General features: G+C 44.9%; 1 protein-coding gene across 1 annotated transcript; it reads right to left on the reverse strand.

Annotated features, from left to right (window-relative positions):
• Positions 1-30,191: 30,191 nt before the first annotated feature.
• Positions 30,192-55,812, reverse strand: LOC311248516 (scavenger receptor cysteine-rich type 1 protein M130-like; the record flags this gene model as incomplete). Its single annotated transcript, XM_084339383.1, has 5 exons — positions 30,192-30,274; positions 32,252-32,551; positions 44,390-44,641; positions 54,233-54,526; positions 55,803-55,812. 5 exons carry the CDS (start codon positions 55,810-55,812, stop codon positions 30,192-30,194), a joined length of 939 nt encoding a protein of 312 aa, XP_084195509.1.
• Between the last annotated feature and the right edge of the window lie 8,990 nt (positions 55,813-64,802).

Consider the following 64,802-nt stretch of genomic DNA (forward strand, 5'->3'; position numbering starts at 1 on the left):
CTTTTTGAACATATGAGTCCCTCACCGCCCAATAGGCACCTTGCCCCTTGCCCTCCCCGCCACCGCAAGGCCCCAGGGCAGGGGTGGCCAACCCGCGGCTCGCGAGCCGCATGCGGCTCTTTGCCCGTCAATGTGCGGCTCTTCCATCCATAAAAAAAAATAAAAAAAAATTAAAAAAAATATTTTTTTTTATTTTTTTTTTACTTTTTTTTTTTTTAACCTTTTTTTTTTATGTCACTCATTCCATAAGGACGTAGAATAAACATTTACAATTTTTTTTTAAATGGTCCATTTGCATGTTCTTGGTATCTGAATCTAGGGACATATATGGATCAGTGTCAGAAATGGTGTGTCTGTTACTAGGCTTGAGTAAATTGTAATGAACCAAAGGAGAATATCAATTCTATTTAAAAAAAAAATTATCTTTGACTGTAAATAACACCATGCTAAAATTGACCAGACCTGAAAAATCTAAGCAAATGAATAAAGGGAAGATGATTAAACAGAAGGTTTTGTAGATACAGTACTGAATTCTGCCATCTTTTTTATAATGTAAATTTCTCCACCATTTTTCATCATATTGCAACACCGTTTTTTGCAAGACGTTCACAGAAAGGTAGAGAAACTAACTGCGTTCTGTTTTATGGCAATAACGTTCAGGTTTGTGGGAGATAATCCCAAAAAATAAGAGAAATTAAAAAGTAAATCCAGAAGTCAGATGATTGACAGGGGCTGGTGTGAGCTGGGTAGGGTCGTTTTTCGAAATTTGAAAGCCCTGAGTCTCTTCCTTCAAAAGACTACACTCACTTTTGGCTGTGCCACTTCCTCCTGTCAATATGCGCCGGTTTCCGACTCAATGCCCTGAGATTTCTATAATCTTATATTTCACTAATAACAGTTAAAATAATTGGTAAATAAAAACATAATGCTGAAAATATACACTTTTACTGTATATCTCGGGCTTAAGAGGTTAACCCTGTGAGGCCCAAATTAAAAAGAAATTAGCAACTTCAGAGGCCAGAGGGTGGGACATATAAACACATTTACTATCAAATAGCATTGTGAGGCTGAACAACAGGACCAATTGACTATACATGTGCTTAAAGGGGAACTATCTTATAAATGGCTTTTTTCAGTGTTTACCATTGTTTCTTAGCTATGTGGACTTATATTAATAGGATATATGTCTCTAATTCTCATATTGGCGATTTCTTCCAATTCTCCTCTCACAATATTCACCCTCACTGAACTGAGTCATCTGAAAATGTGCATATCTGTGATGTCAGAGATTTCTCAGCTGCATAATAATGTGGCAGTTGATGTGGCAGTTGGCACCAGGCCACACAGTGGTTGGAGCCCAGCCTCAAAACGGCTTAAGATCTTGAGGTAGAAAAATGCGGTTTTTAGTACTTGATTAGAAATACAAAACAATGAATTTTTTTTGAAAAAAACCTAGGTGTTCCATAGACTCACAGGAATTGTGTAAAAGTGCCCAAATAGTGAAAGAAATAGTAAAATAGTTCCCCTTTAACATTTTTTAAATAAACATTATTTTTTTAAATGGCTAAAAGTGATTTTGTAATTTTGCAACCGTGGGTCTCACAGGGTACTTTTAACCCTGTGAGGCCCAAATAAAAAAGACATTAGCAACTTCAGAGGCCAGAGGGTGAGACCTATAAACACATGAAGGGTGCCGTGACTGAAAAAAAAGGTTGAGAAACGCTGGTATATGGTGTGGCTCTTTGTGGTACCACAGTCATTTTTTTGTGGCTCTTAGTCTCTGACTGGTTGGCCACCCCTGCCCCAGGGGGTCCCACGGTAGCTCATATGCCGGCTCCAGTTGTTCGGAGCCGTTATGGTCGGGAGGTCCGTCTACCGACCCGTTTTGTGAGTTAGTAGGGTGAATTCTGGGGGGACATATGTAGTGGGCACTTACATGAACACTTACTTGGACTGGACATAATCCACCTACACTGTCACTTTAAGGACACAGGGCATTGTGGGTAGCTAGAGTGGCCATATGAACGCTTGGCTTGGTTTGTTGTGGTATCCATGGCTATGCTAATAAATGATGCACACTGATGTGTGGTCAAATAAACTTCACTCTCTTTGGTCGTGATTTCCCATCTCCTACAGTATTGAAATTAGTTTTCTCTAAGAAATGCATATCTGCTCTATATATTGAACTATTTCTATATTATATTATAGAATTATATACTATTCCTATTGTTTCTCTATCTACTCTAGTGCGCTGCCCAGATTGGGCCGTCAGACAGACAACGTATAATGGACGATAGAGCCAGGCGCTTGTGGAGAGATCTATGGAGGGGCCTTTTGTGTTTGAGTGTTTGTGTGTGTAGGAAGGGGGGGGGGGGGGGGGGGTCAATTTGAGATATTGGTCCAAATATGAAGGCAACACCAACATTCATTCTCCCCTCTCCCCCTATGTGTGTGTGAGGGTGTGTGTGTGTGTGAGTTTTTGAACTCTAAGTTCAGTGAGTTCAGTCTAGTGTTTTTTATTTAATGTTCCGCTGTGATCACCTTTTCCTCTAACAGAATAAGCAGCTCTTTTGTCATTGTCAGCTCTTTGTTGTATGTTTTTACAGTGTGAGTTAAATACATTTCTGAGATACAGAAGCCTCTGTTCCTCTCCTTCCTTTAATGGAAAACCTGTGTGGGGATTTAACTCAAAGTTAAACTGAAAGATTAAAATGCCTGGACTCGTCTTTGTTTTTGAAATAAGAGAGAATACTTTGTGCAACATTTTCAATATTTTGTGTTGTGTGGATGACTTCTTGAGTGTCAAATAAACACCTGGATCGCTGGGGGGCGGGGCAAACATAGACCAATGAAAGCAGCTATCCCCACTGATTCTAATGGCGCCACCCATGAGTCTCTATGACAATCAATTCACAAGATATGGAAAAGGGGCGGGACTTAAGTGTAGGGCCGGGGCAAACATAGACCAATGAAAGCCGATATGAGTCCAATGGTGCCATCCATGAGTCTCTTGAGTCTTCTTGAGATATGAAAGGGAGTGTGGGTGTGGTTTTAGAATAGGGGCATGTTTAACCCAGACCAATTCATGTATAAGTCTGTACTGAGTTGATTGACACCTCCCATAGTTGTGTGTCTGTGTGTTTCTCCAGTGGAAGTGTATGAGGCTCATTCATGGTCCTGTCTCTTTAAGAGAATTCAGCTACAGTGGGGAGTCCATTCATGTGCAAAAAAGTTATGAAATCATATGGCATTATTAGAAGGATTTCTTCTCTTGTGAATCGCTCCTGTCTTTTGACACTTTATTATAGTTTGATATTGTGGTGGACACTAGATGGAGGTGTCTCACTTCAGAATGGACACTGATTGAGTGACAGGAGGGAGTTGACTTAAGGGTGTGGCTGTACCTTGGTTCTGTTGGATTTGTTTGGAAGTAAAGTTCAGAGACTCGATACTCCGTCTGCTCGTCTCATTGATTCACTTCCACAGTGGTGACCCTAAACGTGTGAAATATGAGCAATAACGAGAATCCACCGGCTGTGGTTCCCGCAGTGTATGCAGCTACAGTCAAGTTGCCAGAGTTTTGGCAGCATGACCCGGCCCCGTGGTTTCAGCACATCGAGGCACAATTTCACCTCCGCGGAATAACGTCGGATGAGACTAAATATTACCATGTTGTTGCGGCATTGGATTCCTCCACTACACGACGGCTGATGGGATGCCTGAGAGAGCCGCCAGCAGCCGGCAAATACGACGCGCTCAGAGAACAGCTGTTGCGCATTTTCCAGCTGTCAGATGCAGAGCGCGCGGAGCGCCTATTGTCCCTCAACGGATTGGGGGACAGTAAACCAACAGAACTGATGGAGAACATGCTAGCACTGCTTGGTTCAGGTGACGCTACATTTATTTTTGTGCAGCTGTTCCTGCGTCAACTCCCGACTCCGGTGCGCACGGCTCTGGCCAGCTCGCCTCTCGTGCGCACCAAGGATTACCGGGGATTGGCAGAGGAGGCGGACAGAATACTACTGGCCTCCCGTCAGTACTGTGTGGCTGCGGTGTCTGATCGGGTGGCTGATCGCAGGGATCAGACACAGAGGGATGATAGAGGGCTTTGTTATTATCATCGCCGTTTTGGCAACAAATCGAAGAGCTGTGTTCCACCATGCACCTTTGGTAACCAGGGAAACGTGAGAGCCGGCGCTCGTTAGCGGCTATGAGCGCTGGCGTCAATATCAACAAGCTGTTGTTTATCGAGGACACGTTGTCTGGAAGGCGTCTGTTGGTGGATTCTGGCGCCCAGAGGAGCATCCTGCCTGCGTCGGCCACGGACGCCTTGGGAAACGGTCATGGACCACCCCTGGACGCGGCTAATGGGACTTCCATCCGTACGTTTGGTACCAGGTACGTGACTATGTGTTTACATGGACAGCAGTTTAGCTGGGAATTTATTATTGCTTCAGTGTCGGTGCCTATACTGGGCGCGGATTTTTTGTGTGCTCACAGACTGTTAGTGGACGTTGCGAACCGTAGGCTGATTGGCTCTGTGTCCTTTGACACATACCTCTGCACACTGGGGGGGCCGGGGCCGCCTGCCCTGGCCAATATGCTCGCCACAGGCGATATGTACCAGCGCCTCCTCGCTGAGTTTCCTGCTCTGACTGTCCCCACTTTCTCTGCCTCTGTCGCCAAGCATGGGGTGGAACATTACATCCCAACGGTGGGCCCGCCAGTTTATGCACGGGCGCGCCGCCTGGATGCTGCTAAACTGGCAATAGCCAGGGAGGAGTTTGCCACAATGGAACGGCTCGGCATTGTGCGCCGGTCCAACAGTCCTTGGGCCTCCCCACTACACATGGTCCCCAAGGCGGAAGGGAAGTGGCGTCCGTGTGGTGATTTCCGGCGCCTAAATAACATCACCACTCATGACCGGTACCCAGTGCCACATATCCAGGATTTCTCTGCCCACCTGGCGGGCGCCACCATTTTTTCTAAAATAGATTTGGTGCGTGGCTACCACCAGGTACCGGTCCATCCGCTCGACGTGCCCAAGACTGCCATTATCACCCCGTTTGGACTGTTTGAATTCCTGCGCATGCCATTCGGCCTTAAAGGGGCAGCGCAAACATTCCAGCGGCTGATGGACTCTGTGCTGCGAGGCCTGTCATTTTTGTTTATTTATCTGGATGACATCCTGGTAGCCAGTGCATCGGTGGAGGAGCATCGGGGACATCTCCGTCAACTGTTCGAGCGGCTCAACGAGCATGGGCTGATCGTGAACCCGGCCAAATGTCAGTTTGGCCTGTCGGCCATGGATTTCCTGGGCCACCATGTCTCTTCCCAGGGGGCTGTTCCTCTACCCGCTAAGGTGGAGGCAATTGCTGCTTTCCCCCGCCCCCTCACCATCAAACCTCTCCAGGAGTTCCTAGGGATGGTTAATTTTTACAATAGGTTTATAGCCCATGCGGCTCACCTGATGAGACCTCTGTACGAGGCGTTGAAGGGGAAGAGAGCCAACGATGACGTGGGCTGGTCCCCGGAGCGGGTCCAGGCATTTGAGGGCTCTAAGGCTGCCCTTGCCAACGCTGCCATGCTGGCACACCCATCTCCTGCTGCTCCTATAGCCCTCACCACCGATGCCTCCGATTATGCAGTAGGTGCGGTGTGCGAGCAGTGGGTGGCTGGCGCCTGGCAGCCTCTGGCCTTCTTCAGTAGGAAGCTGCGCGACAACGAGAGGAAGTATAGTACATTCGACAGGGAGCTTCTGGCCCTCTTCCTCGCCATACGTCACTTCAGGTTCTTGCTGGAGAGCCGCAAGTTCACAGTTTTTGTCGACCACAAGCCCCTAACGTTTGCCATGGCCAAGACCACGGAGCCATGGTCGGGGCGGCAGCAGCGCCAACTTTCCGCCATATCGGAGTTCACTACCGACATCCAGCATGTAGCCGGTAAAGACAACCAGGTGGCGGACTGCCTCTCCCGGGCGCGCGTCAGTCCTGTGCACCTGGGCATCGACTATGTTGCCATGGCTGCTGACCAGCTCACCGACTCAGACCTTCAGGCGTTCAGGACGGCTGTGACAGGACTTCGACTTGAGGATGTGGTGTTTCACGACTGCGGCGCCACGCTCCTCTGTGACGTCTCCACTGGCCAGCCCCGCCCCATGGTTACAACTGACTGGCGCCACCGGGTATTTGACACCATTCATGCCCTTTCACACCCTGGGGTAAAGGCGTCGGTCAAGCTGGTAGCGGCCAAGTTCGTCTGGCCGGGCCTTAGGAAGGACGTCAAAGTATGGGCGGCCTCCTGTGTGGCGTGCCAGCGTGCCAAGGTACATCGTCACACTAAGGCCCCCCTGGAGCCGTTTCTCATTCCAGAGAGGCGGTTTGACCATGTCCACGTGGACCTGGTGGGCCCACTTCCCCCGTCTCAGGGTTTCACACACCTCCTCACTATGGTGGACAGGACCACCAGGTGGCCGGAGGTTGTTCCCCTGTCATCAACAACGGCTGCGGAGGTGGCTCGGGCGTTTATCTTCGGCTGGGTCACTCGGTTTGGCACGCCATTGGACCTGACTTCGGACAGGGGATCCCAGTTCACTTCTGAGCTGTGGAGCACCGTGGCTGAGAGACTTGGGGTGAAACTCCATCGTACCACAGCATACAACCCTAAGGCCAACGGCATGTGTGAGCGTTTTCACAGATCCATGAAGGCCGCTCTCCGGGCCACGCTCACAGACGGCAACTGGGTCGACCGTCTTCCGTGGGCAGGGGTGTAAAAAGTACCCATAAATTATACTTAAGTGAAAGTATGGGTACTGTCTCAAAATCTGACTCAAGTAAAAGTCAAAGTATCTGGCTAAAAACACACTTGAGTAAAAGTCAAAAAGTCCTACTTTTAAATGTACTTAAGTACTAAAAAGTAAAAGTAATTTTTTTTAAAGGGATAGACCAGGGGTCTCAAACTCATTCCATCGTGGGCCAAGTTTTCATTTTAACTATACATTTATAAGAGTTTTTTAAGGCAGAGATTTCATGGGATCGGGGGAGGCAAAGGAGACACTTAATTTTATAAGAATCAGTGTTGACAGTTTATGTAGATAGGGCCATGGATGCTCGTCTTGTCCGTCCACGCTGTCGCCGACCGTTTCGTCCTCTTCATCACTCATAAGGCATATTCTTCTGAGAGCAGGCGTTTAATCAAAGATCCCGCTTTCTAGTCTTGCACAAGGACCAATCAGCAGGGGTATGGGCGGGTTCATTTTTCATTGATGGGGATTTGATTGTCTGTCTTTAAATAAAGTTCGGACGCAGGATTAATAATGTTAACGTTCGTTCGGCCAGAGAAACAAAGATACTAATTAAAATAGTCTGACCTGTGAGATTTGTACTTTGTAGGTCTGCATTTTAAATGTAAGGAGTAAAAAGTATGTTTTTTTTCTCTGAAATGTAATGGAGTAAAAGTACAAAGTACACAAACCTAATAATACTTGAGTTAAGTACAAATCCCCCAAAACAGTACTTAAGTATTGTAACAAAGTACAATTACTCAAGTACTTTACACCCCTGTCCGTGGGTCATGTTGGGCCTGCGTACTGCCCCTAAAGAAGACCTGCAGGCCTCTTCAGCCGAATTGGTTTTTGGTCAACCGCTGAGGGTCCCAGGGGAGTTCCTTCCTGGTTCCTCTGCCCCTTGGTCCACTACAGCTCACCGATCTGCCTTCCAGGACGCAGCGAGGGTGTTTGCCCCAGTTCCCACACATCACTGCCTTCCCCAGTCCTACATTCCTAAGGACCTGATGACTGCAAGGTATGTGTTCATCCGTCATGATGCCCACCGTTCTCCACTGCAGGCTCCCTATGACGGGCCCTTCCGCGTCCTCGAGCCGGGCCCCAAGTACTTTGTGGTGGACATGGGGGGGAATAAGGAGCAGATCTCAGTCGATCGTCTTAAGCCTGCTCATGTGGTCCCAAATGGGCCGGTGGAGCTGGCTCAGCCCCGGCGCCGGGGCCGGCCACCCAAGTTTTCCCCTGTCCCATGCCCTCCGGCCGTTGTTACCCCTACCTTTCCACCGACGAAGCCTCGGCGGCGGCGGGGACGGCCCCCTGCCCCTACCCTTAGCCTTTCCCCTTCCACGTTCCCTGTGACTGTTAAATACAGTCGTTATGGCCGTGTGGTCAGACCTCCTAAAAGAGACTGAAGACACTGGGTGCACTGTTTTTGGGGGTTTGTTGTGTTCAGTTCCGTTTGTTTGGTGTTGCACTGAATGTCAATTCTGGATGTTCGGGGGGGGGGGCCTGTGTGGTGGACACTAGATGGAGGTGTCTCACTTCAGAATGGACACTGATTGAGTGACAGGAGGGAGTTGACTTAAGGGTGTGGCTGTACCTTGGTTCTGTTGGATTTGTTTGGAAGTAAAGTTCAGAGACTCGATACTCCGTCTGCTCGTCTCATTGATTCACTTCCACAATATACCATTTATCGTATTGTAATATTATTTGGGCCAGTACTTTTCCTACTTCTCTTCATAAACTTTTATATTGCAAAATAAATTAATAAGGCTTGCCATACTACTTCTAATCAATCTGCTCCTCTTTTTAGGCAACTTAAAATACTATCAATCTTTGATATTATTGTATACCAGATATGTATTGTTATGTTTAACTGCACCTTTAATTTAGATTTATTTCGTATTGTATTCCATAATTATTTCATGCCAAACTCCAGTATTCATTCATATCCAACAAGGCAATCAAATAATATGCATCATCATTTCTTCCACACAACATTAGGTCAGTTCAGTATAAGATTTAGAGTTCCTACAATTTGGAATTCAAAACCCTCTATAATAAAAAAAGTGCTAATCTATTTCATCACTCAAATCCAGGCTTAAATATTTGTTTTTACTAATTATTAATGTTGTTGTTTTTGTTATTATTATTAATATTAGTTCGATTATTATTATTATTATTATTATTATTATTATTATTATTATTATTATTATTATTATTATTATTATTATTATTATTATTATTATCATTATTATTATTATCATTATCTTAATATTATGAAACATTTTTATAAACTTATTTTACTTTCACTTAAAAAGAAAAGTATCCAATGATTTAATTCATGAGTTGAGGCCCTGTATGCGTGTAGCTTTATGCCAAGCAAGCAGTGCAAAAATTTACCGTAGTGGCATGCAGTAATGCGCCTTTCATTTTCCGCCGCCCAGCGCCCAGGTCGCGCGGAAATAGGCTGTCTATTGCCATTCTCTTTGACAAACTCTAACCTTAACCAGCTCCTTAACAACGCCTAAACTTAACCGTTCTAACCTTAACCAACTCCGAAACAATGCCTAACCTTAACCTTAACCTTAACCATGCCTAACCTTAACCATAGAAATTATATTGCCATTCTCTTTGACAAACTCTAACCTTAACCAGCTCCTTAACAGCGCCTAAACTTAACCGTTCTAACCTTAACCAACTCCGAAACAATGCCTAACCTTAACCTTAACCTTAACCGAAAGAATACACGTTAAAAAAAAATCACGTTAAAAAATATTTTCGATGGGATTCGAACTCGCCAGCAAACAAGCCATAGGATCCACAGCCATGTGTCCTTGCCAATTGAGCTATTGCTAGATACTGAATAAGGGGCGGTGACTTATATATATTGAGCTCCGCTCGTGTCGGATCTCATGCGCATGCGCGGGCACCTCGCGCGAGCACGCCGGCGCACGCACGCACCTGAGCGAGCACGCCGCCGCCGGTGCACGCACGGTAGCATTTGTCTGAAAAGAAGGGCGCTTTACCGCACTAGCGTGCGGTGACGAATGCGGAAGCATTTTTGCACTGCTTGCTTGGCATTAACGTACAGGCGCCCTGTATAGGCCCATCTGGGTATCTTGCCTCTACTCAGCACCTTTATATACACTTTCTGTCATGGTCAATGTTTAATTCTTACTGTTTTGCTGAAATGGTGCAACATAAAGAAATAGGTGTGTATGTGTAGCGTCACTGTCAAACAAATGCCAATCCTACGCTCTGGGAGGAGTAGCATTGTGAGAAAGTGGTGGAATAATAATAAAGAAGAATATATACGATAGATGACAAGAGTGTGTGTGACCTAAGTCACCTATGAATGAACAATGCAGATGTAACCCACTGACAGTCATTGAGACAGAGGGTGAGACTGTAAAGATCAGCAGCTGAATGTGATGTTATTGTTTAGAGTTACCTGAGCAGGTCACGTTCAGGCTGAGAGAGGAAGAATAAGACCTCACTGGTCCTCTACACTCCCTCAGTGCAGACTCAGAGCCAGAACAGTCAGTGGGAAACACCCATGTAGGTTGGTAAGAACCACGCAGCGTCTCTATTGAAACAGCAGAGCCACAGTCCAGCTGCCTGCACACTACAGCTGCTGTCTTCATGGTCCATGATGGTGATGTTCTCCACCCGTCCTCTCCTACAGGTCTCCAGACTCCCTGTTGGTTGATCTCCACTCTCCCAGCACAGCGGCTGCCTCCTTCCAACCTCACATCATCATGTTCTGCACAGAAACAAGAGAGAAACGACTACATTTAGAGGCATGTTTATCTGTAATAAAAAATGGGATGTCATTAAAATGTGTTGCTCCTAAATGCTGATAAAACTGATTTTCATCCTTCTCTCTCATTTGATTGACACATCAAAGATCACCTTCCTCTTCGTAATATTTAAAACGTCTGATCTCTATTAACCCTTGTATGGTGTTTGCATTTATGTTACTCACCCAAAGTTCATGGGTCTGGTGGACCGACAACAATATTGGGATTTTAAAACAATAAATCCAGAACAATATATATAAAAATAGATTATATATGTTCATCTCAATTACAAGCAATTTGTTTCTGCTAGATCACATTTATGAATAAAAGTGCTATTTGTGATAAAATGTGATGTCTGTTCAAAGAGAATCCAGCATAATCGAGACATGAATTTAATAAATCAGGTTAATGTCGAAAGAGATAAATGAAACAAGGTGGAGGCAGACAGTGAAGGTACACAGTGAACCTCTCCCCCATGCTGCTATGATGCCCTCAGTTCCCCAAGGGCATCAATAAAGGAATATCTTATCTTAGTGTTACCTACTGATTTGTCACTTTGAACTGCATGGTATGGCCTCCTTGTGTGTATTTTATGCATGTTTCCATACCTATTATTAATATTATTATTAGGGCTTTAGATAGAAGTCTACTTGAATACATCACTATTATTATTAGGGCTTTGGATTGAAGTTTATCTGAATACATCACTATTATTATTATTATTATTATTATTATTATTATTATTATTATTATTATTAGGGCTTTACATAGAGGTTTACCTGAATACATCACTATTATTATTATTATTATTATTATTATTATTATTATTATAATAATAATAATAATAATAATAATAATAATAATAATAATAATAATAATAATAATAATAATAATAATTATTATTATTATTATTATTATTATTATTATTATTATTATTATTATTATTATTATTATTATTAGGGCTTTAGATATAAGTTTACCTGAATACATCACTATTATTATTAGGGCTTTATATAGAAGTTTATCTGAATACATCACTATTATTATTATTAGGGCTTTATATAAAAGTTTATCTGAATACATCACTATTATTAGGGCTTTATATAGAAGTGTATCTGAATACATCACTATTATTATTATTAGGGCTTTATATAGAAGTTTACCTGAATACATCACTATTATTATTAGGGCTTTAGATATAAGTTTATCTGAATACATCACTATTATTATTAGGGCTTTATATAGAAGTTTATCTGAATACATCACTATTATTATTATTATTATTATTATTATTATTATTATTATTATTATTATTATTATTATTATTATTATTATTAGGGCTTTAGATAGAAGTCTACTTGAATACATCACTATTATTATTAGGGCTTTGGATTGAAGTTTATCTGAATACATCACTATTATTATTATTATTATTATTATTATTATTATTATTATTATTATTATTATTATTATTATTATTATTATTATTATTATTATTAGGGCTTTACATAGAGGTTTACCTGAATACATCACTATTATTATTATTAGGGCTTTAGATAGAAGTTTATCTGAATACATCACTATTATTATTATTATTATTATTATTAGGGCTTTATATAGAAGTTTACCTGAATACATCACTATTATTATTATTATTATTATTATTATTAGGGCTTTATATAGAAGTTTACCTGAATACGTCACTATTATTATTATTATTATTATTATTATTATTATTATTATTATTATTATTATTATTATTATTATTATTATTAGGGCTTTAGATAGAAGTTTACCTGAATACATCACTAGTATCATTAGGGCTTACACTGCTAATAAACTATAATATATAGTTATGTAACACTGCTAATTCAACTATAATATACAACTATGTAACACTGTTAATTACACTATAATATATAATATACATTCTACATGCTGTTGTGACATGTTAGTGATGTTAATACTTGAAAACGTTTGAAATTAAAATCGCAACTATTATGCAACACTCTGAAAAATATTTATTTATGACCAGATGCCATTTTGGGTGCTGCAGTGTGTTGTTTGTTTAAGTGAGTGTGTGCGTGTGGGTGTGTGTGCATTTGATGGTTGTTGCATAGTGTTTATTGTTTGTTGAGCAGCCTGATGGCCTGGGGATAGAAGCTTCTTCTGAGTCTTTCTGTGCTCGCCTTAACACTCCGGTATCGCTTGCCTGACCGCAGCAGTTCAAAGAGGCAGTTGTTCGGGTGGCTGGAGTCCTTGATGATTCTCTTCGCCTTCCCCCTGCACCGCTTGTTGTAAATGTTCTGGAGGGTGGGAAGCCCCCCTCCAATTGTGCGTTCGGCTGAACGTGTCACTCTTTGTAGTCTGCTACGGTCTTGTGCAGTGCTATTCCCAAACCAGGAGGTGATGTTGCCAGTCAGGATGCTCTCTATTGTACATGAGTAGAAGTTCCTAAGGATCTTCTGACTGACTTGGAACTTCCTTAGGCGCCTGAGGAAGTAGAGGCGTTGTCGTGCCTTCTTCACAACACTGTCAATGTGTGTGGTCCATGTCAAGTCCTCGGATATGTGGGCTCCGAGGTACTTGAAACTGTTCACTCTCTCAACCGGTGCCCCGTCGATGCTGAGGGGGCTGTAGTCCTTGACCCCCGACCTCCTGAAGTCCACAATAATCTCTTTTGTTTTGCTGACGTTCAGGGAGAGGCAGTTCTCCTGACACCACTGTGACAGATTCTCTACCTCTTCCAGGTAGGCCCTCTCGTCGTTGGCAGAGATCAGGCCCACTACTACTGTGTCATCAGCAAATTTGATGATTGTGTTGTTGTTCCGCTATGTAACACTGTTAATTAAACTATAATATAGAGCTATGTAACACTGCTACCTAAACTATAATATAGATAGAGCTATGTAACACTTTTCATTAAACTATAATATAGAGCTATGTAACACTGCTAACTAAATTATAATATAGAGCTATGTAACACTTTTCATTAAACTATAATATAGAGCTATGTAACACTGCTAACTAAACTATAATATAGAGCGATGTAACACTTTGAATTAAACTATAATATAGAGTTATGTAACACTGTTAACTAAACTATAATATAGAGCTATGTAACACTTTGAATTAAACTATAATATAGAGCTATGTAACACGGCTAACTAAACTATAATATAGAGGTATGCAACACTGCTAACTAAACTATAAAATAGAGTTATGTAACACTGCTAATTGAACTATAATATAGAGGTATGTAACACTGCTACCTAAACTATAATATAGAGCTATGTAACACTGCTAACTAAACTATAATATAGATCTATGTAACACTAGTAACTAAACTATAATATCGAGCTATGTAACACTGCTAACTAAACTATAATATAAAACAATGTAACACTTTTAATTAACTGCATCGCATAAAGGCATTTTTGGCACAATGAAATGTAGGCTACATGACATGACATGACATGTTTTTACGGGGGGCAGCTGCATTGGGGGACGCAGGACTCATCCTGGCCGCGCCGGACGGGGTCAGTCTTAACCTAGTGTCCACCAGGTGTCAGCCATGCTCTGCTGTACTGGTCACCTGTAGGCCCCAGCATTCCTAGGAAGCTCACTGGCGGCTGCCTCGGCAGACCTGGCCCAGAACTTTCTGGTGTAAGAATGGGTGTGGCAGACTTACCGTCACAGGGGGGGGGTCCACCCAGCGGGTGGGCCGTGACGGAGCTGTTTCATACAGCTGGCCCTTGTGGCACCCTCTGTGACTTGTGCGTTTTGGGGTAACTGCGCCCCACTACGCATGGTCGGAGTCCTACCCCCCGCACCTCGTTAGGAGGGGCGAGGGGGCCGGGACCCCACCTGTGTTTTTAATTAATCGCAAATTAATCACATTTTATTTTATTTTCTAAATCTACCTTAAATTGGTCTTTTTCAAGTTTTAATACTCTTATCAACATGAGTCAACAAATGCTTGCTTTATGGAGCCATTTAACACAAAAGGATGACCCTCATGTATTGCAAATTTGCATCAAATTCAAAACAGAGTGATGCACAAAATAACTTAAAAGAAAATAATAATTTAAAACAATGAATAAAGGACTCACCCCCCCCCCCCCTCTTTTTCTCTCACACACACACAAACACTCTCCCAGCTCTCTTTCTCTCTTGCCCCTTCCTCATCTCTCTCACCCCCCCCCCTCTTTTTCTCTCACACACACACAAACACTCTCCCAGCTCTCTTTTTCTCTTGCCCCTTCCTCATCTCTCTCACCCCCCCCCCTCTTTTTCTCTCACACACACACAAACACTCTCCCAGCTCTCTTTCTCTCTTGCCCCTTCCTCATCTCTCTCACCCCCCCCTCTTTTTCTCTCACACACACACAAACACTCTCCCAGCTCTCTTTCTCTCTTGCCCCTTCCTCATCTCTCTCACCCCCCCCCCCTCTTTTTCTCTCACACACACACAAACACTCTCCCAGCTCTCTTTCTCTCTTGCCCCTTCCTCATCTCTCTCACCCCCCCCCCCTCTTTTTCTCTCACACACACACAAACACTCTCCCAGCTCTCTTTCTCTCTTGCCCCTTCCTCATCTCTCTCACCCCCCCCCCCCTCTTTTTATCTCACACACACACAAACACTCTCCCAGCTCTCTTTCTCTCTTGCCCCTTCCTCATCTCTCACCCCCCCCCCCCCTCTCTCTCTCTCTCTCTCTCTCTCACACACACACTTTGAGTCAGAAACAAACAAAGTATCAATGGGTCTCATTCTCCAACATTTTCCAAAGACTTCTCTTAGGGCAACCATCTTGGAACCGACTGAGACAGAATCGACGACAAGTTCACTCTGATTCCCCAACGCGTGGGGAAGATGTCTTAAGTGGCTCAAACGATCACAGCTGGGATGCCGGCCAGGGGCGGGGCTAGGGGGTGGCTACTTGGGCTCAAGCCCCGAATGTTTTCTGAAAAGCCCCGAATCTATTTAAAAAAAAATAAAAAAAAAAGATTTTTCTTTTTTCTTTTTGACAATTCATCATTGTTACATGTTATATGTTTGCACCAGATTTACCAGAAGCTAATTTCCATCTGTGGTCTATCCAGATGCTAACTGTATTTGAGTGAGTTAAGTCTTGGTGTCATGGTAGACTCAGACCTAAGCTTTAAATCACAATCAACAAGTTGACAAAAACTTAATTCTTCCACCTTAGAAACATAGCTAAAGTACGGCCATTTATAAATCAAAAGGAAGCTGAAAACCAGATCCATGCCTTTATCTCAAGCCAACTCGACTACTGTAATGCACTCCTTACCGGCCTCCCGAAAAAATACGATGATAACTATTTTATTGCAATGCACTATTGCATTATTTTATTTTATTTTACTAACTATTTTATTGCACTGCACTATTTTACTTTGTATCAGTGAATCATAGACGCCTGGCCATAAGAGCATTCGGAGCATCTCTGCTCTCCCACTATTGAACTTGGGGGAGCAAAGGTATGCTCTTGCTCCACCACTTTTTGATCATATGAAAAATATGATATATCCCCCCCCCAATATATAAATCTAACCATAACTACGTTATGGTTAACTGAGTTTTATAGTGAAAAGAGCAGCTTTATTGGTCAAGATTGAAGGCTCTATATTGCAGGAAATTGCACGTACAGGTTAATTAAATTCAAAAAAAATCTGCCGTGGAGGGGGTCGTGCCTGACCCCCTCGAAACCACCCCTTGCCTGCAAAAAAAAAACAAAAAAAACAAAAAAATAGAAAAAAAAAAAAATGCGGGCACCTATCTGGGCTAAGCCCCGGATCTCCTATAATCCTAAATCCGCCCCTGATGCCGGCAATGAGGAATGTCACTATGAATGCGCGTTCCTGTCCTCATCCTCGTACAAGACATGCCTCCGAGAGCTCCTTATAAGCCAGGCTCTGTGCCGTTTGCAAATGAAATCGCAAAAAGTCGAGAGTTTAGACACACCTGTCCAGCTCATTAAATGCAACTGATGCGATGCAGCCGTGTAAAAATGGTGGCGGAAGTGCTTTGCGACCGATCAAAATGAGATTAGATTAATGTATTGTCATCATATATACAGGCTACAGGTGCGGCTGGGTAGCGCAGTGGAGAATGCACTCGCCTACCACCGCAGAGATCGGTGGGATCTCTGGGATCGAATCCAGCTGTCAGCGGTACCTCTGGCTTGGTCAGTCGTCCCTACTAACACAATTGGCAGTGTTAGTGGGTAGGAAGCCAGTGGGGTGTGTGTCCTGGTCATTGTAAACAGCGACTCCTACTGGTCGGTCCGGGCGTCTGTTCAGCAGGGAGGGGATCGGGGGGAAATAGCATGAACTTCCGCATGTGTTACGTTCCCCCGGTGAGAGTCCTCGCTATCAGGTGAAGAGAAGCGGCTGGCGACTCCACATGTATCGGAGGAGGCGTGTGGTAGTCTACACCCTCCCCAGGCCGACAGTGGGGCAATGCACGCAACGACCAGGAAGGAAATTGACATAACGACTAAATTGGGATAAAAAAAATTATTATAACATATATTTTTTTTAAATATATATATACAGGCTACTACAGCTCATGGCCACCTGCCGCAGCGCACACACACATACACACACACACACACGCGCGCGCGCGCGCTCGCTCGCAGTACTGTATAATGAATGAACGCAGTAGGCTTATATTATTCTAATGACTTGTTTTATTATGAAATCACAGATACTGCGCTGCCTATAGTAGTACAGTCCACCAGTCCGCTGCCCGACTATGGTGGCCTTAATATGTGTACTGTATTTACTGTACCTATAGGGCAGAGCATATATATAGTATCTACTAAATCCTAATTAAACAAGTAATTAGAATAATATAAGCCTACTGTTCATTCATTAGACACATAGGCTACATAGTGTATTCCAATATCTGTTTTATTGATTAATGATATATTTGAAAGAATGCAGGTTATAGCTGTATAAAACAAATGTCTGTCCCATTGTACCAATCAATGGGATATATTGCATGTTGGCTATAATGATTTTATAAAAAAGAGAGAGATTAAATGCATGGCCATATAAGTATTTATACATTCATGTGACATCACAGCATACATATTTGTATAGCCCAGTGTTTCCTGAAAACAGATATGTACAGTGTTCAGGTTATACATCTATCATTACACAATTACAACCAAAATAGGAAGAAACTCTGCGTGTCTCTCTCTCTGTGTATGTGTGTCTCTCTCTGTGTGTGTGTGTGTCTCTCTCTCTGTGTGTCTCTCTCTCTCTCATGCTATCTCTGTGTCTGTCTGTCTGTCTGTCTGTCTGTCTGTCTGTCTGTCTGTCTGTCTGTCTGTCTGTCTGTCTGTCTGTCTGTCTGTCTGTCTGTCTGTCTGTCTGTCTGTCTGTCTGTCTGTCTGTCTGTCTGTCTGTCTGTCTGTCTGTGTGTCTGTCTGTCTGTCTGTCTGTCTGTCTGTCTGTCTGTCTGTCTGTCTGTCTGTCTGTCTGTCTGTCTGTCTGTCTCTCCCCCAATTAAACTGTCCTACTCTACATCACCAGCATGTTTAGCAGTAAGTCACTTGTTCCTTCCTCTACTAAACAGGTCTGTAATTTTCAAATATTGTTCTGCGTCTTTTACTAGCAATTTTTGTTTTTTAATTCTAGATTTTTCAGCTCCACCATTTCCTTTTTTTACAGGGGCCAATTTCGAATTGCATATCATTCTTGGTTGACACTGAAGTTAGAAAAATGCCATCCGAATTATGAAAAAGCTTTCTTGATGGAGAAACAGTGTATCAAAAATCTGAAAGAAGGAAAGATAGCCTACTGTTTGAAATTCTCCCAGTTGTTAGATTACTGCTTCCCTCTGCTGATCAGCTCTTCCACCTTAGAGCTATATATCCAGGCAGCCTCACGTTGTTCACTAAGCACAACATTTGACGACACAGAAGCGAATCTTCATTCAAACAGCAATGGCAGGCAGCTCGCACAGTAGAAGCAATCGTCCGTGTTATCTGATTTGGAGAGTATTCCCTCATTAAAAGGACAACAAAAAACATCTCTGAAGGCTTATATTGTCAGAGAATAGGCTACGGTGTCAGAGAATTAGGAGAATTAGGCTATGCGGTATGCTCCAAATGGCATTGAGTTTCTCTCGTTCGATGTCACGGATAGGCTAGGGGACACAAATTCAGCCTGAGATGTTCAGAGTCGCTCCGGCCCGCACGCACCCGCGCACACACACTATTGTCACCTATGTGTGTCGTTGCGCTCTGGGTAGTGTATCTGTAGTAGAGCACTGTGTAGGCTACATCGTCTGGACGGACAGTTTCTGTGCGAGCGAGCATGCATACTAAGGAATTTAAACCCTGCCGGCACCACTGCCGGCCCACACACTGGCCCACACACTGGCCCACACACCGGCCCACACTCTGGCCCACACTCTGGCCCACACACTGGCCCACACACCGGCCCACACACCGGCCCACACACCGGCCCACACACCGGCCCACACACCGGCCCACACACCGGCCCACACACCGGCCCACACACTGGCCCACACACTGGCCCACACACCGGCCCACACACCAGCCCACACTCTGGCCCACACTCTGGCCCACACACCGGCCCACACACCAGCCCACACACCAGCCCACACACCAGCCCACACTCTGGCCCACACTCTGGCCCACACACTGGCCCACACACCGGCCCACACACCAGCCCACACACTGGCCCACACACCAGCCCACACTCTGGCCCACACTCTGGCCCACACACCGGCCCACACACTGGCCCACACACCAGCCCACACACCGGCCCACACACCAGCCCACACACCAGCCCACACACTGGCCCACACACCGGCCCACACACCAGCCCTACCCTACCAAAGTGGGCCGATCGGAGTGGACTAAATGGGCCAGTCGAACCCCCCCATCAAAAAAAATAAAAAACCAGCCCATTTTACTTCCGGCCCATTGGGATTCGTCCCGAACGTCCCGATGGCCAGTCCTGCATGGGGCAGCGCTCCACTTATGAAAATAGTTATGATATTACCTACAAGCTGACCACTACCGAATTAACCACATCATCACTTATGAAAATAGTTGTGGTTATGATATAAGCTACAAACTAACCACCACAGAAATAACCACATCATCACTTATGAAAATAGTTGTGGTTATGATATTACCTACAAGCTAACCACTACAGAATTAACCACATCATCACTTATGAAAATAGTTGTGGTTATGATATTACCTACAAGCTAACCACTACAGAATTACATTACAAAGCATCACACATCTGTGCTGCAATGCCAGGTAGTCCCATTCACACAGACGCTGGGGCAAACCAACCCTGGGAATTTCAATATACCTGCTGCCGGCATAATGCTGCATCAACTTTCACCCCCCATTCCCCAATACTCAATATTTCAGCTGATGCTGAAACCCTAATTCATGCTTTTGTCTCATCACGTCTAGACTACTGTAATGCACTTTTTTCAGGCCTACCTAATTCAAGCATCAAAAATCTTCAACTCGTGCAAAATGCGGCTGCACAGATACTAACTAAAACTAGAAAATGTTATCACATCACACCAGTTTTGTCCGCCCTACACTGGCTTCCTATTCAAGCCCGAGCTGACTTTAAAGTGCTGCTTGCACCGCTCTATCTATCCGATCTCATCTCTCGATACTTCTCGTGCTCTGCGCTCACAAAATGCGGGGCATCTATAGAAATCTGCCGGCCACAGAGCCTTTGTCTACCGCGCGCTCCCTACCTGTGGAACAAATTACCTGCCGTCGTCAGGGGCGCCTGCTCTGTCAAAGCTTTTAAATCCCTGCTTAAGACCCATCTTTTCTCTCTCTCCTTCAACCTACCCTGATCTCACCTGGTCGGGGACTGACCCTTCGATTAACCTTTTCCGCCTGTGCGGTCCATCGGTGGACCGCAAATGACACCTGGTCATAAATCAATATCTCCAGATTGTTCTATAAAAGTAGCGATTTTATTTTCAAACGTATTCAAGTATAAACATCATAACCATGTCACAACAGCATGTATAATGTATATTATCATAAATACGTTAGTTTAGGAATAGGTTAAAGTGTTACTAGATAGATTTTCCTTTTCGAAATGTCTGTATATTTTGCGAGAGGCGACCATTTTGGAAAACCTTGAATCATGGGAATTGTAGTTTTTTGCGGCCATTTTGTAGTGGACTTCCAGAGCTCTGGATCTGCGTTGCAATTTTTCAAAACTACACTTCCTGAACAGATCTATGGGGTTCAAGGTTCATAGTTCTGTATGCATTATTTTAATAACTCATATTATTCGGGATAATATACCACAAAATGTAACGTTATTGACAAATATTGAAATGCAGTTATTTTCTCTTCCCTATTGTTAGCATGCAGCAACAATTAGATCAAAAATTAGTTTCAAAACGGTTGCACTGTGGTGAAAATAAAAAAGTACAGTCGATTTCATTATCTGCACGCCTGGTGATACTAAATCCAAATTGAACTCTGCCATTTGAAAGATAATATATGTATATATATATATAAATGTGCAAATTGGCTATAATAAGGTCATTTATAAGCCTGCTATTCTATATTCTATAATAATATTTCAAATTGCATTGGTCCGGATGGGAGAATTCAGTACTGTATCTACAGAACCTTCTGTTTAATCATCTTCCCTTTATTCATTTCCTTAGATTTTTTGTACATATGATCTCAAGAAGGTACTGAACAAGATCAGTGGCAGTTTCTAATGTTTGGTCATTATTAGCATGGTGTTATTCCCTGTCAAACATAATTCATATTCTCTTTTGTTTCATCACAATTTAAGCAAGCCTAGTAATATACACAATATTTCTGACACTTGTAATACATTCACTGAGGTCCACAGAAATCCCTAGATACCAAGAATATGCAAATTGATCTTGTAGAAGTGGATCAATATTCCATTTACTTTTCCATTTATTTTAGGCGGATTTTCAGAAAATAGGCTCCGGGTGAAAGAGGTTAATCTCTCTAGTTTAGTTAGGATGTCTATTTTCTCCCATGTCTGCTTTTCTGCAGACATGGGAGAACCTTTTTAACCTCTGTCTCTGTCTCAACTGGTCCCATGGAACAGCTTCATACCGCCTTCTGTCTGGCCTGCAGTGCTGAACCTTCTGAGTGGCTTCTCCTGCCCCCACGGGACATACGGCCCTGAGCTATTGTCTTGTATCTCACCCTGTATCCATACGCTTGCAGTAGTTCTTTCTATTACTCAATTTCACTATTTTCTTATATACTATGATTCTACTGTCACCATGTATGCATATGCTCACTACATGTATTTATTGCTCCATCTCCGCCCACTACAAACATGGGAACTCTCTATGGGATGTCTCGGGGTCTTGGCCAAGATTGCAGTGACTGTTCTACATGCACCACAAGCCCACGGATCAGCTTCTTACCATCTTCTGTCCGTGGTCTGTCAACATGGTTCAGACGTGGAGTTCATTGCTGGGTTAAGTACTTCTATTCTATTCACATAATATGCTTACTACATATAAATATTCTATTCACATATATGCTTACCACTTGTATCTATTGCTATGTCCGCCCATCACAATCACGCAAACTGTCTAACGCCTGTCCCGTCTCCCCGTCTCTGGCTGTCTTGGAGTGATGACTGGAGTGTCGGACGTCCCGTGATGATGACCGGGAGGATGTGACCCTCTGCGCCGCCCCTTTGCCTCAAATAGATCCGCTATCAGCTGTATCTTTAATCTTTCAAAATGTTCAGTTGCTATCGCATGCACTCACTCACACATGTGAGTGCATGCTTTACCAACTGCTCGCCTGTTTTACTGCAACACTACTATCACCGACATCTAAGAAGGGAGATCCCCCCTTGAATGGCCCTTCTAAGGTTTCTCTCCTCCACATTGCCTGTAGTGCATTTTTTGCAGTGCAGTTTTAGTGAGTTTTTCCTTACCTTCGCGTGGGGTATGTCTGGGAGTGTTGCATTTATTTTGCATTTATTTTACATTTTTTGGACTTTATGGTGTTTTGTTCTTGACCTATTGTGATGTTTCTTCTTGAATTGTTTAAAGAAGATGTGTCCGGCCCATGGGGAAATTACCGTGTGTTGTCTGGCCTTACAAATACATTTGATTTTATTTGATTTTATTTATTAAATCAGCTTGATTGGGACATACTGTTTTTATTTAAAAACATGAAATAATGTTTTGAATATAGTCAGTAAATAAATAAATGCAAATACTATATTTAAACCAGTTATATCATTATTAAAAGTGTAAATCCTAATTAAATCAATGAGTAATTCATAATGTTTTCCATACCTGAGCAGGTGAGGCCAACAGTCTTGCCAGGTGAGCTGGTGTTTCTACCTGAGTCAGAGGTAACACAGTCCAGGAGATGGGACTCGAGTTCTTTGGTCCCGATTGGAGCCTCTCCTTCTCCATAGAGCGCCCCCTGGAGGGCTGAAAGAGCCCCACAGCCAAGCTGCCTACAGACCACCTCTGCATCCTGCTTGTCAAAGTCAGCTTCACATAGTGACCTCCACGCCTGATCAGACTTCATCTCCACTCTGCCTGAACACAGACCAGATCCATTCACAAGCCTCACAGACTCTGTACACACACACACACACACACACACACACACACACACACACACACACACACACACACACACACACATACACACACACACACACACACACACACACAGTCAGAGAGAGAAAAAATAGTCAGAAACAGAGAGTGAGAGCAGAGCATGTCTGCAGAGTGTAGTACCAAATGGATACATTGAGGAATAAAAAAAAAGACTAGACACAGCGGATCAATTTAGCCACTTTACATATTGAGCGTCATTATGTCAAATGTCCTATGTCACTGGTAATACCGGTGTTGTCATGAGTTTATTAGTCATGGGAAATTTCACATCACCGCGGCAACCTTAGTCCGGTCTCATTATTCTGACTAATCCACACGCAGACTGATGCATTGTCAGCAATTCACATCAGCCATCTGGTGTCATACAGCTGTCTTAACGGATTTATTGATTTTAAATGCTGAAGGATGTTTTCTAATTACTCTGTTGCACTTGCCTAAGTCTATGTTAATTGATTTCTGTCAAAACTACCTGTAGGACTGACATCAAAACTACCTGTAGGACTGCTGTTCATAAGTTCAGTTAAAAATAAATATATATAGAGAGAGCACACGTACAGATGACAAGTATAGTATGAGAAGGTAGACATGTATATTCATAATTCATTATGTGCCAATATTAAATCGATTTGCTTTGAAGGCACAACAATTGCATTTCCAAATAATATTGGGTTAGAAAAAACCTTTGCTGGATTGAATATTACTTCCTTTAACGTACGGTTATGTCTATAACGTACGGTTATGTCTATAACCTTAGTTATATGAGTATGGTGGACGCTCTGCGTCCTACTGGAATACAACCCTGTATCAGTACTAGCACTGAATAAATGTCCACATGCACCTTTACACCTATCCGCCTGGCCACACCCCCATCCGCTCCTATAAGCAGGGGTGTGGTCATACTAACAGCTCCTTCCCCAGACTTTCACCACAAGGCGAAAACCACGGGGTCCTCAGCGCGTCCGACGCAGAGCGTCCGCCATACTCATATAACTATGGTTATAGACATAACCATACGTTATATATCTTATGGCTACCGCTCTGCGTCCTACTGCAATACAGGAGCTGAGCAGAGCGGAAGCTCGACAAATACACCCACTGAGGCACCCCACAACCATCAGAACCGGGGAGGACCCGAGCACCCCGGACCCCCCTAGTGGAGGATGGGAGGGAATCGGATCCGACTGTGCGAAGAGGGGTCTAGCAACTCAAACACACAGGGTGAGCAGACCGTGGGACTTACCTCCACATAAGAACCCACGACTACACAAACACGCAACCCACACGCCACTAGGGAACGAACGGGAATCAAATAAAAAAAGCCGGTCACAACCCCCAACATCACGGGGTCAAGGGCAAACCCAACCCTGTGGCAAGGCCGTAGCAGCGGAGTGCGAAGGAGGACAGGAAGGGACTGGACCCCCCGGAAAAAGGGGGGCCTGATGAGGCCAATGACGCCGAAGCACCCCACCAGGCGGTCACTAGTGACACCACCCCCCACATCGCCAGCGTATTTGGACAGGGCCCATCCAAGAGCAGGCCCTTCCCCCCAACAGCACGCCGCCCCGAAGCACTCAAAACGCTACACCCACAGCGGGACCAGACAGCGCACCGGGGAGACAACCATCAAGAGGTTGATCCCTCAATCCAGGCAACAGGCCACTCGATCCGAGCCTGGATCACTGCGGACTAGACAGGCGCCAAAGGGGTCTGCTGAAAACAGCACCCCGGCGGAAGGGGCGTATGCTGGTATGCTGTGCAACATGTCGCAGCCTCCACAAACCCCCCCCCCCCGACCGTCTAGAGGGGCCGAGGCAGAGAAGGCTGACACGATTGGCAGATGTCATGAAAAGGTGCCGGGGCACACTCACAGGCAGACAGGGCCAAACCCGGCCTACCCCGAGAGTTGACTCCGCTACCAACACACCAGGGAACCAACCACCCCCTTGGTTCTAACATGAGGTGGTTGTTCCTATAACCCCCCCAAGAAAAACTCCAAAACACAACTGCGGGTATACACTGGCTATACCACAGTACAAGTGTTTGAGTTTTCAAGAAGGGGTTAACCCAGGCCAGCAGGTCAAAAATAAATCCAGACCTGAGCCCGGCGGACCGGGACGTACACAGGGATGCCAGAGGGATTCCACAAGAACCACCTCAACAGCCCCCTCCCAGCCCCGCCAAGCAGGAGAAGAGAGGGGCGAAAAAGAATGGAGAAGGACCAGGCTCCTTTAGCACAGCGCAAGGTACAAGTTAAACTCTGAGGAGACTCCCTCACTGAGAGGGAGGCTCTGAACTCACCGAGGAGGCTCTGAAACTCCCTGAGGAGGAGGCTCTGAACACACCGAGGAGGCTCTGAACCCACCGAGGAGGCTCTGAAACTCTGAGGAGGCTCCCTCACTGAGAGAGAGGCTCTGAACTCACCGAGGAGGCTCTGAAACTCCCTGAGGAGGAGGCTCTGAACACAACATGGACCAAGCAACAGTGAAGGATAACACGCAGTGACACAATCACGAACATCTCCATAACATCAACCCTGCAACGCCCAGGCCGACCCGGCATTTTCCCCCTGAAAAAGCACAAGTCCCTCAGGGTACCAGAACAGCAGATCTGTGCCCCGGCGGACAACGGGTTAACTGGATTGGTCCGCACGACCACAACCAGTCCCGTGCCCTAAACACGCTGCCATCCCCAGTCCCAGGAGGGGGGCAGGTACGCGTGTCGATCCAAAACATCATAGAGGGCGCCACCCAGACGGTCGGAACACAAGCACCGCGCCCGGTGGCCCACCCCAAGGCGTGAGAGCCCCCTACCAATGCTTGGATCTATTCCGTTAACACCCCCCAGAGATGAACGAGAATACGTCGAGACAAGCCTAGTAAACTGGCGCTCGGAAGAGACAACTCCATCCCAGTTGCCCCATAAAACGCTGTTTAATGATGAGCAACCAAGGCGCGCAAGCCCATGTGTGGTTCCTATCAGAAGCACCCAGGGCCAGCACTACATACACATCGAGACCCAAAACATATCAATGGTAATTCAAACAAGAACCCAGATACAGTTCCTCCAAGCCGCCTGGGAGAACGACAAGAAGCCGCCTTTTTACAGACAAAAAACACGGACATGGGTCCCATATGATGCGGCTGAGGGAAAAAACAACACCCCGTCAACCTGCTTCATAATAGAGGGGACGGGGCACCCCCAGAGTGACTTCCCACGTGAGCAATAAATCGAAGGTTTTACATGATATTGAGTCACGTGATAAAAGGCTAAAGACACACATACACAGGGCGCAGCAGAACTCTTGAGTTCCCATGCACCGTAACACCATGACTTGACAACAACAGTGGTCCATATATGGAGCCTGTAAGAACTCATGGAAGTCAGTAACTAATAAAAACGCACCCAGTGACGTACTCTATGGCGGGGGAATCCCATGACTCAACAGACCATTACAGGCGAGGAGTCGTAAGATAGCCAGCATGCTAACGGAGAAGCATATACCCTCAGGATAAGCTAACCCAACGCACGCTAGTCACAGACGACAACACGTCTGCGAATAGGGTTTATAAACAAGGCCGAAGGCTTACGTGTGAACTAGTGATGTGACGATTCATCGATTTGCATCGGTGCGCCGGCATACCACGTTCACAGATGCAAGTGCACCGGTGGAATAAGTCCGCGTCGGCAAAATTGTCAGGCTGAACTCGCGATGCATCTTGTTGTAGCGTCTTTGCATCGGTCAAAAACCGATGCATTGATATAATTTCCTCTCATCCACTTGTCAGCAGTGCACTGTGACTGCACACACACACAGCAGATACTATTGCTTTGCTACTACATAAGGCGAGGAGCCGCGTCACAGTTATCAACAAACAGTGGAAGTCGAGGAGAACATGAATAGAATTGCTCAACATGCTAACGCTAGTAGCCTCTGGCTAACGCCAGTTAGCCGTTCAGCTAACGCTAAACTAGTGTCTAACTAAAGTGGACTCTGGCTACACCAGTAACATTAGTGAGGAGGGGGGGGGGGGTATATTGAAGACGCTTGACAACAGGGGTTCAAAGATAACTTCACATTTATTGGTTATTCATTTCTTAATTATATTGCTTCATGCAATCCATCCCAGCCTGGCTCTGTGATGTTGACATAATGCTACGGTCGGAAAGTACTATAGACGCATCCTATTGACCTAGTCTAGTGTGTGACATCATCAACTGTCGACGGGGTATCTCTCTCTCTCTCTCTCATCTCTCTCCTCTCTCTCTCATCTCTCTCTCTCTCTCTCTCTTCTTCTTCTCTCTCTCTCTCACTCTCTCTCCTCTCTCTCTCTCTCATCTCTCTCTCTCTCTCTCCTCTCTCTCTCTCTCTCTCTCTCCTCTCTCTCTCTCTCTCTATCTCTCCTCCTCTCTCTCTCTCTCTCTCTCTCTCTCTCTCCTCTCTCTCTACTTCTCTCTTCTCTCTCTCTCTCTCTTCTCTCTCTCTCTCTCTCTCTCTCTCTCTCTCTCTCTCTCTCTCTCTCTCTCTCTCTCTCTCCTCTCTCTCTCTCTCTCTCCTCTCCTCTCTCCTCTCTCTCTCTCTCTCTCTCTCTCTCTCTCCTCTCTCTCTCTCTCTCTCTCTCAGATTCAGATTACTTTATTCACCATATTGTACAGGTACAAATGAACGTGATTTGACATTTCAGTGCATGATTATTCACAAATAGGAACACAAAATAATAATAATGATAAATAAATCTCGTGTGTTTTTAGCTAAAGTGGATAGAAAAGACAGTTTATGCAAAAGTCTTCTTAGGCACCCAAGAGTTTTTATATAAATTGTCTTACAGTAGATTCTTTTATTTTTAATAATAATATAAGCTGCATATAAGGAATACAACCAAATCCTCTGTCATACCATAAAATTGTATTATTTATTATTATTATTATTATTATTTTGCATCGTGTTGAATCGCATCGTATCGCCCCGAATCGCATTATGTTGAATCAAATCGTATCGAATCGTATCGTATCTCAACAGGGGGTGAATCATATCGCATCGCATCGCCCGGTGCTTCAAATGTATCGTTAATGTATCGTATCGTTGGCACCGTATCGAGATGCACATCGCATCGGCCTCAGTGAGGAGATGCACATCCCTAGTGTGAACACAACACCCCTGTTTCATGTTTTAAGAAGAAAACACAGAAGATTGAGAGAGAGCCAAAAGACCCTGGGTACAAGCTAACATATGAGCACTTCCGTAGGTTAACACTCCAAGCTGTAGACTCAATGCCATTGTTTACCAATGTAACAGAATGCACACAACCCCTCAGACAACGGTAAACCTTACCACCATAAGAAGAAACAAATTTCTTCAGGATGAGGAAAGAAAAAACTTTCGACCAAGTGCTAGCCACAGGCCTTGCTAAGCACAACATATGTAGCGACCAGGCTAAATGACTAAAAGTCCTCCTCTCCTACCAACCCCAAACAAGCGAAGGTTCACACATCGTATCCCCAACATATATAGTGAATAAACACACAGTTTGTAACAAAAAATGGTGGCGGTGGCGACGGTCGCGGATCCCCGACAACGTGGCCTCCGTCGAACAGCACCGGCAGCGTCGGGTGGGGAAAATGGGGCTGAAGCACAGCGCGCTCCAACTCCATGTCCCTGCATGCAGCGGTCATCTGCTGCATGGCTGACCCGAACAGCCCAGCATCGGAGAAGGGGGCCGTGAGCAAGGGAAGGCATTTCTGCTCCGGCACCCGCGCCTGCTCCAGCCAAAGGTGGCGCTGGGATAGGGTGGCCAGGGCGCGTATCTTCCCGGCGGCGATTCCCTGCAGCTGTAACAGGTGCAGGATGGCTCCAGCCGCCTGGGCGTGAAGGACGTGATGGTGCTCGTTCAACGCTGACCCGCCCATCATCATCCCCGACATAAAGCGCGCCAGCTGCACCATGTTAGACGTCACAGCCAGGCTCTGCGTCGCGGCGATGAATGACTGGTTACCCCAGTTGGCCAACTGCCTAGCTGATTTCCCTGGGGGAACCGGCTTCCGCAACGGGACAAAGGATAGATGCCATCGGGCTATCAAGCCGAGGCACCCCCTCCTTCAATCCATGGAACAAACCCGCCACCCGCGTGGCACGTAGGCGGGGGTAAGGCCGGTGATGCGGGAGATTACCTGTCCCTGACGTACATAGGCCTCTATTGAGGGGAAGAATGGACAGACAACTTCCGTCTCCCTCACAGGACGACGTTGCCAGAGATGACCTATCAAGTCATCAGGGACAGGTGCAGGCAGTGGCTGTGGCAACGCCACGCCATTAGCAGCTGCGGCGGCCGCCATGAGCTCCGGGAACAAGGCACGTAATTCTCCATGCGTACCTCCCTCCTCGCAGCCCGCGTCCCTCCCGCACGGGAGGCGGCCACTCAGTGTGGCGCCACCATCCGACAGGGTTGATAGTAGGGCATCCCGTCCCCGAGTCGGAGGTTCTAACCCAACACCGAACGACGAGGGACCCCAAGGAGACATATCACACTCTACCACACCCTGAGGGGGAGAGTGATATGTCTCCACCGGGTCGTCAAACAAGAGCGCTCCCGCTCCCTCCATAAAATCCTCTGTTTCCATCGGACAAGGAGACCGAGCAGAATCACCCTCGTCTGGCTCCAGCAGATCCCCAAAGCCAGGACGTTCGCCCCTGCAGCTCACCATCTTACGACGGGAGCGAGCAGAGGCGAAGAGCTTGTGTCTCAGACCCATCCGCCGACGGCCCACCGACGGAGGAACCAGAGCTGGACCTAGGCCATCTCACAGGGGACGGCCTTGGTGCAACAGCTCCTCGGAGAGGCAAACTCTCCACCGGACGCTGCCCGGGTGCGTCTGACTGCCACGACCGTATGGAAAAGGGGCGGGACTTAAGTGTAGGGCCGGGGCAAACATAGACCAATGAAAGCCGATATGAGTCCAATGGTGCCACCCACGAGTCTCTTGAGTCTTCCTGAGATATGAAAGGGAGTGTGGGTGTGGTTTCAGAATAGGGGCGTGTTTAACCCAGACCAATTCATGTATAAGTCTGTACTGAGATGATTGACACCTCCCATAGTTGTGTGTCTGTGTGTTTCTCCAGTGGAAGTGTATGAGGCTCATTCATGGTCCTGTCTCTTTAAGAGAATTCAGCTACAGTGGGGAGTCCATTCATGTGCAAAAACGTTATGAAATCATATGGCATTATTAGAAGGATTTCTTCTCTTGTGAATCGCTCCTGTCTTTTGACACTTTATTATAGTTTGATATACCATTTATCGTATTGTAATATTATTTGGGCCAGTACTTTTCCTACTTCTCTTCATAAACTTTTTATATTGCAAAATAAATTAATAAGGCTTGCCATACTACTTCTAATCAATCTGCTCCTCTTTTTAGGCAACGTAAAATACTATCAATCTTTGATATTATTGTATAACAGATATGTATTGTTATGTTTAACTGCACCTTTAATTTAGATTTATTTCCTATTGTATTCCATAATTATTGCATGCCAAACTCCAGTATTCATTCATATCCAACGAGGCAATCAAATAATATTCATCATCATTTCTTCCACACAACATTAGGTCAGTTCAGTATAAGATTTAGAGTTCCTACAATTTGGAATTCAAAATCCTCTATAATAAAAAAGTGCTAATCTATTTCATCACTCAAATCCAGGCTTAAATATTTGTTTTTACTAATTATTAATGTTGTTGTTTTTGTTATTATTATTAATATTAGTTCGATTATTATTGTTATTATTATTATTATTATTATTATTATCATTATCATTATTATCATTATCATTATCATTATTATCATTATCATTATCATTATCATTATTATTATTATTATTATTATTATTATTATTATTATTATATTATTATTATCTTAAAGGGGAACTATCTTATAAATGTCCTTTTTCAGTGTTTAGCATTGTTTCCTAGCTATGTGAACTTATATTAATATGATCTATGTCTCTAATTATCATATTGGCGCATTCTTCCAATTCTCCTCTAACAATATTCACCCTCACTGAACTGAGTCATCTGAACATGTGCTGATCTGTGATGTCAGAGAGACACCGCTGCATGTTAATGTTCAGGTGAACCAGAACCAGTACCATTGTGATGTCAGAGAGACACCGCTGCATGTTAATGTTCAGGTGAACCAGAACCAGTACCATTGTGATGTCAGAGAGACACCGCTGCATGTTAATGTTCAGGTGAACCAGAACCAGTACCATTGTGATGTCAGAGAGACACCGCTGCATGTTAATGTTGAGACAGAAGATGAGCTGCACACAGTGGCACCTGCACTCTTGCCACATCAGCTCAAAACGGCTCGAGATCTTGAGGTAGAAAAATGCTGTTTTTGAGGACTTGATTAGAAATACAAAACAATGAATAAAAAAAATATATATATTACAGAGGTGTTCCATAGACTCACAGGAATTGTGTAAAAGTGCCCAAATAGTGAAAGAAATAGTAAAATAGTTCCCCTTTAATATTATGAAAACATTTTATGAACTTATTTTACTTTCACTTAAAAAGAAAAGTATCCAATGATTTAATTCATGAGTTGAGGCCCTGTATAGGCCCATCTGGGTCTCTTGCCTCTACTCAGCACCTTTATATACACTTTCTGTCATGGTCAATGTTTAATTTGTACTGTTTTGCTGAAATGGTGCAACATAAAGAAATAGGTGTGTATGTGTAGCGTCACTGTCAAACAAATGCCAATCCTACGCTCTGGGAGGAGTAGCATTGTGAGAAAGTGGTGGAATAATAATAAAGAAGAATATATACGATAGATGACAAGAGTGTGTGTGACCTAAGTCACCTAATGAATGAACAATGCAGATGTAACCCACTGACAGTCATTGAGACAGAGGGTGAGACTGTAAAGATCAGCAGCTGAATGTGATGTTATTGTTTAGAGTTACCTGAGCAGGTCACCTTCAGACTGAGAGAGTAATACTCAGACCACACTGTTCCTCTACACTCCCTCAGTGCAGACTCAGAGCCAGAACAGTCAGTGTGAAACCGCCATACAGGTTGTTTAGAACCATGCAGCCTCCATTCTATTGAAACAGCAGAGCCACAGTCCAGCTGCCTGCACACTACAGCTGCTGTCTTCATGGTCCATGACCCCGTGACTCCAGGTCTCCAGACTCCCTGGTGGTTGAGCTCCACTCTCCCAGCACAGCGGCTGCCTCCGTCCACCAACCTCACATCATCATGTTCTGCACAGAAACAAGAGAGAAACGACTACATTTAGAGACATGTTTATCTGTAATAAAAATAATGATTTTCATCCTTCTCTCTCATTTGATTGACACATCAAAGATCACCTTCCTCTTCGTAATATTTAAAACGTCTGATCTCTATTAACCCTTGTATGGTGTTTGCATTTATGTTACTCACCCAAAGTTCATGGGTCTGGTGGACCGACAACAATATTGGGATTTTAAAACAATAAATCCATAACAATTTATATAAATAGATTATATATATGTTCATCTCAATTACAAGCAATTTGTTTCTGCTAGATCACATTTATGAATAAAAGTGCTATTTGTGATAAAATGTGATGTCTGTTCAAAGAGAATCCAGCATAATCGAGACATGAATTTAATAAATCAGGTTAATGTCGAAAGAGATAAATGAAACAAGGTGGAGGCAGACAGTGAAGGTACACAGTGAACCTCTCCCCCATGCTGCTATGATGCCCTCAGTTCCCCAAGGGCATCAATAAAGGAATATCTTATCTTAGTGTTACCTACTGATTTGTCACTTTGAACTGCATGGCATCTGGCCTCCTTGTGTGTATTTTATGCATGTATCCATACCTATTATTAATATTATTATTAGGGCTTTAGATAGAAGTCTACTTGAATACATCACTATTATTATTAGGGCTTTGGAATGAAGTTTATCTGAATACATCACTATTATTATTATTATTATTATTATTATTATTATTATTAGGGCTTTACATAGAGGTTTACCTGAATACATCACTATTATTATTATCATTATCATTATCATTATCATTATTATTATTATTATTATTATTATTATTATTATTATTATTATTATTATGGCTTTAGTTATAAGTTTACCTGAATACATTACTATTATTATTAGGGCTTTATATAGAAGTTTATCTGAATACATCACTATTATTATTATTAGGGCTTTATATAAAAGTTTATCTGAATACATCACTATTATTAGGGCTTTATATAGAAGTGCATCTGAATACATCACTATTATTAGGGCTTTATATAGAAGTTTACCTGAATACATCACTATTATTATTAGGGCTTTAGATATAAGTTTATCTGAATACATCACTATTATTATTAGGGCTTTATATAGAAGTTTATCTGAATACATCACTATTATTATTATTATTATTATTATTAGGGCTTTAGATAGAAGTCTACTTGAATACATCACTATTATTATTAGGGCTTTGGATTGAAGTTTATCTGAATACATCACTATTATTATTATTATTATTATTATTATTATTATTATTATTATTATTATTATTATTATTATTATTATTAGGGCTTTACATAGAGGTTTACCTGAATACATCACTATTATTATTATTAGGGCTTTATATAGAAGTTTACCTGAATACATCACTATTATTATTATTATTATTATTATTATTATTATTAGGGCTTTATATAGAAGTTTACCTGAATACGTCACTATTATTATTATTATTATTATTATTATTATTATTATTATTATTATTATTAGGGCTTTAGATAGAAGTTTACCTGAATATATCACTAGTATCATTAGGGCTTACACTGCTAATAAACTATAATATATAGTTATGTAACACTGCTAATTCAACTATAATATACAACTATGTAACACTGTTAATTACACTATAATATATAATATACATTCTACATGCTGTTGTGACATGTTAGTGATGTTAATACTTGAAAACGTTTGAAATTAAAATCGCAACTATTATGCAACACTCTGAAAAATATTTATTTATGACCAGATGCCATTTTGGGTGCTGCAGTGTGTTGTTTGTTTAAGTGAGTGTGTGCGTGTGGGTGTGTGTGCTATGTGCAATTGATGGTTGTTGCATAGTGTTTATTGTTCGTTGAGCAGCCTGATGGCCTGGGGATAGAAGCTTCTTCTGCGTCTTTCTGTGCTCGCCTTAACACTCCGGTATCGCTTGCCTGACCGCAGCAGTTCAAAGAGGCAGTTGTTCGGGTGGCTGGAGTCCTTGATGATTCTCTTCGCCTTCCCCCTGCACCGCTTGTTGTAAATGTTCTGGAGGGTGGGAAGCCCCCCTCCAATTGTGCGTTCGGCTGAACGTGTCACTCTTTGTAGTCTGCTACGGTCTTGTGCAGTGCTATTCCCAAACCAGGAGGTGATGTTGCCAGTCAGGATGCTCTCTATTGTACATGAGTAGAAGTTCCTAAGGATCTTCTGACTGACTTGGAACTTCCTTAGGCGCCTGAGGAAGTAGAGGCGTTGTCGTGCCTTCTTCACAACACTGTCAATGTGTGTGGTCCATGTCAAGTCCTCGGATATGTGGGCTCCGAGGTACTTGAAACTGTTCACTCTCTCAACCGGTGCCCCGTCGATGCTGAGGGGGCTGTAGTCCTTGACCCCCGACCTCCTGAAGTCCACAATAATCTCTTTTGTTTTGCTGACGTTCAGGGAGAGGCAGTTCTCCTGACACCACTGTGACAGATTCTCTACCTCTTCCAGGTAGGCCCTCTCGTCGTTGGCAGAGATCAGGCCCACTACTACTGTGTCATCAGCAAATTTGATGATTGTGTTGTTGTTCCGCTATGTAACACTGTTAATTAAACTATAATATAGAGCTATGTAACACTGCTACCTAAACTATAATATAGATAGAGCTATGTAACACTTTTCATTAAACTATAATATAGAGCTATGTAACACTGCTAACTAAATTATAATATAGAGCTATGTAACACTTTTCATTAAACTATAATATAGAGCTATGTAACACTGCTAACTAAACTATAATATAGAGCGATGTAACACTTTGAATTAAACTATAATATAGAGTTATGTAACACTGCTAACTAAACTATAATATAGAGCTATGTAACACTTTGAATTAAACTATAATATAGAGCTATGTAACACGGCTAACTAAACTATAATATAGAGGTATGCAACACTGCTAACTAAACTATAAAATAGAGTTATGTAACACTGCTAATTGAACTATAATATAGAGGTATGTAACACTGCTACCTAAACTATAATATAGAGCTATGTAACACTGCTAACTAAACTATAATATAGATCTATGTAACACTAGTAACTAAACTATAATATCAAGCTATGTAACACTGCTAACTAAACTATAATATAAAACAATGTAACACTTTTAATTAACTGCATCGCATAAAGGCATTTTTGGCACAATGAAATGTAGGCTACATGACATGACATGTTTTTACGGGGGGCAGCTGCATTGGGGGACGCAGGACTCATCCTGGCCACGCCGGGCGGGGTCAGTCTTAACCTAGTGTCCACCAGGTGTCAGCCATGCTCTGCTGTACTGGTCACCTGTAGGCCCCAGCATTCCTAGGAAGCTCACTGGCGGATGCCTCGGCAGACCTGGCCCAGAACTTTCTGGTGTAAGAATGGGTGTGGCAGACTTACCGTCACAGGGGGGGGTCCACCCAGCGGGTGGGCCGTGACGGAGCTGTTTCATACAGCTGGCCCTTGTGGCACCCTCTGTGACTTGTGCGTTTTGGGGTAACTGCGCCCCACTACGCATGGTCGGAGTCCTACCCCCCGCACCTCGTTAGGAGGGGCGAGGGGGCCGGGACCCCACCCGTGTTTTTAATTAATCGCAAATTAATCACATTTTATTTTATTTTCTAAATCTACCTTAAATTGGTCTTTTTCAAGTTTTAATACTCTTATCAACATGAGTCAACAAATGCTTGCTTTATGGAGCCATTTAACACAAAAGGATGACCCTCATGTATTGCAAATTTGCATCAAATTCAAAACAGAGTGATGCACAAAATAACTTAAAAGAAAATAATAATTTAAAACAATGAATAAAGGACTCACACCCCTCCCCCTCTTTTTCTCTCACACACACACAAACACTCTCCCAGCTCTCTTTCTCTCTTGCCCCTTCCTCATCTCTCTCACCCCCCCCCTCTTTTTCTCTCACACACACACAAACACTCTCCCAGCTCTCTTTCTCTCTTGCCCCTTCCTCATCTCTCTCACCCCCCCCTCTTTTTCTCTCACACACACACAAACACTCTCCCAGCTCTCTTTCTCTCTTGCCCCTTCCTCATCTCTCTCACCCCCCCCCCCCTCTTTTTCTCTCACACACACACAAACACTCTCCCAGCTCTCTTTCTCTCTTGCCCCTTCCTCATCTCTCACCCCCCCCCTCTCTCTCTCTCTCTCTCTCTCTCACACACACACTTTGAATCAGAAACAAACAAAGTATCAATGGGTCTCATTCTCCAACATTTTCCAAAGACTTCTCTTAGGGCAACCATCTTGGAACCGACTGAGACAGAATCGACGACAAGTTCACTCTGATTCCCCAACGCGTGGGGAAGATGTCTTAAGTGGCTCAAACGATCACAGCTGGGATGCCGGCCAGGGGCGGGGCTAGGGGGTGGCTACTTGGGCTCAAGCCCCGAATGTTTTCTGAAAAGCCCCGAATCTATTTTAAAAAAAATAAGAAAAAATGATTTTTCTTTTTGACAATTCATCATTGTTACATGAAAATATGTTTGCACCAGATTTAGCAGAAGCTAATTTCCATCTGTGGTCTATCCAGATGCTAACTGTATTTGAGTGAGTTAAGTCTTGGTGTCATGGTAGACTCAGACCTAAGCTTTAAATCACAATCAACAAGTTGACAAAAACTTAATTCTTCCACCTTAGAAACATAGCTAAAGTACGGCCATTTATAAATCAAAAGGACGCTGAAAACCAGATCCATGCCTTTATTTCAAGCCAACTCGACTACTGTAATGCACTCCTTACCGGCCTCCCGAAAAAATACGATGATAACTATTTTATTGCAATGCACTATTGCATTATTTTATTCTATTTTACTAACTATTTTATTGCACTGCACTATTTTACTTTGTATCAGTGAATCATAGACGCCTGGCCATAAGAGCATTCGGAGCATCTCTGCTCTCCCACTATTGAACTTGGGGGAGCAAAGGTATGCTCTTGCTCCACCACTTTTTGATCATATGAAAAATATGATATATCCGCCCCCAATATATAAATCTAACCATAACTATGTTATGGTTAACTGAGTTTTATAGTGAAAAGAGCAGCTTTATTGGTCAAGATTGAAGGCTCTATATTGCAGGAAATTGCACGTACAGGTTAATTAAATTCAAAAAAAATCTGCCGTGGAGGGGGTCGTGCCTGACCCCCTCGAAACCACCCCTTGCCGGATCTCCTATAATCCTAAATCCGCCCCTGATGCCGGCAATGAGGAATGTCACTATGAATGCGCGTTCCTGTCTAGGTCATCCTCATACAAGACATGCCTCCGAGAGCTCCTTATAAGCCAGGCTCTGTGCCGTTTGCAAATGAAATCGCAAAAAGTCGAGAGTTTAGACACACCTGTCCAGCTCATTAAATGCAACTGATGCGATGCAGCCGTGTAAAAATGGTGGCGGAAGTGCTTTGCGACCGATCAAAATGAGATTCGATTAATGTATTGTCATCATATATACAGGCTACAGGTGCGGCTGGGTAGCGCAGTGGAGAATGCACTCGCCTACCACCGCAGAGATCGGTGGGATCTCTGGGATCGAATCCAGCTGTCAGCGGTACCTCTGGCTTGGTCAGTCGTCCCTACTAACACAATTGGCAGTGTTAGTGGGTAGGAAGCCAGTGGGGTGTGTGTTCTGGTCATTGTAAACAGCGACTCCTACTGGTCGGTCCGGGCGTCTGTTCAGCAGGGAGGGGATCGGGGGGAAATAGCATGAACTTCCGCATGTGTTACGTTCCCCCGGTGAGAGTCCTCGCTATCAGGTGAAGAGAAGCGGCTGGCGACTCCACATGTATCGGAGGAGGCGTGTGGTAGTCTACACCCTCCCTAGGCCGACAGTGGGGCAATGCACGCAACGACCAGGAAGGAAATTGACATAACGACTAAATTGGGATAAAAAAAATTATTATAACATATATTTTTTTTAAATATATATATACAGGCTACTACAGCTCATGGCCACCTGCCGCAGCGCACACACACATACACACACACACACACGCGCGCGCGCGCGCTCGCTCGCAGTACTGTATAATGAATGAACGCAGTAGGCTTATATTATTCTAATGACTTGTTTTATTATGAAATCACAGATACTGCGCTGCCTATAGTAGTACAGTCCACCAGTCCGCTGCCCGACTCTGGTGGCCTTAATATGTGTACTGTATTTACTGTACCTATAGGGCAGAGCATATATATAGTATCTACTAAATCCTAATTAAACAAGTAATTAGAATAATATAAGCCTACTGTTCATTCATTAGACACATAGGCTACATAGTGTATTCCAATATCTGTTTTATTGATTAATGATATATTTGAAAGAATGCAGGTTATAGCTGTATAAAACAAATGTCTGTCCCATTGTACCAATCAATGGGATATATTGCATGTTGGCTATAATGATTTTATAAAAAAGAGAGAGATTAAATGCATGGCCATATAAGTATTTATACATTCATGTGACATCACAGCATACATATTTGTATAGCCCAGTGTTTCCTGAAAACAGATATGTACAGTGTTCAGGTTATACATCTATCATTACACAATTACAACCAAAATAGGAAGAAACTCTGCGTGTCTCTCTCTCTGTGTATGTGTGTCTCTCTGTGTGTGTGTGTGTGTCTCTCTCTCTATGTGTGTCTCTCTCTCTCTCATGCTATCTCTCTCTCTGTGTCTGTCTGTCTGTCTGTCTGTCTGTCTGTCTGTCTGTCTGTCTGTCTGTCTGTCTGTCTGTCTGTCTGTCTGTCTGTCTGTCTGTCTGTCTGTCTGTCTGTCTGTCTGTCTGTCTGTCTGTCTGTCACTCTCTCTGTCTCTCCCCCAATTAAACTGTCCTACTCTACATCACCAGCATGTTTAGCAGTAAGTCACTTGTTCCTTCCTCTACTAAACAGGTCCGTAATTTTCAAATATTGTTCTGCGTCTTTTACTAGCAATTTTTGTTTTTTAATTCTAGATTTTTCCGCTCCACCATTTCCTTTTTTTACAGGGGCCAATTTCGAATTGCATATCATTCTTGGTTGACACTGAAGTTAGAAAAATGCCATCCGAATTATGAAAAAGCTTTCTTGATGGAGAAACAGTGTATCAAAAATCTGAAAGAAGGAAAGATAGCCTACTGTTTGAAATTCTCCCAGTTGTTAGATTACTGCTTCCCTCTGCTGATCAGCTCTTCCACCTTAGAGCTATATATCCAGGCAGCCTCACGTTGTTCACTAAGCACAACATTTGACGACACAGAAGCGAATCTTCATTCAAACAGCAATGGCAGGCAGCTCGCACAGTAGAAGCAATCGTCCGTGTTATCTGATTTGGAGAGTATTCCCTCATTAAAAGGACAACAAAAAACATCTCTGAAGGCTTATATTGTCAGAGAATAGGCTACGGTGTCAGAGAATTAGGAGAATTAGGCTATGCGGTATGCTCCAAACGCACCCGCGCACACACACTATTGTCACCTATGTGTGTCGTTGCGCTCTGGGTAGTGTATCTGTAGTAGAGCACTGTGTAGGCTACATCGTCTGGACGGACAGTTTCTGTGCGAGCGAGCATGCATACTAAGGAATTTAATCCTGCCGGCACCACTGCCGGCCCACACACTGGCCCACACACTGGCCCACACACTGGCCCACACACTGGCCCACACACTGGCCCACACACTGGCCCACACACTGGCCCACACACTGGCCCACACACTGGCCCACACACTGGCCCACACACCGGCCCACACACCGGCCCACACACTGGCCCACACACTGGCCCACACACTGGCCCACACCGGCCCACACACCAGCCCACACTCTGGCCCACACACTGGCCCACACACCAGCCCACACACCAGCCCACACACCGGCCCACACACCGGCCCACACACCGGCCCACACACCAGCCCACACACCGGCCCACACACCGGCCCACACACCGGCCCACACACCAGCCCACACTCTGGCCCACACACTGGCCCACACACTGGCCCACACACTGGCCCACACACTGGCCCACACCGGCCCACACACTGGCCCACACACTGGCCCACACACCAGCCCACACACCAGCCCACACTCTGGCCCACACACCAGCCCACACACCAGCCCACACACTGGCCCACACACTGGCCCACACTCTGGCCCACACACTGGCCCACACACCAGCCCACACACCGGCCCACACACCAGCCCACACACCAGCCCACACACCGGCCCACACACCAGCCCTACCCTACCAAAGTGGGCCGATCGGAGTGGACTAAATGGGCCAGTCGAACCCCCCCATCAAAAAAAATAAAAAACCAGCCCATTTTACTTCCGGCCCATCGGGATTCGTCCCGAACGTCCCGATGGCCAGTCCTGCATGGGGCAGCGCTCCACTTATGAAAATAGTTATGATATTACCTACAAGCTGACCACTACCGAATTAACCACATCATCACTTATGAAAATAGTTGTGGTTATGATATAAGCTACAAACTAACCACCACAGAAATAACCACATCATCACTTATGAAAATAGTTGTGGTTATGATATTACCTACAAGCTGACCACCACAGAAATAACCACATCATCACGTGTGAAAATAGTTGTGGTTATGATATTACCTACAAGCTGACCACTACAGAATTACATTACAAAGCATCACACCTCTGTGCTGCAATGCCAGGTAGTCCATTCACACAGACGCTGGGGCAAACCAACCCTGGGAATTTCAATATACCTGCTGCCGGCATAATGCTGCATCAACTTTCACCCCCCATTCCCCAATACTCAATATTTCAGCTGATGCTGAAACCCTAATTCATGCTTTTGTCTCATCACGTCTAGACTACTGTAATGCACTTTTTTCAGGCCTACCTAATTCAAGCATCAAAAATCTTCAACTCGTGCAAAATGCGGCTGCACAGATACTAACTAAAACTAGAAAATGTTATCACATCACACCAGTTTTGTCCGCCCTACACTGGCCTCCTATTCAAGCCCGAGCTGACTTTAAAGTGCTGCTTGCACCGCTCTATCTATCCGATCTCATCTCTCGATACTTCTCGTGCTCTGCGCTCACAAAATGCGGGGCATCTATAGAAATCTGCCGGCCACAGAGCCTTTGTCTACCGCGCGCTCCCTACCTGTGGAACAAATTACCTGCCGTCGTCAGGGGCGCCTGCTCTGTCGAAGCTTTTAAATCCCTGCTTAAGACCCATCTTTTCTCTCTCTCCTTCAACCTACCCTGATCTCACCTGGTCGGGGACTGACCCTTCGATTAACCTTTTCCGCCTGTGCGGTCCATCGGTGGACCGCAAATGACACCTGGTCATAAATCAATATCTCCAGATTGTTCTATAAAAGTAGCGATTTTATTTTCAAACGTATTCAAGTATAAACATCATAACCATGTCACAACAGCATGTATAATGTATATTATCATAAATACGTTAGTTTAGGAATAGGTTAAAGTGTTACTAGATAGATTTTCCTTTTCGAAATGTCTGTATATTTTGCGAGAGGCGACCATTTTGGAAAACCTTGAATCATGGGAATTGTAGTTTTTTTGCAGCCATTTTGTAGTGGACTTCCAGAGCTCTGGATCTGCGTTGCAATTTTTCAAAACTACACTTCCTGAACAGATCTATGGGGTTCAAGGTTCATAGTTCTGTATGCATTATTTTAATAACTCATATTATTCGGGATAATATACCACAAAATGTAACGTTATTGACAAATATTGAAATGCAGTTATTTTCTCTTCCCTATTGTTAGCATGCAGCAACAATTAGATCAGAAATTAGTTTCAAAACGGTTGCACTGTGGTGAAAATAAAAAAGTACAGTCGATTTCATTATCTGCACGCCTGGTGATACTAAATCCAAATTGAACTCTGCCATTTGAAAGATAATATATGTATATATAAATGTGCAAATTGGCTATAATAAGGTAATTTATAAGCCTGCTATTCTATATTCTATAATAATATTTCAAATTGCATTGGTCCGGATGGGAGAATTCAGTACTGTATCTACAGAACCTTCTGTTTAATCATCTTCCCTTTATTCATTTCCTTAGATTTTTTGTACATATGATCTCAAGAAGGTACTGAACAAGATCAGTGGCAGTTTCTAATGTTTGGTCATTATTAGCATGGTGTTATTCCCTGTCAAAGATGCAAAGAAAAATCATAATTCATATTCTCTTTTGTTTCATCACAATTTAAGCAAGCCTAGTAATATACACAATATTTCTGACACTTGTAATACATTCACTGAGGTCCACAGAAATCCCTAGATACCAAGAATATGCAAATTGATCTTGTAGAAGTGGATCAATATTCCATTTACTTTTCCATTTATTTTAGGCGGATTTTCAGAAAATAGGCTCCGGGTGAAAGAGGTTAATCTCTCTAGTTTAGTTAGGATGTCTATTTTCTCCCATGTCTGCTTTTCTGCAGACATGGGAGAACCTTTTTAACCTCTGTCTCTGTCTCAACTGGTCCCATGGAACAGCTTCATACTGCCTTCTGTCTGGCCTGCAGTGCTGAACCTTCTGAGTGGCTTCTCCTGCCCCCACGGGACATACGGCCCTGAGCTATTGTCTTGTATCTCACCCTGTATCCATACGCTTGCAGTAGTTCTTTCTATTACTCAATTTCACTATTTTCTTATATACTATGATTCTACTGTCACCATGTATGCATATGCTCACTACATGTATTTATTGCTCCATCTCCGCCCACTACAAACATGGGAACTCTCTAACCCCTGTCCCAACCCCCCCCCCCCATCTTTTTGAGTGGTTGTCTCGTAGTGTTGACCAAGGTGGTGGATGTCTCGGGGTCTTGGCCAAGATTGCAGTGACTGTTCTACGTGCACCACAAGCCCACGGATCAGCTTCTTACCATCTTCTGTCCGTGGTCTGTCAACATGGTTCAGACGTGGAGTTCATTGCTGGGTTAAGTACTTCTATTCTATTCACATAATATGCTTACTACATATAAATATTCTATTCACATATATGCTTACCACTTGTATCTATTGCTATGTCCGCCCATCACAATCACGCAAACTGTCTAACGCCTGTCCCGTCTCTCTGTCTCTGGCTGTCTTGGAGTGATGACTGGAGTGTCGGACGTCCCGTGATGATGACCGGGAGGATGTGACCCTCTGCGCCGCCCCTTTGCCTCAAATAGATCCGCTATCAGCTCTATCTTTAATCTTTCAAAATGTTCAGTTGCTATCGCATGCACTCACTCACACATGTGAGTGCATGCTTTACCAACTGCTCGCCTGTTTTACTGCAACACTACTATCACCGACATCTAAGAAGGGAGATCCCCCCTTGAATGGCCCTTCTAAGGTTTCTCTCCTCCACATTGCCTGTAGTGCATTTTTTGCAGTGCAGTTTTAGTGAGTTTTTCCTTACCTTCGCGTGGGGTATGTCTGGGAGTGTTGCATTTATTTTGCATTTATTTTACATTTTTTGGACTTTATGGTGTTTTGTTCTTGACCTATTGTGATGTTTCTTCTTGAATTGTTTAAAGAAGATGTGTCCGGCCCATGGGGACATTACCGTGTGTTGTCTGGCCTTACAAATACATTTGATTTTATTTGATTTTATTTATTAAATCAGCTTGATTGGGACATACTGTTTTTATTTAAAAACATGAAATAATGTTTTGAATATAGTCAGTAAATAAATAAATGCAAATACTATATTTAAACCAGTTATATCATTATTAAAAGTGTAAATCCTAATTAAATCAATGAGTAATTCATAATGTTTTCCATACCTGAGCAGGTGAGGCCAACAGTCTTGCCAGGTGAGCTGGTGTTTCTACCTGAGTCAGAGGTAACACAGTCCAGGAGATGGGACTCGAGTTCTTTGGTCCCGATTGGAGCCTCTCCTTCTCCATAGAGCGCCCCCTGGAGGGCTGAAAGAGCCCCACAGCCAAGCTGCCTACAGACCACCTCTGCATCCTGCTTGTCAAAGTCAGCTTCACATAGTGACCTCCACGCCTGATCGGACTTCATCTCCACTCTGCCTGAACACAGACCAGATCCATTCACAAGCCTCACAGACTCTGTACCTGTACCTGTACCTGTACCTGTACCTGTACACACACACACACACACACACACACACACACACACACACACACACACACACACACACACACACACACACACACACACACACACACACACACACACACACACACACACACACACACACACACACACACACACACACACACACACACACACAGTCAGAGAGAGAAAAAAGAGTCAGAAACAGAGAGTGAGAGCAGAGCATGTCTGCAGAGTGTAGTACCAAATGGATACATTGAGGAATAAAAAAAAATACTAGACACAGCGGATCAATTTAGCCACTTTACATATTGAGCGTCATTATGTCAAATGTCCTATGTCACTGGTAATACCGGTGTTGTCATGAGTTTATTAGTCATGGGAAATTTCACATCACCGCGGCAACCTTAGTCCGGTCTCATTATTCTGACAAATCCACACGCAGGCTGATGCATTGTCAGCAATTCACATCAGCCATCTGGTGTCATACAGCTGTCTTAACGGATTTATTGATTTTAAATGCTGAAGGATGTTTTCTAATTACTCTGTTGCACTTGCCTAAGTCTATGTTAATTGATTTCTGTCAAAACTACCTGTAGGACTGACATCAAAACTACCTGTAGGACTGCTGTTCATAAGTTCAGTTAAAAATAAATATATATAGAGAGAGCACACGTACAGATGACAAGTATAGTATGAGAAGGTAGACATGTATATTCATAATTCATTATGTGCCAATATTAAATCGATTTGCTTTGAAGGCACAACAATTGCATTTCCAAATAATATTGGGTTAGAAAAAACCTTTGCTGGATGAATATTACTTCCTTTAACGTACGGTTATGTCTATAACGTACGGTTATGTCTATAACCTTAGTTATATGAGTATGGTGGACGCTCTGCGTCCTACTGGAATACAACCCTGTATCAGTACTAGCACTGAATAAATGTCCACATGCACCTTTACACCTATCCGCCTGGCCACACCCCCATCCGCTCCTATAAGCAGGGGTGTGGTCATACTAACAGCTCCTTCCCCAGACTTTCACCACAAGGCGAAAACCACGGGGTCCTCAGCGCGTCCGACGCAGAGCGTCCGCCATACTCATATAACTATGGTTATAGACATAACCATACATTATATATCTTATGGCTACCGCTCTGCGTCCTACTGCAATACAGGAGCTGAGCAGAGCGGAAGCTCGACAAATACACCCACTGAGGCACCCCACAACCATCAGAACCGGGGAGGACCCGAGCACCCCGGACCCCCCTAGTGGAGGATGGGAGGGAATCGGATCCGACTGTGCGAAGAGGGGTCTAGCAACTCAAACACACAGGGTGAGCAGACCGTGGGACTTACCTCCACATAAGAACCCACGACTACACAAACGCGCAACCCACACGCCACTAGGGAACGAACGGGAATCAAATAAAAAAAGCCGGTCACAACCCCCAACATCACGGGGTCAAGGGCAAACCCAACCCTGTGGCAAGGCCGTAGCAGCGGAGTGCGAAGGAGGACAGGAAGGGACTGGACCCCCCGGAAAAAGGGGGGCCTGATGAGGCCAATGACGCCGAAGCACCCCACCAGGCGGTCACTAGTGACACCACCCCCCACATCGCCAGCGTATTCGGACAGGGCCCATCCAAGAGCAGGCCCTTCCCCCCAACAGCACGCCGCCCCGAAGCACTCAAAACGCTACACCCACAGCGGGACCAGACAGCGCACCGGGGAGACAACCATCAAAAGGTTGATCCCTCAATCCAGGCAACAGGCCACTCGATCCGAGCCTGGATCACTGCGGACTAGACAGGCGCCAAAGGGGTCTGCTGAAAACAGCACCCCGGCGGAAGGGGCGTATGCTGGTATGCTGTGCAACATGTCGCAGCCTCCACAAACCTCCCCCCCCCGACCGTCTAGAGGGGCCGAGGCAGAGAAGGCTGACACGATTGGCAGATGTCATGAAAGGTGCCGGGGCACACTCACAGGCAGACAGGGCCAAACCCGGCCTACCCCGAGAGTTGACTCCGCTACCAACACACCAGGGAACCAACCACCCCCTTGGTTCTAACATGAGGTGGTTGTTCCTATAACCCCCCAAGAAAAACTCCAAAACACAACTGCGGGTATACACTGGCTATACCACAGTACAAGTGTTTGAGTTTTCAAGAAGGGGTTAACCCAGGCCAGCAGGTCAAAAATAAATCCAGACCTGAGCCCGGCGGACCGGGACGTACACAGGGATGCCAGAGGGATTCCACAAGAACCACCTCAACAGCCCCCTCCCAGCCCCGCCAAGCAGGAGAAGAGAGGGGCGAAAAAGAATGGAGAAGGACCAGGCTCCTTTAGCACAGCGCAAGGTACAAGTTAAACTCTGAGGAGACTCCCTCACTGAGAGGGAGGCTCTGAACTCACCGAGGAGGCTCTGAAACTCCCTGAGGAGGAGGCTCTGAACCCACCGAGGAGGCTCTGAACCCACCGAGGAGGCTCTGAAACTCTGAGGAGGCTCCCTCACTGAGAGAGAGGCTCTGAACTCACCGAGGAGGCTCTGAAACTCCCTGAGGAGGAGGCTCTGAACACAACATGGACCAAGCAACAGTGAAGGATAACACGCAGTGACACAATCACGAACATCTCCATAACATCAACCCTGCAACGCCCAGGCCGACCCGGCATTTTCCCCCTGAAAAAGCACAAGTCCCTCAGGGTACCAGAACAGCAGATCTGTGCCCCGGTGGACAACGGGTTAACTGGATTGGTCCGCACGACCACACCCAGTCCCGTGCCCTAAACACGCTGCCATCCCCAGTCCCAGGAGGGGGGCAGGTACGCGTGTCGATCCAAAACATCATAGAGGGCGCCACCCAGACGGTCGGAACACAAGCACCGCGCCCGGTGGCCCACCCCAAGGCGTGAGAGCCCCCTACCAATGCTTGGATCTATTCCGTTAACACCCCCCAGAGATGAACGAGAATACGTCGAGACAAGCCTAGTAAACTGGCGCTCGGAAGAGACAACTCCATCCCAGTTGCCCCATAAAACGCTGTTTAATGATGAGCAACCAAGGCGCGCAAGCCCATGTGTGGTTCCTATCAGAAGCACCCAGGGCCAGCACTACATACACGTCGAGACCCAAAACATATCAATGGTAATTCAAACAAGAACCCAGATACAGTTCCTCCAAGCCGCCTGGGAGAACGACAAGAAGCCGCCTTTTTACAGACAAAAAACACGGACATGGGTCCCATATGATGCGGCTGAGGGAAAAAACAACACCCCGTCAACCTGCTTCATAATAGAGGGGACGGGGCACCCCCAGAGTGACTTCCCACGTGAGCAATAAATCGAAGGTTTTACGTGATATTGAGTCACGTGATAAAAGGCTAAAGACACACATACACAGGGCGCAGCAGAACTCTTGAGTTCCCATGCACCGTAACACCATGACTTGACAACAACAGTGGTCCATATATGGAGCCTGTAAGAACTCATGGAAGTCAGTAACTAATAAAAACGCACCCAGTGACGTACTCTATGGCGGGGGGAATCCCATGACTCAACAGACCATTACAGGCGAGGAGTCGTAAGATAGCCAGCATGCTAACGGAGAAGCATATACCCTCAGGATAAGCTAACCCAACGCACGCTAGTCACAGACGACAACACGTCTGCGAATAGGGTTTATAAACAAGGCCGAAGGCTTACGTGTGAACTAGTGATGTGACGATTCATCGATTTGCATCGGTGCGCCGGCATACACGTTCACGATGCAAGTGCACCGGTGGAATAAGTCCGCGTCGGCAAAATGTCAGGCTGAACTCGCGATGCATCTTGTTGTAGCGTCTTTGCATCGGTCAAAAACCGATGCATTGATATAATTTCCTCTCATCCACTTGTCAGCAGTGCACTGTGACTGCACACACACACAGCAGATACTATTGCTTTGCTACTACATAAGGCGAGAGCCGCGTCACAGTTATCAACAAACAGTGGAAGTCGAGGAGACATGAATAGAATTGCTCAACATGCTAACGCTAGTAGCCTCTGCAACACCAGTAACATTAGTGAGGAGGGGGGGGGGGGGGTATATTGAAGACGCTTGACAACAGGGGTTCAAAGATAACTTCACATTTATTGGTTATTCATTTCTTAATTATATCGCTTCATGCAATCCATCCAGCCTGGCTCCGTGATGTTGACATAATGCTACGGTCGGAAAGTACTATAGACGCATCCTAGTGACCTAGTCTAGTGTGTGACATCATCAACTGTCGACGGGGTAGCTCAGACGGGGAGGGTCTCTCTCTCTCTCTCTCTCTCTCTCTCTCTCTCAGATTCAGATTCAGATTACTTTATTCACCATATTGTACAGGTACAAATGGAACGTGATTTGACATTTCAGTGCATGATTATTCACAAATAGGAACAACAAAATAATAATAATGATAAATAAATCTCGTGTGTTTTTAGCTAAAGTGGATAGAAAAGACAGTTTATGCAAAAGTCTTCTTAGGCACCCAAGAGTTTTTATATAAATTGTCTTACAGTAGATTCTTTTATTTTTAATAATAATATAAGCTGCATATAAGGAATACAACCAAATCCTCTGTCATACCATAAAATTGTATTATTTATTATTATTATTATTATTATTATTTTGCATCGTATCGCCCCGAATCGCATTATGTTGAATCAAATCGTATCGAATCGTATCGTATCTCAACAGGGGGTGAATCATATCGCATCGCATCGCCCGGTGCTTCAAATGTATCGTTAATGTATCGTATCGTTGGCACCGTATCGAGATGCACATCGCATCGGCCTCAGTGAGGAGATGCACATCCCTAGTGTGAACACAACACCCCTGTTTCATGTTTTAAGAAGAAAACACAGAAGATTGAGAGAGAGCCAAAAGACCCTGGGTACAAGCTAACATATGAGCACTTCCGTAGGTTAACACTCCAAGCTGTAGACTCAATGCCATTGTTTACCAATGTAACAGAATGCACACAACCCCTCAGACAACGGTAAACCTTACCACCATAAGAAGAAACAAATTTCTTCAGGATGAGGAAAGAAAAAACTTTCGACCAAGTGCTAGCCACAGGCCTTGCTAAGCACAACATATGTAGCGACCAGGCTAAATGACTAAAAGTCCTCCTCTCCTACCAACCCCAAACAAGCGAAGGTTCACACATCGTATCCCCAACATATATAGTGAATAAACACACAGTTTGTAACAAAAAATGGTGGCGGTGGCGACGGTCGCGGATCCCCGACAACGTGGCCTCCGTCGAACAGCACCGGCAGCGTCGGGTGGGGAAAATGGGGCTGAAGCACAGCGCGCTCCAACTCCATGTCCCTGCATGCAGCGGTCATCTGCTGCATGGCTGACCCGAACAGCCCAGCATCGGAGAAGGGGGCCGTGAGCAAGGGAAGGCATTTCTGCTCCGGCACCCGCGCCTGCTCCAGCCAAAGGTGGCGCTGGGATAGGGTGGCCAGGGCGCGTATCTTCCCGGCGGCGATTCCCTGCAGCTGTAACAGGTGCAGGATGGCTCCAGCCGCCTGGGCGTGAAGGACGTGATGGTGCTCGTTCAACGCTGACCCGCCCATCATCATCCCCGACATAAAGCGCGCCAGCTGCACCATGTTAGACGTCACAGCCAGGCTCTGCGTCGCGGCGATGAATGACTGGTTACCCCAGTTGGCCAACTGCCTAGCTGATTTCCCTGGGGGAACCGGCTTCCGCAACGGGACAAAGGATAGATGCCATCGGGCTATCAAGCCGAGGCACCCCCTCCTTCAATCCATGGAACAAACCCGCCACCCGCGTGGCACGTAGGCGGGGGTAAGGCCGGTGATGCGGGAGATTACCTGTCCCTGACGTACATAGGCCTCTATTGAGGGGAAGAATGGACAGACAACTTCCGTCTCCCTCACAGGACGACGTTGCCAGAGATGACCTATCAAGTCATCAGGGACAGGTGCAGGCAGTGGCTGTGGCAACGCCACGCCATTAGCAGCTGCGGCGGCCGCCATGAGCTCCGGGAACAAGGCACGTAATTCTCTATGCGTACCTCCCTCCTCGCAGCCCGCGTCCCTCCCGCACGGGAGGCGGCCACTCAGTGTGGCGCCACCATCCGACGGGGTTGATAGTAGGCCATCCCGTCCCCGAGTCGGAGGTTCTAACCCAACACCGAACGACGAGGGACCCCAAGGAGACATATCACACTCTACCACACCCTGAGGGGGAGAGTTCAAGTTCAAGTTCAAGTTCAAGTTCTTTAATAGTTGTCATACAGAAGTACAGAATACTTTCGTACAAAATGCTTCTTACTGTTACGCTCCAGAGACTGTGCTAGACAAGATAGTATCAAATAACATAATAACATAATATAGCATGAATTTAGAAGAAGAAAATGAGGTCACAGTGTTCGGTATAGACATATGTACAATGTTCTGAGTTACCATATAATATACAATACACAATACTATGCAGTGTACTAATGTACAGTACTATCTAGTGCAAAGCAGAAATGGGATGAGGTACAATTTTAGGTACAATTTACAGTAAGGTGTACGAGTTGTAGTGCAATCCTTCATCCATAAATATAAAGTGTGGGGAGTGGGCGCTACAGTGTGTTTGTTTAAAGTGGGTGTGTGCTATAAGTGTGTGGAGTGGGTGCTACAGTGTGTTTGTTTAAAGTGAGTGTGTGCGTGTGGATGTGTGTGCTATGTGCGTTTGGTGGTTGTTGTTGTGTAGTGTTCATTCATTGTTCGTTTAGCAGCCTGATGGCCTGGGGATAGAAGCTTCTTCTGAGTCTTTCTGTGCTCGCCTTGAGAGTGATATGTCTCCACCGGGTCGTCAAACAAGAGCGCTCCCGCTCCCTCCATAAAATCCTCTGTTTCCATCGGACAAGGAGACCGAGCAGAAGCACCCTCGTCTGGCTCCAGCAGATCCCCAAAGCCAGGACGTTCGCCCCTGCAGCTCACCATCTTACGACGGGAGCGAGCAGAGGCGAAGAGCTTGTGTCTCAGACCCATCCGCCGACGGCCCACCGACGGAGGAACCAGAGCTGGACCTAGGCCATCTCACAGGGGACGGCCTTGGTGCAACAGCTCCTCGGAGAGGCAAACTCTCCACCGGACGCTGCCCGGGTGCGTCTGACTGCCACGACCGTATGGAAAAGGGGCGGGACTTAAGTGTAGGGCCGGGGCAAACATAGACCAATGAAAGCCGATATGAGTCCAATGGTGCCACCCACGAGTCTCTTGAGTCTTCCTGAGATATGAAAGGGAGTGTGGGTGTGGTTTCAGAATAGGGGCGTGTTTAACCCAGACCAATTCATGTATAAGTCTGTACTGAGATGATTGACACCTCCCATAGTTGTGTGTCTGTGTGTTTCTCCAGTGGAAGTGTATGAGGCTCATTCATGGTCCTGTCTCTTTAAGAGAATTCAGCTACAGTGGGGAGTCCATTCATGTGCAAAAACGTTATGAAATCATATGGCATTATTAGAAGGATTTCTTCTCTTGTGAATCGCTCCTGTCTTTTGACACTTTATTATAGTTTGATATACCATTTATCGTATTGTAATATTATTTGGGCCAGTACTTTTCCTACTTCTCTTCATAAACTTTTTATATTGCAAAATAAATTAATAAGGCTTGCCATACTACTTCTAATCAATCTGCTCCTCTTTTTAGGCAACGTAAAATACTATCAATCTTTGATATTATTGTATAACAGATATGTATTGTTATGTTTAACTGCACCTTTAATTTAGATTTATTTCCTATTGTATTCCATAATTATTGCATGCCAAACTCCAGTATTCATTCATATCCAACGAGGCAATCAAATAATATTCATCATCATTTCTTCCACACAACATTAGGTCAGTTCAGTATAAGATTTAGAGTTCCTACAATTTGGAATTCAAAATCCTCTATAATAAAAAAGTGCTAATCTATTTCATCACTCAAATCCAGGCTTAAATATTTGTTTTTACTAATTATTAATGTTGTTGTTTTTGTTATTATTATTAATATTAGTTCGATTATTATTGTTATTATTATTATTATCATTATCATTATCATTATCATTATCATTATCATTATCATTATCATTATTATTATTATTATTATTATTATTATTATTATTATTATTATTATATTATTATTATCTTAAAGGGGAACTATCTTATAAATGTCCTTTTTCAGTGTTTAGCATTGTTTCCTAGCTATGTGAACTTATATTAATATGATCTATGTCTCTAATTATCATATTGGCGCATTCTTCCAATTCTCCTCTAACAATATTCACCCTCACTGAACTGAGTCATCTGAACATGTGCTGATCTGTGATGTCAGAGAGACACCGCTGCATGTTAATGTTCAGGTGAACCAGAACCAGTACCATTGTGATGTCAGAGAGACACCGCTGCATGTTAATGTTCAGGTGAACCAGAACCAGTACCATTGTGATGTCAGAGAGACACCGCTGCATGTTAATGTTCAGGTGAACCAGAACCAGTACCATTGTGATGTCAGAGAGACACCGCTGCATGTTAATGTTCAGGTGAACCAGAACCAGTACCATTGTGATGTCAGAGAGACACCGCTGCATGTTAATGTTCAGGTGAACCAGAACCAGTACCATTGTGATGTCAGAGAGACACCGCTGCATGTTAATGTTCAGGTGAACCAGAACCAGTACCATTGTGATGTCAGAGAGACACCGCTGCATGTTAATGTTCAGGTGAACCAGAACCAGTACCATTGTGATGTCAGAGAGACACCGCTGCATGTTAATGTTCAGGTGAACCAGAACCAGTACCATTGTGATGTCAGAGAGACACCGCTGCATGTTAATGTTGAGACAGAAGATGAGCTGCACACAGTGGCACCTGCACTCTTGCCACATCAGCTCAAAACGGCTCGAGATCTTGAGGTAGAAAAATGCTGTTTTTGAGGACTTGATTAGAAATACAAAACAATGAATAAAAAAAATATATATATTACAGAGGTGTTCCATAGACTCACAGGAATTGTGTAAAAGTGCCCAAATAGTGAAAGAAATAGTAAAATAGTTCCCCTTTAATATTATGAAAACATTTTATGAACTTATTTTACTTTCACTTAAAAAGAAAAGTATCCAATGATTTAATTCATGAGTTGAGGCCCTGTATAGGCCCATCTGGGTCTCTTGCCTCTACTCAGCACCTTTATATACACTTTCTGTCATGGTCAATGTTTAATTTGTACTGTTTTGCTGAAATGGTGCAAAATAAAGAAATAGGTGTGTATGTGTAGCGTCACTGTCAAACAAATGCCAATCCTACGCTCTGGGAGGAGTAGCATTGTGAGAAAGTGGTGGAATAATAATAAAGAAGAATATATACGATAGATGACAAGAGTGTGTGTGACCTAAGTCACCTAATGAATGAACAATGCAGATGTAACCCACTGACAGTCATTGAGACAGAGGGTGAGACTGTAAAGATCAGCAGCTGAATGTGATGTTATTGTTTAGAGTTACCTGAGCAGGTCACGTTCAGGCTGAGAGAGGAAGAATAAGACCTCACTGCTCCTCTACACTCCCTCAGTGCAGACTCAGAGCCAGAACAGTCAGTGAGAAACCTCCATACAGGTTGTTCAGAACCATCACTCTGTTCTATTGAAACAGCAGAGCCACAGTCCAGCTGCCTGCACACTACAGCTGATGTCTTCATGGTCCATGACCACACGACTCCTGGTCTCCAGACTCCCTGGTGGTTGAGCTCCACTCTCCCAGCACAGCGGCTGCCTCCTTCCAACCTCACATCATCATGTTCTGCACAGAAACAAGAGAAACAACTACATTTAGAGGCATGTTTATCTGTAATAATAATAATGATTTTCATCCTTCTCTCTCATTTGATTGACACATCAAAGATCACCTTCCTCTTCGTAATATTTAAAACGTCTGATCTCTATTAACCCTTGTATGGTGTTTGCATTTATGTTACTCACCCAAAGTTCATGGGTCTGGTGGACCGACAACAATATTGGGATTTTAAAACAATAAATCCAGAACAATTTATATAAATAGATGATATATATGTTCATCTCAATTACAAGCAATTTAAAAAGCATATATGCTTAATGTTTCGCATTTACCTCTGCTAGATCACATTTATGAATAAAAGTAGTATTTGTGATCAAATGTGATGTCTGTTCAAAGAAAATCCAGCATAATCGAGACATGAATTTAATAAATCAGGTTAATCTCGTAGAGATAAATGAAACAAGGTGGAGGCAGACAGTGAAGGTACACAGTGAACCTCTCCCCCATGCTGCTATGATGCCCTCAGTTCCCCAAGGGCATCAATAAAGGAATATCTTATCTTAGTGTTACCTACTGATTTGTCACTTTGAACTGCATGGTATCTGGCCTCCTTTTGTGTATTTTATGCATGTTTCCATACCTATTATTAATATTATTATTAGGGCTTTAGATAGAAGTCTACTTGAATACATCACTATTATTATTAGGGCTTTGGATTGAAGTTTATCTGAATACATCACTATTATTATTAGGGCTTTAGATAGAAATGTATCTGAATACATCACTATTATTATTATTAGGGCTTTATATAGAAGTTTATCTGAATACATCACTATTATTATTAGGGCTTTATATAGAAGTGTACCTGAATACATCACTATTAATATTATTATTATTATTAGGGCTTTAGATATAAGTTTATCTGAATACATCACTATTATTATTATTATTATTATTATTATTATTAGGGCTTTATATAGAAGTTTACCTGAATACATCACTATTATTATTATTATTATTATTATTATTAGGGCTTTAGATAGAAGTTTATCTGAATACATCACTATTATTATTATTAGGGCTTTAGATATAAGTTTACCTGAATACATCACTATTATTATTATTATTATTATTATTATTATTATTATTATTAGGGCTTTATATAGAAGTTTACCTGAATACATCACTATTATTATTATTATTATTATTAGGGCTTTAGATATAAGTTTACCTGAATACATCACTATTAATATTATTATTAGGGCTTTAGATAGAAGTTTACCTGAATACATCACTATTAATATTATGGCTTTAGATATAAGTTTACCTGAATACATAACTATTATTATTAAGGCTTTATATAGAAGTTTACATGAATACATCACTATTATTATTATTAGGGCTTTAGATATAAGTTTACCTGAATACATCACTATTATTATTATTATTATTATTATTATTATTATTATTATTATTATTATTATTATTATTATTATTATTATTAGGGCTTTAGATAGAAATGTACCTGAATACATCACTATTATTATTATTATTATTAGGGCTTTAGATATAAGTTTACCTGAATACATCACTACTATTATTAATATTATTATTAGGGCTTTAGATAGAAGTGTACCTGAATACATCACTATTATTATTAGGGCTTTATATAGAAGTTTATCTGAATACATCACTATTATTATTATTAGGGCTTTATATAGAAGTTTATCTGAATACATCACTATTATTATTAGGGCTTTATATAGAAGTGTACCTGAATACATCACTATTATTATTATTAGGGCTTTAGATAGAAATTTACCTGAATACATCACTATTATTATTATTATTAGGGCTTTAGATATAAGTTTATCTGAATACATCACTATTATTATTATTATTATTATTATTATTATTATTATTAGGGCTTTATATAGAAGTTTACCTGAATACATCACTATTATTATTATTAGGGCTTTAGATATAAGTTTATCTGAATACATCACTATTATTATTATTAGGGCTTTAGATATAAGTTTACCTGAATACATCACTATTGTTGTGAAGGGCCAGATTAAACTGAATATATATATGTATCGTTTGATATACCTTGTATATTATTTATATATATACACGGAATATCCCTTTACCTGCGTACAAACCAGAGTAATATTCGCTCTCCTATTGGACAGCGGCCCCAGGCGCCAACGACCAAGCCCCCAACGGCAAGTTCAAATGCAACTCCGGGCATGTCAGTACATGCCCAGAGTCTGCGTAGTAATACGAGACAAGATCTGAGGTTGGGACTAGATATTCACTTACGTATAAATACGGCGCAGGTGTAAACAGCAGTAGTTCAGTTCATTCAGTACCTTACCAAAACCTAGTAAAGCCTTCACCACGAGCCAACGTGCAGTGAAGTGAGCAACTTTGCATCTAAATAGAGCATTGAGAACCGCGTGCGAATAGAATGTTAAAGTGTCAGAGTTTAACGCAGTAACGTTGAGTTCGACTTAATCTAATGTGAAGTAATAGTCGATCATTTATTGTATATCGTGCGGCTACAGTTCTTCCGTGACCAGCATTACCATCGGTTCGTCGTGTCTTTAGCTAGTGCACTTATCCAGGCTGTGCGGCCTAAATCCGTGCCCACACCCGAGGAGTCCTAGGCGAGAACCGTTGGATATGTACACAGGAGAATCGGCACCGGCGAATGCAGAACCATTTCTGGTTGGATTATATTGCTTTGGGACCGTGACCACGGGAGAAGAGCACTGTTGATTCCACTGTCGTTTGGGATTTACCCTCGTGAGGATCACCACTCGGGCCCGCCTCGTGGAAGGGGCTGGCTAGCTGTCGTCAATGCTGTCGAGCATATTGGATTACAACTATTGCTTTTGTCTGCTGATCAAGGGAGTACAAGCACCGGCTCCTGTATCTGGAGCCTCTTTATTCCTCGTTGACTCAGACTGGGTACCCGAACATTCCTCTACCCCTCCCGGCTTTACACCCCGGAGGGAACCCAGTGTCTCCAGTTGGTACCGGTGTGGCCCATATAATTGCTATACCACAGGTGGCGTCAGCTTAGACCCATCATAGTATTCCTACTATTCTCATTGACTTATGCTCTTGACTGACTTTACGTATATTCTTTGCCATACAAGCGCGACTCTAATTCTCAATCTGTAACCTAACGTTGCTTAATAATAATAAATAACCCTCCAATATAATTTATGTGTCAATGCCGTATTCTTGTGTGGGTGTTCACCATCAATATTTGATGTACTGTTTGGCCAGTAATTAAAGTACATAGCTAGTAGTGGTTTAATATATCACAATCTTTAATACAGTCAGGGTTTTGTAACCCCTCAGTTACAATTGGTCCTTCGAGCCGGAGGGTATCAGTGTAATATTTAATATAATATTAATATTAACCATGGCCAGCGGTTAACACTCCCCAAGCGGCTCTCCCAAGCTAGAACGCCCGCAGCGCAAACGTCAGCCACCTCCCTATCTGGAGGAATTCGCTGTCGTTCTACCACCTAGCTTATCTAAACAGACGTTAAATACGGATAAAGCGGATAGTCAAAGCATGTCAAATCCTATCGACCAGGCGACCCTGCCAGTAGAGACCCCAGTGGGTTCTAACGAAACTGACTCAGCTCACGGGGGGGACCAGGTGGGACATGACATGACTATACCTCCGGACAGCGTCACCGGGATAGTCCCCGGAGCGCTCCAGGATAAAGAAAGCGCTCCAGGGACAGAACCCGACACACAACCAAGTGAAGAGAAGCGCGCCCAGGAGATGGACCTTGGGGCGCGCCAGGAGAACAGATCTCCAACGAGCACTGTCAGAAGCCGATCACCTCCGTCAGTGTCATCCCCCAGCGAGGCGGACCAGATACTGGCGCAAGCCTTGATCGCCACCCTGACAGCCTCCACCGAACGCGATCGACATCAAGCAAAGACGCTTAGTGAGCGCGAACACTCCGCCACGGAAAGAGAGCGCCTCCACGCGCAACTCCAAGCGCAAGCCCTTAGTGAGCGCGAACACTCTGCCGTGGAACGAGAGCGCCTCCGGGCGCAACAATTAAGCGAGCGCGAACACTCTGCCATGGAACGAGATCGCCTTCAGGCTCAACAGACGAGCGAGCGCGAACAACGAGAGCGCCTCCAGGCGCAACAAGCAAGCGAGCGCGAACACTCTGCAGCGGAGCGAGAGCGCCTTCACGCGCAACTCCAAGCGCAAGCCCTTAGTGAACGCGAACACTCTGCAACCGAACGAGAGCGCTTCCAGGCGCAACAACGGAGTGAAGACGACCGCATAAGACTGGAGGAGAGACGCCTTCAGACGGAAGAGAACATTGAAAGAGACCGCGCCAATGCACAGCGCGACGCCGCCAATGCCCAGCGCGAAGCAGAGCGCGACCGGCTGCAGGCGCAGATGATAGAACAATTGATTGCCAGGGCGACACCCCCTCTCTCCGCACGGAGCTCCCGGAGATCATCACGACAAGAGTCTAGGGCACCTTCCCCTACCCGACAAAGCGACCCGGGACCCGGCCAACAGGAGGATCCTGTCTACGTCTCCAACCCCCCTCCCCGACCGGTCCATACGAGACCCAGCCACCGGGAAGAACCGGCCTACGTCGCCGAGAGACTGACTAGAAGACTTCAGGATCTAGAAGAGGAAGAGGAAGAGGAGGAAAGTCAAGCCCACCAGCAGCAACGTACTCTGGACCAGGAGGCCCAGTACAGCCCAGACTTCAGCCCCGAGTCACTGCACTACAAACCCCCGACTCAACTCACGGGTGAGTTTGACGTACAGTCAGCACCGAGGAACAGCACCTGGGTACCCGGCCTCTGGTACCCACCAAGTACCAACCCACGACAACACGTACGGGGAGACTCGCCCAGGAGGCCTCTTCCCCTACGCTCACCAATGTGCCAGCCATCCATGGCATCGTACCTTGGCACACCGACGTTCCCAGACTTTACGCGCGAGGACAGAGCACAGTACACGGAATTACGGATGTGCTTGGAGACTATGATGTCCGACGTCCCCGACGAGTCGTACAAATATGCCATCCTCCTCAAGCATCTCAAGGTGCCCAGAGCGCATAACATAGCGCTGGCATATTCCAACTCAAGCACCCCATACTCCGCGGCTCTGGTGGCCCTCGACCAGCGTTATGGACGCATATGGGACTACGTGATACAAGAAATAAGAGATATCGACCGCCTCCCCCCAGCCAAAGACAATAGAGCAGTGGATGACCTCTCTATCAAGATACAATCCCTGGTAGGGATGCTGGGGTCCCAAAAGGAGAAAGGGAGATATGAACTATATGCTAACTCTAATGTGGAGCGAATACTGGAGAAGCTCCCTCCAGCCCGCCAAGAGCGCTTTCGGCGGCAGACAGACCACCGTGATCCCGACGGCCCCGAGCCATCCCTCCTAGACCTGGCCGCCTTCCTCGCGAGGGAAGTCAGCAGCCTACGACTGGACACGTTCGTGTGGAGTGGATCTAGCCCAAGAGATGGATCTCGGAGACCTAACGATAACCGCCGGTCAGTGACCGTTATGCACCAGGCCGAGTCAGTGCCACAGCACAAGAACCACAGCACCCCCCCGACGAAGGGGAAGTGGAAGATTGTATGCCAGTACTGTGAAAAGGAACATTGGCTGTCTCAATGTGACACTTTCAAGAAGATGACCGCTGACGAGGTGAGTCAGTGGATCAAAGCCAACCGCCGCTGCTTCCGCTGCGCGCGCAGCCATATGGCAGCTGAGTGCCGTTTAAAGAAGAAATGCAGCAAGTGCGACGGCGCCCACTTGGAGGTCCTACACGACAGCAACAAGAAGAAACCCGTACCCCCAAGCAGCTCGAGAGTGAACGTCATGTACATAGACCCTGCGAAGAGTGGGAGCTCCCGAGTGCTCTTGAAGGTGGTCCGAGTGATATTAAGCTACGAGGACAAGGTCATGGACACTTACGCCGTCCTAGACGATGGGTCAGAAAAGACTCTCCTCCTCGCATCCGCCGCAGCCCGGCTGGGTCTGCGGGGGAGCGAAGAAACAATGACAATCCGTACTATTAGAAGAGACCTGAAGACCATAAAGGGTGAAAATGTCTCCTTCACGATAGCAGCGGTCGGGCAGCCCGAGAAGCAGTATAGAATTACTAACGCCTTCACCAACCAAGACATAGGACTGTCACAGTACACCTACCCCATCCCAAAGCTGATGGAAAAATACGTGCACCTACGTCAACTACCTATACCACTCATCGACGGCGCCACCCCGACCCTGCTCATAGGATCCGACCACGCACACCTCATCGTCCCAACGGACCGGGTCCACATCGGGCCCAGAGGCTGTCCAGCAGCGGTCGAGACCCGCCTAGGTTGGACACTACAAGGCCCCCTCTCCGGGTCTTCCAACCGACCAACAGCCACTCGCTGCCTCCACTCAAGAATAAAAGAAGAAGACACCACCCTCTTACAGCACGTCGAGAGGCTATGGACATTAGACGCGATGCCCTTTAAGAATGAAAAGAAACTCGTTCGCTCAAAGGAAGACACTTATGCCATAACCCTCCTCGAGCAGAGGACAAAGAGAGTCGAGGTCAATGGAGTGATGAGATACGCAACTCCACTCTTGAGGCGAGAGGGTATGCCCACCCTCCACGCCTCAAAAGAAGCGACAGAGCGATATCTGCTGAACACCGAGCGGCGTTGAGCCAAAGACCCCACTCAAGCCACTGTGTACCGCGCTGAGATTGACAAGCTGATCACAGCGGGACACATAAAGAAAATTGACATTCAAGAGGCCGACCAGACGACCGAATCATGGTACGTGCCCCACCACAAGGTCCACCACAACGGCAAGGATCGCATTGTATTCAACTGCAGCTACCAGATCGGACTACAGAATCTGAATAAAGAACTCTTGCCCGGCCCAACACTCGGCCCCTCTCTACTCGGCGTACTACTACGCTTCCGCCAAGACAAGGTGGCCATCAGCGGCGACATCAAAGGGATGTTCCTGCAGGTGCGACTAGTGGAAGAGGACAAGCTCTTGCTGCGGTTCCTATGGAGAGAGAGGATCGGAGATGAGCAACCATCCATCTACCAATGGGAGGTCCTCCCCTTCGGAACCACATGCAGCCCATGCTGTGCTACGTTCGCACTGCAAAAACATGTGACGGAAGACCCTGAAGCTGACGAGGAGGTCAGACAAAGTGTAGAGAGGAGTTTCTACGTGGACAACTGTCTGCAAAGCGTCTCGACGCCAGAAGAAGCCGAAGCCCTCCTACTCAAGCTCCGCGCCTCACTGATCAAAGGCGGCTTTGATCTTCGGCAGTGGGCCAGCAGTGACCCTCAAGTACTTCGCAGCCTCTCCCCAGAGACAAAGGCAGCAAGCAGCGAGACCTGGATGGCGACCATCCCAGGTGAAGCACAAGAAATGACATTAGGCCTAGTCTGGTGCTTCAAAACAGACTCGCTCCATTACAGATACACACCCCTGACCACGGAGCAGGGAAGGTCGACCCCTCTACCGACCCCCAGACGGAGCGTATACAGAACACTCGCAAGGCAATACGACCCGCTGGGGTGTATCCTACCTTACACCACCCGGGCAAAAATGATTGTACGAGAACTGTGGGACAAGGAACAGGGCTGGGACGACCCCATACCCGACCACCTCGCTTCCACCTGGAGAGAGTGGGAGAGAGAACTCAACTCGCTCCAAAATGTGAACATACGCCGAAGCTACTTCCCACCCACAGTGCGGCTGGAGACGTGCCAGATGGACCTGCACGTCTTCAGCGACGCCTCAGAAGTGGCCTACGGCTCGGTGGCTTACTTGCGGGCCCGAGAGGAGGGAGGAGAAATACACACAGCCTTCATCCTGGCTCGCTCAAGGATAGCCCCCCGCAAGCAACAATCGATCCCGCGTCTAGAGCTCTGCGCAGCTCTGGTAGGCGCGCAACTCGCCACGTTAATCCAACGTGAACTCACCATCCCGGTGCAAAGAACAATCTTGTGGTCAGACTCCATGACCGTACTCACATGGATCCAGTCCGATTCGTGTAGATACAAGGTCTTCGTGGGAGTCAGAATCACAGAAATCCAAGACTTAACAGGATCAGCGTGCTGGAGGTACGTGGACACGAAACAGAACCCAGCAGATGTCATCACACGGGGGATGTCCCTAGATGACCTCACACGTCACAATATCTACAGTAACGGTCCTGAGTTCCTCAAGCTCCCGGAAGAAGAGTGGCCTAACCCCACCCCTCGGGAGGCTAGTCAAGAGGAGGCAGAGATCAAGAAATCTATGTTCTGTGGGTTGACGCACACACCAGTCCCCACTGACCCTAACATAGACGACTGCCCCACCTTTGAGAGTGCGCAGTTAAAGACATTCCTGTGGCACCACCCTGAGGTTCCCCCCACTACCGACATTAACGCAGCTAACTACGAAGAAGCAGAACTCCTTCTGCTACAGCGAGCCCAAAGAGACTCGTTCCCCGACGAGCTAGACTGCCTGCAGGGAACAAAGCCAGTCCCGTCAGACAGCAGACTGCTCCACTTGGCCCCCGAGCGCGACACCCTTGGCCTCATCAGGGTGAGTGGTCGTTTGAGACGGGCCCCGGACTTAACGGATGACGTCAAGTTTCCTATAGTCCTCAACAGCCGACACAAGGTCACCGAGCTCATCATAATGAAATACGACGAGGATGTGCACCACGCTGGGGCAGAGAGAGTCTTCGCTGAGATCCGACGTCACTATTGGATACTGAACGGAAGAGAAGCAGTACGTCGCTTCCAGCGGACTCGACCAGACTGTCGCCAGTGGCGAGCACAGCCTAGTATACCCAGGAGGGCCGACCTGCCTCATCGCCACACCCGACCCGTGGCGAGGCTGATAGAATTGCCAAGGCTCCCTGACTCCCTTGATGACGATCATGACCCACTGACTTTGTAGATTGCCCTACTCCCCACAACAGACATTGAGTAGTTGACAGGACTATTAATCTGTCTTCCTTTTAACTAATTAGGTGCGGACTAATTAGGAGGCGGCTGTTGTGAAGGGCCAGATTAAACTGAATATATATATGTATCGTTTGATATACCTTGTATATTATTTATATATATACACGGAATATCCCTTTACCTGCGTACAAACCAGAGTAATATTCGCTCTCCTATTGGACAGCGGCCCCAGGCGCCAACGACCAAGCCCCCAACGGCAAGTTCAAAGGCAACTCCGGGCATGTCAGTAGTTCAGTTCATTCAGTACCTTACCAAAACCTAGTAAAGCCTTCACCACGAGCCAACGTGCAGTGAAGTGAGCAACTTTGCATCTAAATAGAGCATTGAGAACCGCGTGCGAATAGAATGTTAAAGTGTCAGAGTTTAACGCAGTAACGTTGAGTTCGACTTAATCTAATGTGAAGTAATAGTCGATCATTTATTGTATATCGTGCGGCTACATTTCTTCCGTGACCAGCATTACCATCGGTTCGTCGTGTCTTTAGCTAGTGCACTTATCCAGGCTGTGCGGCCTAAATCCGTGCCCACACCCGAGGAGTCCTAGGCGAGAACCGTTGGATATGTACACAGGAGAATCGGCACCGGCGAATGCAGAACCATTTCTGGTTGGATTATATTGCTTTGGGACCGTGACCACCGGAGAAGAGCACCGTTGATTCCACTGTCGTTTGGGATTTAACCTCGTGAGGATCACCACTCGGGCCCGCCTCGTGGAAGGGGCTGGCTAGCTGTCGTCAATGCTGTCGAGCATATTGGATTACAACTATTGCTTTTGTCTGCTGATCAAGGGAGTACAAGCACCGGCTCCTGTATCTGGAGCCTCTTTATTCCTCGTTGACTCAGACTGGGTACCCGAACATTCCTCTACCCCTCCCGGCTTTACACCCCGGAGGGAACCCAGTGTCTCCAGTTGGTACCGGTGTGGCCCATATAATTGCTATACCACAGGTGGCGTCAGCTTAGACCCATCATAGTATTCCTACTATTCTCATTGACTTATGCTCTTGACTGACTTTACGTATATTCTTCGCCATACAAGCGCGACTCTAATTCTCAATCTGTAACCTAACGTTGCTTAATAATAATAAATAACCCTCCAATATAATTTATGTGTCAATGCCGTATTCTTGTGTGGGTGTTCACCATCAATATTTGATGTACTGTTTGGCCAGTAATTAAAGTACATAACTAGTAGTGGTTTAATATATCACAATCT

This window comes from Notolepis coatsorum (assembly GCF_963971535.1).
Source record: "Notolepis coatsorum genome assembly, contig: SCAFFOLD_316, whole genome shotgun sequence".
Lineage (NCBI taxonomy): Eukaryota > Metazoa > Chordata > Actinopteri > Aulopiformes > Paralepididae > Notolepis > Notolepis coatsorum.